At 37.5% G+C, this 60,948-nt stretch overlaps 1 protein-coding gene across 4 annotated transcripts; it reads left to right on the top strand.

Annotated features, from left to right (window-relative positions):
• Nucleotides 1–1,851: 1,851 nt before the first annotated feature.
• Fmr1 (synaptic functional regulator FMR1) lies at nucleotides 1,852–40,458 on the top strand. Of its 4 annotated transcripts, none has more exons than XM_067762031.1 (13): nucleotides 1,852–2,008; nucleotides 2,726–3,254; nucleotides 20,445–20,494; nucleotides 27,820–28,137; nucleotides 28,247–28,412; nucleotides 28,487–28,554; nucleotides 33,818–34,115; nucleotides 34,206–34,337; nucleotides 34,412–34,628; nucleotides 34,706–34,834; nucleotides 34,950–35,051; nucleotides 35,128–35,202; nucleotides 37,669–40,458. In XM_067762031.1, exons 2-13 carry the CDS (start codon nucleotides 3,204–3,206, stop codon nucleotides 38,037–38,039), a joined length of 1,977 nt encoding a protein of 658 aa, XP_067618132.1. In that variant the 5' UTR covers nucleotides 1,852–2,008; nucleotides 2,726–3,203; the 3' UTR covers nucleotides 38,040–40,458. The 4 variants fall into 4 exon arrangements, with proteins under 4 accessions (XP_067618132.1, XP_067618131.1, XP_067618130.1 ...); XM_067762030.1 differs by having other exon boundaries at nucleotides 33,818–34,116; nucleotides 34,189–34,337; nucleotides 34,706–34,822; XM_067762029.1 differs by having other exon boundaries at nucleotides 33,818–34,116; nucleotides 34,189–34,337.
• The last annotated feature ends 20,490 nt before the right edge of the window (nucleotides 40,459–60,948 follow it).

The following is a 60,948-nucleotide window of genomic DNA, read 5'->3' as shown; positions in this document are numbered from 1 at the left end:
ACTTTCATAATTTTGACATAGGACTTCTTTGTAAAAAATTTTTAAGAGTTAATTTTTTTTGGTATGTCGATATATTGTTTTACAAACTCTCTTACCTATCGATATGCTTGCGCGCATGACTTCAACATAATTTAACGGAGTGGTAAGTGTACTTAATATAAAGTAAGTAAGTTTCATGCTTTGATTTCGTTTTCAATTCAAGAATGACTTCATCAGTGGCAAACTCCGTCAAATTTCTTTGAGGTGCATGTGCATTTCTAACAACTTTTTTTTAATATCAAGAAGTGATAAAAATCGATCACGAGAAGTGTTTGATAACCCATCGAAATATCTTGCACCTAAAAAGATTTTGTGATTAGCCACTTGTTTCATTAACAATAAAATAATAAAAAAAAAAACGTTTTTAAGTTAAACGGTTTTATTGAAAACAATACTTACATTAAGTAATAATAATACTTAAAGCTAGAAAATAATTAAGTAGGCCCTAGTCATCACACTCCTCATCAATCTAGGGCGTTGATCAGACAATTAAATAAAAGGGTTGGGCGCTTGAAATTTCTAAAAATGTCAGGCATAGCATAACTTGATTAAGGTTCAGTTGGTTGGTTACTTATGACTATCAATAGAAATTTTACGCGTCCAAGCCTTTTATTTATTTGTCTAATCAACGCCCTAGATTGATGAGGAGTGTGATGACTAGTACTTACCTAATTATTTTTTAGTTTTAGTATTATTATTACTTCATGTAAGTATTGTTTTCAATAAAACCGTTTAACTTAAAATTATTTTTTTTTTTATTATTTTATTTTCAAGTTTTTGGTCTTTATTTAATTGCCTATTATTTCTCATTCTATTTAGTGACTCATTATTACAAGAACTCTTTCCTGACAATTTTTTACAATCTAAGTCCTCAATACATAAGCCTTCCAAAGACTTTACTCGACTCTGCGCCACGTATGCCTGTCTCTCCGCGAACTCCAATATATTTTGAAGTCACATCTATAGGACTGTATGTAATATTTGTTCCAAATATCAGCCAAATCGGACATCATAGGTCGCTTTCTATTCTTGTATATATTATGTGTTCCAAATATGAGCCAAATCGGACCACAAATACGATTTTTGTGAATATCTCGATCCTTGCGCCCCCTAGCGGCGATTTTTTCTTATTATTGCATTGTCATCGGGTTCTGAACTATATTCCAAGTTTCAAGCATGTTATTGATGGTGTGGCAAATTTTGTGGGCGGTATTGTATATTTTTAACTCAGTGAGAAAAACAAAAGTACAAAAATCTTGGTTACAGCGTAAAATGGACCAAAATTAAAAAAAAATTACCAGCGGACGAAATGGCGTTATAGATAACCATTTTTAGTCCAAATGTACGGAAGAGGCAACCGTGCTCCCAACCGCATTCTTTGTTTGGAAGAGGAAGAATTAAAAATTGAATTCAAATGCTTTTCAAATTAGTGAGAGTGGGACAAAAGTTGATACAACACAATACTACTTGCTCTATCACACCATAAAATAGTGTTGAAAAACATTGTAAATAAAGGGGACACAATTTACATCCAACAAGTCAAATAAACACATTTTATCCGTTTTCGCAGAACTTAGTAATGTCGTAGAAACTGTGAGGGTTAAATATGACAGTAGAACTACCAAAACATATGGTTTTTACTTGATTTTGCATTGATTTATTTGAATTAATGAAAAATTAATGTTACATTTTTCTAATAAGCAAGCAACACTGGCGAATAACAACAAAGCAAACGATAAAAATTCATTGCGTGCCAGAGTTTTGTGCAACATTTCTTTGCACAGCAAAGCAAAAAGGTACATTTTTTTATTCTTTCCTCTTTTATCTGTTCATTCGTCGTTGGTCGTCGTTCGACGTACAGAAAAAGTCTAAAGAAAATTTATTAACTCACAGTAAAACTGATTAAATTAAAAAGAAATATAATAAAAAATAGTAGAAACTCATCATTTGACGTCGGAATACGGTAAAGGTGCGTTAGAATTAGTAAATTTAGCGAAAATTTAATTGGGTTAGAAGAAAAAATATGCACCACAGCGGCTTGGAAGTGTGCGTGTATGTAAGAAGAAGAAAACAGCAGTAGCAAACGGAAGAATAAAGGCAGAAGCTCTGCATGAAAAATTTCTTCAAGAAAATTCGGTTGTTAATTTAGTAAAAATGTTGCAAATTTAAATATGCAAAGAAAAAAAATTTGCATTATTTTATTAACTCAAATTTTGGGCGCTTGTATAGCAAAACAGTAGCGAATTCTTATTAAGACGACTGCTGCTGGGGCTTCGATGAGTAGAATTGTCAAGCGCTGACTGTGACGTTCGCCGCGGCCGGCAGTAGTGTTGACTGCGCTGCTTTTGGTTGTTGGAGGAGGATTGAAAAATTTTTCGGTCTACTGTGTGTAGGAATAAAAAAAGAAAAGCAAATTTTGGCTAAATAAAGGAATGCCGAAAAGATATGAATTGAACAAAATAAAACGAATCAAATTTGAAGTAAAATTTTAGCAGAAAAACAGTAAAATGACAACTATAAACAAGAAAAATATTTAAACTGCTTTGCGTGTTTATATTGCAAATTAATTTTCTTTTTTTTTGTGATTTGATATAATGGTTGAACAGTTTGATTACATATAAATTGTACTAATTTTTTAAATTTAAGTTTGTAATTGTATAGTTTTATTTTATTTTTTTGTTTGCAGGAAGCGGCATAAAACGAAAATATTCATATACTTTGAGGAGAAGACGTTATTAAAAAGAAGAAAAAGTAACAAGAGCAGTAAGAACTACGTATTTATGCTGTGAAGTGTTGAAGTGGAGGGGTGAATATAAAAAGCAAACATATTTTTTAAATAAAATTGAAAGACTGAAGCAAATTGAATTACAATTAAGCCCGCAGAAGAAGGTGCGCTTATACAAAAGCGCTGCACCGATTTTAGTAGAACGTGGAAGAAGTTATTTATAAACAGGGAAAAGCCCTACGCTTAGTACTACACATTTGCTTACTTTGGACTGTTCATATATCTGCGCATCATCATCAGCGTTCAACATCAATTAAACGTGCATACTTGACATTTTATTCATTCATTATAATACTAATAACAACACAAGAAACTTGCTGCAATTTGAAAAATTGCATTATTTTAAAAACTGGAAGAAAGCAAGGAAAACGTTAACAAAATGGATGATTTAATGGTCGAAGTGAGGCTCGACAACGGTGCCTATTATAAGGTAAGTAAATATCCTTAACTATTGTTTTCAATATACTCTTTATATAAAAATAATAGTTGTCCACATATTTATCTATATATACAATTTTTTTAAACACACGTGCGTTTTGGTTTTATAATAACAAAATTTTTGATATAAACTAGGGAGAAATATTACTAGAAAATACTTGATCAAGTGATCACGTCGGGAAGTCATTCAGTCGTTTAGGTGCCGCTAAATTCTAATTTTAACTTTTTTTGGATATTAATAAATCAGTGTTGATAGTGTCACCATTAGTATTGGTTTATGCCGCCATGAGTATGGCTAAAAGCGAATGTAAAACATTGAAGGCAGAATGATGCGCAAAGTAGCGTGAGATTCGCGGTCGCGTACGCGCTAGCGCTCGAAGTCAGCATTGGATGTCATCATCTTTATCGTTGGCGGGTTAGACGTCATTGTTGGTCGTTAGTGCTTCTGCTTTATTTTTATACCCAGTTGTCTTAGCAACCATATTGTTAGATAGTTATACGCATCATAAAAGAAACGCGATAGACGAGCGGCATTACATATTGAATAGTCCGAAACAAAATTTGCCATCTTAAGATCTAGACGTTGTTGCAACGTCGAAAACGCTGTCAAACTTTTGAGGAACCATACGGATATGTGCAGTCCTCAGCCGTTATGAATCAGGATTTCGCACCTCCTTGTGTTAGTCAAATAGATTGTTCCGATCTGCGTATTATACGGCCCATACATGACACAAAAACCTTGCGCAAATATAAAACGACGAAATTTGTGCAAATGAAAATTTTTACATACACGGCTCAAAAACACTGCGCAATATTCATTTTTAAAGTAGCGCAACAAATGAAACATGTATTTTAATTGTATAAAAAAGGCATTAATTTTATAAAAATTCACTATTTATTTTCCACAGTGCTGGTAATTCACGGTATTAGTCGAAAAACTCGCACAGAAGCATTTATTTTCCATTGTATTTATAAAATATATATTTTAATTGCAAGACCAGCTCAACTCATTGCAGCACTGCGCAATATTCATTTTTCAACTACCGCAACAAATGAAACATGTGTTCTAATTGTATAAAAAATTATTATTTACTATTGAATTTGTGTGAATTCCTGTTACAAGCTAGAGATGGTCCTTGCGCCTTCGATATTAACATTTTAAAGCAATAATTACTGATGTTATATTATCAGGAACCACAGGTAAACTGTGTAACATTCACCACACACGAAGAAAAAAGCATGTGCAATATTTGCAGACATGCGTAAATATCAAAATCGTTTTGATTTTAGCGCAGTTTTCTGCGCAAATAGCGCAACCAGTGCACACACCGGGCAAATCCTTGTGCAAATTGGTAATTGGCATAAGGATACTTGAGCCGTGTAATTGGCGTATTAGTCTTGTTTTATCTTGCGATGAAAGAGTATGAGAACGATACAAATTACTTGCTCGTCATGTTGTAGCGATGAGGACACTGCCCGAAGGTTTTGGGGTCGCCAGAGACTCGCCTGCTTAATATGTGTATTATACATTCATATTTGTTACAGGAATCGCCTTGCGTTGCTGACGCTAACAATTGACCTTGACACCTTGAATCGCTACTGTTATCAAATATATACGAAAAAGTGGAAGACTTTGCCTATATGTTTCTAGCATTAACAGGGAAAAAATGTATCAAAGAAAACAAACATAACATTTTTCTTTCCAACAAGTGGGATGGCCTTTGGATTATATCTAGAGAAAAGCTCATGAAAAGATATGCCGTTCTGTTTGTGATAATATCGAAGGTGGTTTAATGACGAACACACCATTTAAAAGCGCTGCAAGATATGCGTCCCTGAGGACTTCACATAGACTGAACGAGTCCATTGTGTTACCAGAAGCTTGCTCAACGACCTAACTAAGAAAACCCCTATCAGAAACCAGGACCTACGTTCTAAAACAACTAATTGCCTTCTCTTGGCAAATGCGAGAAACTTTCTAGAACCTACAATACTTTGTGCTTCTAGTTTTTATAGCTGTACCACTCCTTATAGCTGGAGTCTTCCTACATCTGCTATCACTTACAAGGCCTAATTTAAAAGCATTTGACGCCAGAAGGTAGTGTCAAGTCAGAATGCCCATAATGAGTACAGAACCCTCTTTACAATGATAAAAGTAACTGTTAGTCTAAGGGTTTAAGACTTCAACATGATCTTCGAAACTTTCCACGCCTTTCGTGTTTGGTCGATCATGTGCAGGACTCTCCTTTTATCCTCGCCCAATCTGTTTGGAACGTCTACGGTACCAGCTTCTAGCGATGCACGCTGCCAAAACTTCATGGAACTTTGCTGCCACTACTCAAACAATACCCACAACTGGGTATATAACATTTCTTGTTTGTTTTATTGCCATTGTTAATAGATGCCTAATTGTGGCATACTCAAAATGCATTGGCAAAAAAAGCATATAAATATATTTTAACAGCCGGCGCACCACCCACAAGCGCAACAACTCCACACCCATAATGACGTACCAAATTTACAGTTTATTACAAATTTTCATGCTCATGTTATGCGCTGCTATGTCTACAGGTTAGACACTTTAAATATCTAAGACCGATACGGCCTACTCAACCCACTTGCGGCATTCCGGTTACATTTGTTGGTTAATTTAGAGTTGCGCTCACTTCCATTTTGATTGGGATGTTTTTAAAATTTTACGCTCGCCACCCAATTAGTGGCACGCACGCTTGAGCGCCATAGATTTTCCCTTTCATTATCCCTTCCAATTTTGATAAACTCTTCTACTCGCCCACATCCAAGCATAACGATGCGATGCTCGTCGAAGCTAACCATCGTCGTACTCGCCGTCGTGGTTGCCGCCATCGCCAGCGTTGTCGTCGTAGTAGTAAGCAGTCATTCTACTCCACTCCTTTGTCGTATTATTTCTTGCGCATTCGCTTTGTGTATCCACTTCGTTCGCAATTTGGTGTGCTTGATGCGGTTGGGGCTATTCATTGGCACGTGTGTGTGTATACTGTTGTGTAGCATTGGTGCTATCGTGTGGAATAACGTTTTGTTGTTGGTGTTTCTTGTTTTAGCATTGCGTAGAATTCCTCTTCATCAATTTTTCATTTATTTTTATCTTATTGCATGATCTTCCCATTTATTATTATGTCTCATTTTATGATTCTAAAAATGTGCCGGCTGCAAATGCCACTGTCTCTGCAAGCGCCGCCACAAGTGCGGCAGCTATGCTCTGCTACTGCAGCTCCACCAAAGCTTATTTTTTACACATTCTTCTTCTTACATCTTTCAAGTGGTATGTGTTTTTGTTTGTGCGATTGTTTTGAGTTTTGTTTGCTGCTACATACAAATTGCGATAAGCTGTCTTTACCAATGCATTCATCCCATTTTTTGTTGCTTAAAAGATGAAGCAGCAGCTAAACACACTTATTTTCTTTATGTAAGATGAATCAAAGTTATGTTGGCCAATTCTTTACTCCAGTAATTGAGAGTATTTTGGGGATTCACCAATTTCATTATATCAAAAAACTTCTTTGCTTACACATTTTTACTCAAATGTCTACTTTATTTATCCATCGTATATTAAAGGTTAGACAGACGGCCGCACTAATGCTGAGTTAACTCCTTATTTTTCGCTTAGCCGTTTAAACAGTTTTGGCTGCTTAATAAATCTTGTCAGTTGCTTCTCCGCTGAGCTAAGCGGTGGCAATGGAATACACCAGGGAACACTCAATATATCTAACTCCAACATAATGGAAGGGATTGACAGAATCCAGAATGCAGAAATCGGTCAACTCAGAAGGGCGATCTAGCGGTGTGCAAATATACCTAACGCCTGAGACGAACTTCAGCCGGAGCTGTTAAGGCAAGGGTGCATTGCTTGGACTCTCATTACCATGGATATATGAACTTTAGTATAACCTAAAATATTCTCCGTCCGCTTTGAGCAAACTGCTGAACAAAAAGAACTTGCATTTGGCAAGATGTTCATTAGGCCGGGTCGATTTGCGGGGAGGCAAAAAAATCGCCCATTGCTCTGTGAAAATCATATTCTAGGGATCAAAATAAGAAACTTTGCCGAAGGAACCATACCTCTAAAACGAATTCTGATGCCTCCCCCCCCCCCCCCCCCCCCCCCCTCTTGGGTCGTAGGGGCAAATTTTGAAAAATCCCACTTTGAAATGCCTATGCTTTTTCTTTTTGGAGTTTATTTTTCTCTTTAGAAATTTATTTAGTCAGAACATATGTAAATGAAAAAATGAATTTAACTTAGTAATAGAAAAGAAATTAAAAAAAAATTATTAGAAATTAGCGTTTTTACAACCCTTTTTTAAAACCAAGGCATCACTGTGATGCATTTGCATGTCGTAAACATAGTTGGGTGGGTTTTTTATTCAACCGTTTTAAAAAATGAAGGTATCACTGTGACACAATTGCAGATCGTAAAATTGCTTGTGTTGTTTTTTTTAAGCCACCACAAGACACAGCAGGTAGAATTGAAATTGCCCCTACCCAAAAGTTCGACCCAAAGGGGGGGGACATCAGAATTCGTTTTAGAGGTATGGTTCCTTCGGCAAAGTTTCTTATTTTGATCCTTAGAATACGATTTTCACAGAGCAATGAGCGATTTTTAAATCGACCCGCCCTAATGTTCATCCAACAACGTAGTGCCCCCGCATCGTTTGCTTACTTAATTCAATGCAGTTGGCTTGTGGAATATTCAAGTATACCGGCGACTACATTCAGTTCGCAACGTGACACTTGCCAAGAATATCCTGCCACCCACATAATTTGTATAAAAAATAATTCGATGCGAATGTGGGTGAGATCATGGAATCCTTGCAGCCCTCCACCTTATCTGGACAAAGATTAGCGAGAATACTCCCCTTAAAGGAGAAAAAGGAAATACTGAACAGAGAGTTTCTGCTGAATATCCAGAAACCAGGGTAACCAAACAGACATCTGATTGAAGGCCAAGTCAAGGCCCTCAGAAACATCTATAAAAAGGTTTCGGACCACTATGCCAGGGGCAATGGAGAACATTAACAAGAAGAATTTATATTATTACAGATTAAGTAATTTTTTAGTTTAAGTTGAAAAGCGTATTTTGAGTCGGAGAAATCAATATCCAAAACACTAGAGAAGCAATTAATTTCTGATAGGGCTCTGTTAATAGGCGCTTTTGAGTTATAAACAGTTCTACTCAGCCCTATGAAAAAGATTTCAAAGTGGCGGAGGTTTCTACAGGGAGTATTTAAGCATAGTCTTTCAAGAAGCAGCGCGCAGTCAATTTTGCCCGTGAAAAGATCGAAAATGAACAACGAGGCCAAAAGAATTCTGCGATTGTTAAGGGATAATAAGGATATTAGTTGGCATCGAGACTCATAAGACGGGATCGGTTCAGAGAAACGTAATGAAATAAGCGCGAAGCGCATAAAGATTTTTTGAACCCGCTCCAGGCGGTTGATGTGAACTGTGTGGTAGGGCCGCCAAATGAAAGCCGCATACTCAAGTTTGGACCGCACAAAGGACGTATATAAAACTTTGAGTGTGTAGGGGTCAGAGAAGTTTGCGGAATGGCGTCTGACAAAAGCAAGCATTGAAAGCGCCTTAGAAATTGTGAAGCTGACGTGAGTGTTAAAATTAAACTTTGAGTCGAAGTATACCCCCAAGTCTTTAAATTCAAGATTCGTTCGAAGAAAGGTTTCTGCAATATGATAGGAGGTATGAAGTGGCCTCAGCATTTTACCATACGTCACAGTGTGGCACTTACTTATATTAAGGAAAAGACGGTTCTTAACACACCAGATATAAAGCTTATTAATCTCAGATTGAAGAACAACGACATCATTACAACAACTGATCTCAGAATAGATCTTGAGATCATCAGCATAAAGCAGACATTTGGTAGATGAGAAGCAAGAGCTAATGTCATTAATGAACAAGATAAATAGTAAAGGGCCCAGAATACTGCCCTGGGGCACTCCAGAGGTGGCCCAAAATGGTTTCGAATAAACACCGTCAATATTTACAACATTACTTCTGTTGTGCAGGTAAGATTTAATCCACTGTAGGAACGTAGAGTGGAACCCATAACAAGCTAATTTCGCAATTAAAATTTTATGAGAAATTTTATCGAATGCTTTGGAGAAGTCAAGGTATATTGTATCAACCTGAAAACCCCTCCTAAATGCCGCGTAGGTCAGGTCAGGTTGGGTGGTAGCTTCCCTGATGAGAGGAAGCTCACTTGGACAACATGACGGTCCGTTGTGATACCACATATAATAAACTAAACTAACGGTGACGTAGATATAACTACTTAGAGAATCGTTGGGTAGCAACGATAAAGTTCCGAATGATCCCGATCTCAACCTTGGATAGCTCCTCGGGAGATCCAAGTGAGTCACGACCAAAATACTTTCGCCTAGTTCTGGCAAAAGCTGGGCAGTCAAGCATAAAGTGATTTGGTGATTCCACCTCATCATCCTCCATACAGCTGCAGCAGGATGGAGTTTCCAATATATTGAGACGTACCGCATGGATACCCATGGGACAGTGCCCTGTCAAAACCCCAATGACCATTGATAGGTGAGCCTTAGTGAACCCAATTATTTCAGCAGACCTCCTGCCATCCACTTTCGGCCAGAAAGATCGTGATATCCTACAAGACGTAGTGTCCGCCCAACGTTTGCTGAGCTGACTCGAGGCCCAGCTATGGAAGAGCAATCCACAGGTGGCTAGCGGAATCCCGAAATCCCTACAGCCATCTTCATCCGGTTCAGTTGTACCGATTCGGGCTAAGAGATCCGCTTGACAGTTACCCGGAATATCACTATGGCCCGGGACCCAGATAATCTTAATTGTAAAATAATTCGATGCAATCGCAAGTGTGGTCAGGCACTCCCAGACCACCCTCGATCGCACTGTAGTTGAGCTCAAGGCTTTTATAGCCGCTTGGCTATCAGAGTAGATGTTAAATTCCCTAACCGTAGTAGCGCTGGATAGCATTTCATCCACCGCATCCTTAATCGCAGCAACTTCCGCTTGGAATACACTGCAGTGATCAGCCAACTTAAACTTGCGGCTTACATTTAGCTCTTGACAAAAGACCCCCCCGCCAACCTTTCCGTCCAACTTCGACCCATCCGTGAACAAGTTAACCGGTCCCATGCCCCAGATAATTCCTCTTCTCCACTCCTCCCTCGGGGGAATGACTGGGGTGAAGGTTGTATAGGGAGCGGCCACCGGCATGCAATAGTCCGTCCTGTCCGGGATAAAGTCGAAACTAGTAAGAAGGCTAGAGTGTCCGAAATCAGAAAGCATATAACCCATATCACGAAGCCTGACCAACGACCGGGCCGCGGCTGCCTTTCCCGCAATATCTACTGGATGTATATTCAGCATGACATTCAGTGCCAAGGTAGGTGTTGTTCTCATAGCGCCACTGATGCCGATAAGCGCCGTCCGTTGCACTGACACTAGCATTTTGGAGGTGCTCGCCGTGTCCAGTGCTTTCCACCAGACCAGCACCCCATATAGCAGAATCGGTTTGACAACCATCTCATAAAGCCAGTGTACTACTCCTGGCGAGAGCCCCCATCTCTTTCCGATAGCCCCCCTGCAGCAGTACAAGGCAACCGCGGCCTTCCTGGCCCTATCTTCCACATTGGGCCTCCAGGACAGCTTCTTGTCCAGAACAATTCCCAAATATTTAACCCTGTCAGTAAGTACCAACGGTACCCCTCCAATCGAAGGAGTTCTGAAGTCGGGTATCTTATATCTCCTTGTAAAAAGAACCAATTCTGTTTTTCCCGGGTTGACCGCCACTCCACATGATTCAGCCCACCTAGCCACAGTATCCAGGTATCCCTGCAGAACATCGCGCAGGGTGCCCAGAAATTTGCCCCTGACTAGGATAGCGAGGTCATCTGCATAGGCAACCACCCGACAGCCATTGGCTTCCAGCTCCACAAGAAGCTCGTTGACTACCACAACCCAGAGCAGAGGAGATAGGACACCTCCCTGTGGCGTGCCCCTGCACACCTTCCTCCTTATTATGGCTCCTCCCCACTCCGCTGCGACAATTCTGCCGCATAGAAGTTTGCTAATAAATTCAACCAGAGCCGCTTCGACTCCTAAACCCACCAGAGCTCTTTCGATTGCCCCCGGTAGAACATTGTTAAAAGCCCCCTCGATGTCTAGAAAGGCACCCAGAGCATATTCTTTATGTTCTAGAGACCCCTCTATTTGCTTTACAATCGAATGGAGAGCCGTTTCCGTCGATCTGCCTTTGCAGTACGCATGCTGTGAAGCCGACAGTAACCCCCCAGGTATCCTTTCTCGTAGGTACAGGTCAATCAGCCGCTCAAGCGTCTTAAGAAGAAACGACGAGAGACTGATTGGCCTGAAATCCTTAGGTGTTACATGAGAGCCCCTGCCGGCCTTCGGAATGAAGATGACCCTAACCGTGTGCCACGACCTAGGGATATAGTTAAGCCTGAGGCAGTTAGTGTAGATGATGGCCAACCAGCGGCAGGAAATCCCTAAAGACCTTTGAAGTTGCGCAGGAATGATGCCATCCGGACCGGGTGACTTATAGGGCTTGAACGAATTTATAGCCCAGGATATTTGACTTTCCCGTAGTGGGATGGCAGGCATTTCTGCATGGCCAGCAACCGCCGACCACGCAAGCGAAGATCCCTGCGCAACTGGGACATCGGGAAAATGATTGTCCAGTAAAAGTCTCAGGGACTCCTCGCTACTCATCGACCAGTCCCCACCATCATCTCTCAGATACCCCCGAGGGGCGGGATTCCTAGAGAGTATTTTTCTAAGCCTCGCGGATTCATTGCATCCCTCCACGTTTTCACAGAAGCTTCGCCATGAATCCCGCTTGGCTAACCTTATTTCATATTTATAAATCCCCAGACTCACCTTATAGAGCTCCCAGTCCGAGGGTAGTCTACTCCTCCTGGCTCTATTAAAGAGCCGCCTACTGGACGCTCTTAGGTCGTCAAGGGAATCAGACCACCAGGGCGGCTTGCCCTTCCCCCTGTAAGTTTTCAGTGGGCAGGACTGTTGAAAGGCGCTATTGCCTGCCAAGGTGAAGTTTTCCACCAGATCGTCTATTTCAGATTCGGACAGGTCCGAACCAGCGATAGGCGCCTCAGGCAATAGCTCTCCCAACTTCCTACAATACAAGTCCCAGTTGGTACTTTTAGGGTTCCTAAAAGATATTTTACCGGGACGTTCTTCATTCACCGAGAACTGAATATATCGGTGATCAGAGAAAGAGTGCTCGTTGAGAACCCTCCATCCAGATATCCGATCTTCCAGTTCTCTGCTAACCAGGGTGAGGTCCAAGACCTCCTCCCTTACCGCAGTAATAAAAGTCGGGTCATTCCCCCTATTACATATACAAAGTCCCTCATCTACAATAAAAGTAAATAAAGACTCACCTCTGGTGTTCGTATCCGAGCTCCCCCATATGCTATGGTGTGCATTAGCATCGGCACCTATGATTACGCCAACACCTCTCCGCCTTGCTTCAGCGGTGATTTCGCCCAGTATCACAGGCGGTGGTCCCGTTACGTCCCCATGGGGCATATACGCTGAGACCACCCACAATTCGCTACTGCCTCGCTCGAGGCAGACCGTGGTTACGTCAGCATTGCTGAAATTAGAGAGAATAAAAGCTTTAAATTCCTTTTTAATAAGCACACAGGATCTAGGCCTACCTGCCTCCCCATGCACCAAGGTGTTGAATTTTCCCGTCCTTAATCCAGAAATTTTTCCGCCGTTACTACTCAGCCACGGCTCCTGGACAAGGACAATATCCACTCCGCCTTTCTCAAGACAGAGCAACAAGTTTGCGGAAGCCGCCTTAGAATGCTGAAGATTGATTTGACGGATTTCCATCAACACCACTCTTCTTCTTCTGCACCCCATCCTTGGCGGCTTCGCCCTCGGAGACTAGGAGGTCCTCCTCCTCCCCCAACAGACGACTTACACTGATGACGGATCCCGCCATCGATGATTCGCCCTCGGAGGCCAGGAGCTCCTCCTCGGCCCTATCATCCAGACGACTAGCACTGATGACAGATCCCGCTATTGACGGGACGTCAACAGTGCTTTCGCTGTCCAAATTAGCGGAGTCAGCATCCACAACCATGGGTACTGGCTCCCCTGCGGACGCCTCCACCTCCCGAACAGTCTCTGTGGGAGAGGAACCATCCCCCCTGGAATCGGCGTGGTAGATTTTAAGAACCACACGCTCGAGGCCATAGGAGATAACTCCCCTCGTGTCAGAGAGAGGACCGGTGGACTCTGCGTTTAGCAGAATCAGCACTTGCCGACGTGGCCCAACAGCCTCCTCTACTCTGAGGACCCTCCAGTTATGCGTCGGAAGGTTCGGGTTGCAGTAACGCATTAGTTCGAGTATTTTCTCCGGCTGAGATGGCCCGGCAGGCAACCACACCCGAGCCCTCGGTCGAAGGGGGAGATCCCTCCGTTCCACGGCCTCGAGTCTGGCCCCCCTCCAGACCTCCCCTACCAAAGAAATTATTTTCTTAAAGATACAGGCCGACCGCTCGTCAGCACAAGTAATCAGTCTAAAACCATGATACCACCCCGAGTATTCGAAGCATGGCCGCGTACCTGGGCTCTCCATAACAGCGGTCATAAAGGCCGCTGATATGGCGCTGGCGACCCACGGCCACTCCTCTCGGGAGATGGCACCATCCTCCCTACTCCTATCCAGGACCCCGAGGGTGATGGAGCCTGCACGTTTAGCGATTTCGCTAAACGAAATTGCGTCCCCACCTCCTCGGGCCCTTTTTGTCGTTGAGGCATTCCGCTCATCCGACCTTTGCCGCTTCATAGCCCCCAAACCCTGCTGCTCACCCGCATCGTTCGACACCGGTGTGTGGTCGTCGCAAGCTACGACGCTCCTGGCCCACTCCAGCGTCCGGGAATGCTTCTCAGACATCTGAGCTGCATCCCTTCCGCCGTAGCGCTCCAAGATCTTCTCAGCTAAGCGCCGATCACCCAGAGCTTTCCTACGCGGCGTCGATCGCCTACCTTTCCCGGCAGGCTTCGACCCCAGGGCTCCCGTTGGGAAAGCTCCTCGCGACAGGGCTTCCTTACTAGTACTGGGCTGCTCCGTCGCATTCGTCGGACCTCTGCCTTTCCCTGTCACAGCCCCATATGGGCCTACATTGGGTGTCGGTTTCGACACCCCTCCACTAACCGAACTACCCGTACCTACGGGGTTTGAAACCAAACCCCTGCGCTGATCCGTCTGATCAGCCCTTTTGACCCGCCGGGAGCTTTCCCGGCTGGCGGCGACCTGCTTCGGAGCACTCTCCGCACCTGTCGCGTCCCCCGCACCATGACGACTTTCGCCGTCACTCCTACCCTCCTTTTTCTTCGTCTTCGTGTCCATTCTAAGAAGTCCCCCCTCAAGGCCGCTATCCGGAGCCGATTGTGTAGTCGCCCTTCAACGGTCCCGTGGTTATCTATGCTGCGCAGGGAGGCCACGCGAGGGTTGACGCATTACCTTATGAGTAATGCGTTCAGAGCCAGACCGGACGCAAAGCGGGAAAATCTTCAACCGCACCTACACCACCAACTTAACGGCGACGGAGCCGGAACGTACCTTGAGGCCCGCCACGGTTTTAACGGGACGTGGGCAGGTGCAGCATTAGCCTACCAGCCATTTCGATAGGGTTTCACCCCGACCTACTAAGGTGGCAGAATACTGCACCTACCAGCCCAAAGTCATCAATTCCTATCCATAGTCAAAATCAAGTCCCTAACAATCCGGTTCGTCACCATTGAGTACCGATCTTAACCCTTAACAGGGTCCTCCCTCCCCTGAGCTCGGCACAATGACTCAGGGGTGCGGGTTTTATCGAGTTGTCCTCTCTAGATCCGCCATTATCAGTAGAAGCAGGGGCACCTCGTGCAGGACGTGACAACCAATCACGTGTGACAATTCGTCACTATGGCCGGTCTAAGACTGATACCAGTCCCTGATCCAGAGCCTGGAACCACGTATGATATCCAAGCCAAGTATCTTAACCCCCTAAATGCCGCGTAGCAATCCTCAGAAAAGACAGCGAGGTTCGTTAATGTGGATCTGGCCGGGACAAAACCATGTTGACTGGCGCAAATCAGGTGTTTAATGCTAAAGTAAAGCTTGTCATTGACAACACATTCAAATAGCTTCGAAGTTGTAGACAATTTGGAAATAGGCCTGTAATTAGAACAGTTACTTTTGTTGCCAGACTTAAAAATGGGAGTGACGGATGCTTGTTTCCAGTCATCAATAAAAATACCCGATTCCAATGATTTATTGAATATAATCATTAAGGGTCGTACTAGAGAAGGACAATTTTTCAATAGAATAACTGAAAGATTATCAACATCAGTTCTGGAGGAATTTTTAAGTTTTATAATCCCCTCAATTATGTCTGTCTCAGTGAGAGTAAGTGACCCAAAATTATTAGCAGAGGGAGACTTAATTAACTTGTGTATGTTATCTGTATCTTCCACAGTTAAATCATTATCTGTGATAAAATTCGCCGAGAAGAAGTCAGCAAAGAGATTAGCAGCATCATTAACAGAGTTGGCAGTAATATTATTGTAGCTTACTGATTTCGGTATGCTAGATACGCTCTTCATGGAGTTAATGTAATTCCAAAAGTTCTTCGGATTGCTCTTGATGTTTACCTCAAAATTTCTGACGTACTTAGCATATAAAGACTTATTAAGATTGTTAAATTTTTTCTTATAAACAATAAACAAATCATAAAATCGACGCTGATTAGTAAACTTATATTTTTTAAAGAACTTGTTTCTCAAATTTTTTAGATGTTTGAGCGCACTATTGTGCCAGGGAGATTTGTAAATTTTATTTTTATATATCGGCACGATTTTTTCGCAAATCTTATGAATTTCATTTTTAAATACATTGAAAGACTTTCCAACTTCACTTTCGCCAAGCATAGCATCCCAATCAACTCCACGTAAAGCAGAATTTAAACGATTAAAATCACATCTTCGAAAATTGAACGATTTTTTCATATTTGATGTAGGAATACAGAAATACTCAAAGAACTGAATTTCAAGCTTTAAGGGCAGGTGATGCAAGTTTGGTGGCGAAATTGAAGACGCAGGTTCCGAGATAACAAAACTAATATTATTAGTTACAAAAATTAAATCAAGAGTGCGATGTAAAGAATTATGGAAACTGTTAATTTGAGATAAACCAACCCCTCCACAATTATCAATAAGATACGATTCATAAGAGCTGTTAATATTAGTAGGAGTTAAATAGAGATTGTTTTCAAGAGAGATCCAGCTAACATTACTTAAATTAAAATCCCCCAGAACACATAGCTGCGTTTCTCCTGAACTTCGCTTAAGATTTAAGATATTATTTACATGAGCCTTATAAATACTTTCTGGGCTGGACGGCGGAATGTATGAAGCACAAATGAGCAGTTGACCCAGAGAGCCATGAATCCGCACACAAATGTTTTTGTTATGGTAGTCGCAGGTTTTTTTTTTTTTGCGAGATGTGCATAAATGTCTTCTATACATTTTCGTGGGGTATTTGTGTTTATTTTTCCGACTGTATTTAATTAATTAATTTATTCTGTTTCCAAAAATCGCATTTGCATAAGGCGCCTACACGGCATGGATAAATGCGAGACAATTGAAAATGTCCCTCTCAGAAAACATTAGGCATCAATTTTTTTAAATTTCCAGCGAGTTACTCGCCACTCGTACCAGACTGGTGGCTCTTATTACATTTATCCTCTTTGCCCTAAAGACATGCGTCACTAGCTCAATTTCGATCTGGATACTGTTATCGGTTAAACTCTTATCCATAATCAATTCCGACATACCTAATGTATACCGCTTGTAATATGTCCCCAACGGCGCCAAACATCTCTTCAAATGCAATGTGGAACCAACACCTTTAACACCTCTTTCTCTCTGCAAGTTTGCTCAGACTCCCGTTAGAGGACATTGATGACAATTAGTGAGTGGTCGCACCTAAGCAACAGCAACGTAATTTATACCATGTATTAAAGAAAATCATCAACCTAACACCCTTGTGCATACAGTCACCCAACCATGATCCTTATGACAGCTTTTGCTTTATAGTAATGTTGCGCTCAGTTCAATGGGCTCGGTCACTCCAGAAATTGTCATCACAATCTTCTAATGGAGGTCCAAAGAAATTAACCCTTTCTGCCGGATTGGACCATAAAGAATTGCTGTTAGAGTTGCCGGTTCCTCATTAAAGTAGAATAGATGTAATTTGTTTTTTAAGTTGTTGTCGATAGGCATTATTTTTGGACCGCGGCATTTTCATTCGTTCTTATTCCGCCTTTGTGTTAATTTTTTCCTAAACTCGCTTATCGCTTGGTTTCCGTCGAAAACTACCCTAACCTTGTTGCATCTTAATGATTCCTTGATCCAAACGTAATTAACCCCGCGTCTGTCTAGGCTATAGGTGTTTATGTATATTTACTTTATCTTTATTTATTTAGCAAGTTGGTAATTTAATATGTGAGCATTAAATTGCATATGCGACATTTTTGAAAAATGTCAGGAGATGTTTATTTATGTTTATATAGCACTTTTCGAATAAGTTGATTTGCGTACATACATACATAAGTATGTTGTTGTGAGTTGAGAAGACAAGTTTGTTTGAATAAAAAGGTACTGATGTTTTTTTTTGACTACAAATATGATGGCGAAGATGTATTTTGATTATGCTGTTGTAGCGATTTTGCTTAAAACTTTAATAAGATTTCTACACTTACGTTGGGAAGAATATTTGTTCATTTTAGGTTCGCCTTATTTCATAAAAAAGAAATCTAGGTTTCGGTGAAACCGAACATTATGCATCTATAGCAAGTTGTGGGCTCTTACACACACTTCGAGACATTATAATTTTTCAGTTTTAGTTCAGAGAGTTGCAATGGAACTTCAGAATTTTTAATTTAAGTTCAGAAAATTACAATTGAAGTTCAGAAATTTATTTAAAACTCTTGAACTTCAATTGCAATTTTTTGAACTTCAATTGTAATTGTCTGAACTTAAATAGAAATTTCGGAACTTCAATTGCAACTTTCTGAACTAAATTTGAAAAAGGCGTGGTTACGATTTCGAAATTTTTTTAGGCAAAAAATGCTTTGTACTGTTGAAGGTTAAATGGAAAGACGCATAGTCACGCCCATTTTCGAAAATTGGATTGTTCGTGTTGGTGTCTACAATTTGATCTTGGAAACCAAATGCTATGTAACGTCTTTTATAAAAACACAGGTATTGCGTTATCTAAAATCTTTTTAGAAAATTGTTCTTTAGGCCTTCAACACTTTTTTAAGTGGGCGTGGCTATCAATCGATTTTGCGAATATTAGCCCGATATACATATATGTAATAGTAAGAAATACGCTTCTGCGAAATTTCAGCATTCTTCAATGGCTTTTAACTCACGTCTTGTATAACTCTTAAATTTTCCTTTATATTTATCGGCATAAGACTGCCGACTCTTTGTGGATGATGCTGAGTGCTTGCGGAGCTGTCCCTGGGAGTGGGCCGCGTCATCATTAAATTGTCTGTTAGGATGCTCAGATTCTGAGTATTTAACAGAAACTGTTTTTGCAGCATTTCCATTCTCTCACAGTGATCTAGCGATATGAGAACACATCTCTCTAATGTGTTTCTTTTAAGCTCGACGTTCATATTTGAGATGCGTAGCACACAAGCGGCTGGCCAATTACTTTATATGTATATGTGATAGTTGATTTTTAATCCAAGTGCAGCCAGCGAGAATCTTGAAGATTTTGTTAATGCTCAGAACTTTAGGTGCAAAGGAGGTTGCTTGCTTGCCGAAATGGGAAGATTGTAGTTAAGTTAAAAATTAAACAATTGTGGGATATGACACCATGCTGCGGCATACCTTCTTCAATTCTTTGTTTTACTATCACCGTCCTGAATTGAACCGATACCTTCTGATCCCTCAAATAATTTGTGGAAAAATTACCCTTCCAAGTCTTGCAGAAACGTGTTGTGATGGACTGTCAAAAGCTTTTGACTAGTCTAGAGCTACTATGTGTTCTGTTCTGTGGTGGGGTTTTTGACTCAGACATTTTATGTTGATTGTGCTTAGCGCTGTGACGGTGGTATGTAATTTTCGAAAGCCACAGGTAGGCACCTCACAAGTTTGCTATGAACTAAGGGAGCAGGACAGCTTCAAATGTTGTTGACACTCCAAAGATTTTGGAGAGTGTTATTGATGTTGATGGTCTTTGTGCGTACATATATCTGGTACGTTCCGGTAACAAGCACCATTAAGTTATAAGCCCAACCATCTTGGGAACGATTTAATATAGCCATATTGAACCTTCTAGGCGATTCCATCACCCAACCCCTAGTTACATGAGGAACTTGAGGGCGTCAGAACCCCGGATGCTAAAGAAACAGGATTCATCACGGGTAGATGAGGTTGGCAATTGGGTTAGAGAAACTATAAATTATGCTGGCCGCTTCAAACGTCTTGGCTACTGTTAACAGGACAGATATCAGGCTATATGTGTCATTTTCCTAAGTCCTAAGTTTTAATCAAATTGAAAACCATGGAAACAACTCGCAACTTTATATTCAGCAACAAATACGACACTTTTGTGAATCCCATAAATATATTTTAAAAGAAACACTAAATTTATGTTAATAAAATATTTATTAATTAGGATAGAACGTTTTATCTCAGTAAAGATACCAGATGTTAATTTTGCTACCAAACTGTGTACACCAAAATTATTTGAAAATATCGAGCAATAACCCGCAAAAAGTTTTAAGCGACATCTACTTATACAAGCTGTCGCTTAAGGCCTAAATGCTTTTACCATAACTTGCAACGGTTTATCCTAAAGCTATGAAGTTTATGTAGTTGTTGTGAATGGCGATAGGCTATCAGAAATAGAAAGTTGGAATTTGTAGCGCTTAAGTCCATTCGCGGTTATGGCTCGATGTATTTAATTATAACAAATTTTAAGCAAACTAAACTTAATAAGGCATAGCAATAATTTGATATATAACTCAGTCAGTATGCTAATTTACTATTGTTTTTTTTTTTTTTTTTTTTTTTTGTTTAGGGCATGGTAACAGCAGTGTGTGACGATGGTGTATTCGTGGAAGTTGATGGGTAAGTCTTAATATTTTATAAATTTTTAAAGAACAATATTTCCATTATTTTTCATGCTTGAAAGTTAATCAAAAAAGAAACTAAATTACATTGGAACACCAACTTCTGAAAACTTTTGAGGGCTTAACTTTACCTGATATTATCATCTGTATAAAGCATGTAATTTCAGTAACAGTGCTGAATGTAAATTAATTAAAATCTCATGTCGTTCACGCTTTGATAGTTGAATTTCACCATCGCATTTGTATTAAATATGTGTCGAATGTGGCGTACGCACAAGAATAGATAGTTTATTTTTAGTTGCTAATAGGCGCGTTGCTGCTTTTCTGTTAGTTTGCGTTTTGTCTTTTTGTATATGAATGTGCCTCCGTCTGTTTTGGAGACGAGACAAAAAGCGCAGCGAGCACTTTAATGTTGTAAAGTTTTTTTGAGCATAGCTAACGCATAAGTATGTACAAACAAATAAAAACAACAACAAAACATAAAATGTGTAAAATTTAGTAATAGTTATAAAGAACTAAACAATTGAAAGATTTGTCCCGCCAAAGTTTTTTTCTAATACACATGTAAAGATATACATACGTATGCACACTGTGGGACGTAAATGAACTAGAAAATGACGCATCTTAGTTTTTATCATTTGACCTATTTTGAAAGTTGTGCACATGCATTTTTATTTCAACTTTTTATTTATATTTATACAAACATCTCATCAGTCCCAAATAAGAAAATGTATGCCCAATATATGAAAAATGAAGTGTATCCGGAAAGAAATTTGGTGGCGAGTTGCTGCTGCTTTTATGACCGAGAATTTTCTCAGCATCGGTTGGCTCATCTAACTCTCAGTAGCTCACATGTCAACTGTTTGCTGTGTTTGCGTATATTGTGTGCTGATTTGTTGCCTCAGAGCACAAGTATAAGCATGTATGCGATCATTTTCTTTGGCATCCTGCCAAAAGTTGCTAAAAAAGATATATATTCCGCTGCTTTTATTCGTAGATTAGATTTTTTTCTTCCTCACAATCAATTCACTGTTCGCGATATTGTTTCATACTTCGCTGGCTGATAGCATTTGTTTGTTTGTGGGTCATCGAATTCTTCTGTACCGGTGCACTGTGATCAATTTTAAGGAAATGATTTGTTGTCAAATCAAATAATTCGATAAAGGATAACCGTTTAAACGGCTATGGTCGTCTTTGATCCGCATATCATGGCATAGCCAGCTTAGACTCTTCTTTTTATTTTGCTGGACTATGCTTATGTTTGCGTAAAGATTAACGGGTAGAGGTCCGTAAATATTTCGAAGAACTTTTCTCACGAAACTGCCAGAGCCGCCTTACTTGGTATTGTCACGATCCATGCTTCCGCACCTTATAGCAGGAAGGGGAAGTATAACATGATTGGATTTTACTTTTCAATTGCTAGCTAGTCCAAAGTAGCATATATTGGCAAGAGTGATTCTTCGCTAGATTTCTAAGCTGGAATAGAACTTTTTAAACGAAATTTAATTGCGAATTTAGAAAAATTAATTGTTTATGTACGCCATTCAAATAAATTTATTATAAAAATCTTTTCTGATTTTTTTTTTATTTTTTTTTTATTTTTTCACTTTCTTACCATGTTTTCTGGGAAATTCGAATGTATAAAAAAAAAAAACTAAGGCGGTGGAAATATTACGAATGTAGAAAGGGAAAACTGAAATATAATACAGAAAATGCAAAAAAAAAAAAAATTTTTTTTGTACTGAATTTGTTTGGTTTATAAAAATCAAAAATTCAAAACTTCTCAATTTTTTTTTTTTCAAATCAATCAATATTTTAAGTTCAAAATTTCTGAACTTGCAGATACCGTAACTATTCAGAAATGAAAAAAAAACTGAATAAAAAACAGATTGTCTCTCAGAATTAGCAATTTGATAAAAAAAAAATTAAAAAAAAAACTTCGTATAAGTAATGCAAGTCTCACTAAAAGTTACAAAAGCTTCAAATTTTTCAGTATATCATTTTTTTATTTGAAAAAACAGTTATTCGAAAATTTGGTAAAATTAACTAAAAACAAGTAAGGACGGGACTGTCTTCGGCTGTGCCGAAGACTTCATACCTTTCATGAATGGGGCTGAACAATAATCTTATCCCGTTCGTAATCTCCAAATAATCGGATGTATAAGATAAGAAATATATAGTGAAAAGATCTACGAACCTAAACGATTTTTAAGATAAATATAAAATAAAAAATGGCAAAAACCCCCCTTATCTGCATGATCGGTATGGGATATATATTATATATAGCTCCGATCGAAATGATTTTTACAGGAAATCTTCTATGATATATTAGAATATATCACCAAGTTTCACGTTTTTATATTCGAAACTAAGGGAGAAATGGCCAAAAATCTTTCTATCTGAACGATCGGTTGTATGGGATAGGTATATACTATATACTCATAGCTCCGATCAAAGTGATTTTTTCAGGAAATCTTCTATGATATATTAGAATAAATATCACCAAGTTTAACGTTTTTATACTGGAAATTAAGGGAGAAATTGCCAAAAATCATTCTATCTGAACGATCGGTTGTGTGGGATATATACTATATATAGCTCCGATCAAAGTGATTTTTTCAGAAAAGGTTCTATGATATATTAAAATATATATCACCAAGTTTCACGTTTATACTTTCTAAATTAATGGAGAAATGGCCAAAAATCTTTATATCTGAACGATCGGTTGTATGTGATATATATTATATATAGCCCCGATCAAAGTGATTTTTTCAGGATATCTTCTAAGATATATTAGAATATATATCACCGAGTTTCACGTTTATACTTTCTAAATTGCGGTAGGAATGACCAAAATCGTCTTATCTGAACGATCAGTTGTATGGGTCTGATCGTTATAGTGGTCCGATTCTACCGGATCCGACAAATGTCTAATATAATACAAAAATACATCCTTGTGCCAAATTTCATTGAGATATCTCAAAATTTGAGGGACTAGTTTGCGTTCAAACAGACAGACGGACGGACAGACGAACATGGCTATATCAACTCAGTTCGTCGCCCTGATCAATTCGGTATACTTAATGGTGAGTCTATCTTCTATATTTCTCAACGTTACAAACATCGGACCAAAGTTAATATACCATTTCATGTTCATGAAAGGTATAAAAAGTGCGAAATAATTTTTGATGCTTCCTAAAATTTGGAAACTGCAAAAAACAACCAAATCCCAAAAAAAAAAAACACTACAAAAACACAGTTTTAAATCTATTAACGAGTTTTCAGAAATTTTGAAGTTGTATAATACTTGAAGCAGCAACTTCGGATTTATTGTTATTTTTTGAGAAATAAAAAAAAATTTCAAATTATGCAAATATCGCGCATTTAAAATAAATATATATCGACGTTTTTAAAATAAAGAATTTTTAATAAACCGCAATTCGCCCAGTGGGTTGAAAGGTTGAAATTCCACCACTCTTTCATTCCCTTTCACCCCCTTTTCTTTCCCTTTTCTTCCTTTCTTTCCTTGGTTTTCCTTTTCAATCACCTTAATTCATTTTTCTTTCGGTATGCTGGTTTTCTCAACACAACAACATCAAACACATGTTGCGTTCGTAGTGTGAGTGTAAACATTCTCATCGTTTGTATACGTAATTGGCATTAGCAGTGGGGCCATTTTTAAATTGATATTTTAGTGCAATGTTTAATTTGTTTGTTTAATGACCTGCAGCGCTCCTTGAGAAAACCTATCGAAATATAAACAATTGTTATTACCTTAGAATTATAGTTTGGCCGTAAAAGGGAGGCGAAATTTTCAACTTGCGTAATTATAATTTTGAAACTGTAAAGCTCAAAACAAAATCCTACAAAAAAATTCAAAAACGATAACGATAAAAAATTGGCAAATTAGAAAAAAAAAAAACATTTGCTTTCGCAAAAATTAGAACTGTAACAAAAGAACCCGAATTTGAAAAAAAAAGGAATTTTAAACTTATTTTTATAATCCTTGCACAGAATTTACAATGCATTTTTGTGCGTATCGCATAATTTCTTTTACAAGTTTATATAAGTGGCATAATTTGTAAAAAATTGCTAAATTTTAATCAGAATCCTCGATGTATTTAAAGAAGAAAATTCAAAAAAACACTTCGTATCTTTGTATCTTAAAAAAGGGAAAGCGCTTATCAACCCTTGAATATCCCTAATCATAGTTTTGTGTTATCTATCGTCTTAACTTTGCTGTGTTTTAACTTTCACATATTTAAGCCTGTGGTTATTATACTCAGCGTGCTTTGCACACAGAGTATATTAACTTTGATTGGATAACGGTTGGTTGTACAGGTATAAAGGAAACGAGATAGATATAGACTTTCATATATCAAAATCATCAGTATCGAAAAAAACCTTGATTGACCCATGTCCGTCCTTCTGTCCGTTAACACGATAACTTGAGTAAATATTGAGATATCTGCACCAAATTTGGTACATGAGCTTATCTGGATCCAGAATAGATTGTTATTGAAAATGAGCGAAATCTGATGATAACCAAGGCCACTTATATAAAAGTATATAACATTTTGGAAAACACAAAAAACCTGATTATTTAATAAATAATACACCTATAATGTTGAAATTTGACATGTGGACTGATATTGAGACTCTTGATAAAAATTTGAAAAAACTTTTTAAAATGGGCGTGGCACCGCCCACTTGTGATAAAATCAATTTTACAAATATTATTAATCATAAGTCAAAAATCGTTAAACCTATTGTAACAAAATTCGGCAGAGAGGTTGCCTTTACTATAAGGAATGCTTTGAAGAAAAATTAACGAAATCGGTTAAGGACCACACCCACTTTTATATAAAATATTTTTAAAAGGGTCGTGGACGAATAAAATAAGCTATATCTTTTCAAAAAAGAGCTGTATATCAATGGTATTTCATTTCCCAAGTGGATTTATAACAATAAATAGGAAAAACTTCAAATTTAAAAAAATGGGTGTGGCACCGCCCCTTTTATGGCTAAGCAATTTTCTGTTTCGGGAACCCTTACTCGAAGAAAAATTAACGGATCTTAATAAAATTGGTTACACACATTTTCCTTTTAGCAAGAAATATTTCTAGGCGAAATGGACGAGATCGGTTAAAGACCACGCCCACTTTTATATAAAAGATTTTTAAAAGGGTCGTAGACGAAAATAATAAGCTATATCTTAGCGAAAAAGAGCTTTGTATCAATAGAATTTTACTTTCTAAATTGAATTATAACATTAAATTGGAAAACACAAACATTTTTGAAAATGGGTGTGGCACCGCCCCTTCTATGACTAAGCAATTTTCTATGCTTCGGGAGCCATAACTCGAAGAAAAATTAACGTATCGTAATGAAATTGTGTACACATATTTTCCTTATAGCAGAAAATATTTCTAGTAAATATGGACGGAATCGGTTAAAGATCACGGCAACTTAGATATAAAACAAGTTTAAAAGGGTCTTAAACTAGAATAATAAGCTGTAACTTAGCAAAAAATAGTTTTGAATCAATGATATTTCACTTATCAAGTTTTATTGTAAGAGGAAATGGGGAGACATTTTTTTTTAACGGGCGTGCCACGTGTTATGTAGAAAAGTAATTTGTCTGAAATGAAATGTACAATTGAAGCTCACGCTGAGTATATAATGTTCGGTTACACCCGAACTGAGACACCCTTACTTGTTTTCTGTGTTTTTGTTTGATGAACGCATGAAATATAACAGGAGTTGGTAAACAAATCGTTCTTGCTATATATTTTAAGAATTTTTTTAAAAGGTTTGTTCAGTTTTAGGCACTTAGCTCATAGAAGGGTATATAAATGAAAATAAATAAGAAAATTAGCTAATAATATTAACTACTGTTTTCGTGTTAGCAGCTGTCATGAAAAAGTACAGCCTGAAGAACTTTATGATATTTGAACCATTTTAGAACTTATACCCATTTAAAATAGTTCTTAATTTACAGTAGCCGTGTTTGTTTTACATGTATATACATATGCACTTAAACTTTATATGGCATGTTAAGTGCATACATTTATCTACACTTATGAAATTGTTGCGCACAAAATGAGTTGTGTCTCCACTGTTCTTCACTTTAAATTTGGTATGCGTTATACACTATGACTTGAATATACCATATGTAATTCTCCATGAGCGTGTTTTTAGTTGCAAATGAAGATGTACATATATATATACATGTAAAAAACACGGCTAGTGAAAACTAAAACAACTTCGAAAAATTTTCGAAACTCAAATCATTCTTAATTTATGTAATTTTCTTCTTTCATCAATTTTCACTGTGTAGGGTCGAAACATTCACTATTTACGAGAAAAAAAAGTTCTCATACATTTTAACTCGTGCATAGTACATTCGAATTTATATTCGAAATTTCCCACTGTATGAAGTTATAGCATAGCATTTCTTTGTTGTGTCTTGCTGCGCTAAGTATGCCCATCAGAGTGGCAACTATGTATTAATGTTTGTACATTAATTTCAGAATGATACAACACCTGTCCAAAACTTATAATTCATTTGGACGCAAATGCTATTGAAGTATACAAAATTTTGTTAAAGGCCGCAGCACAATGAAATTTTTAATATAGATGCGTTTAGCTTATGCATTCCAGTAACATCCCCACCATCAACCAAGATGTTGTGTTTATAAATATGAAGGAAGTTCAGACTTGCCAATTGAAGTTTATTTCGCCTTGCCCATTTACATACAAAATTTCGCGAAGCACTGTTATAAACATTCTCCCTATACAAGTGTCCTTAGCCAAAGCAAATGTTAAATTCTTCTTATGCTTTGCTTGCAACAAAAGTTGCAAGTTGGCTACTTTTTCATGTCAGATGGCGCTAGTGTCGCCCAATCTACCGTTCCCCATAAAAATACGTGCAATATACTCATAGTACATACGATTGTGTTAAACGCATCTATATGAAAAACTGCTTATGTGACGGGGCTTTAAGTCGTTGTTAAAGGAATGCATCACAGAAATGCCTTAAGAGCAGCATGTGCGTACATGCAGTCGTCTTACATTTCAAATTTGTTTGTTTGTTTTCTCAATTATTCAAAAATCAGTTCACTAATTATCTTTGACTGTCACTAAGGGCCCTTGTTTATGTTACATATTTTATATTTTTCGTTGTTCATGTATATTTTTCGTTGTTCATGTATATTTTTCTTAATTAACTAACTTTTTTCAATTATGCTTTCATCTCTTCATTCGTTTCCGATGGCCACATGTCGCTCATAATTCAACAATGCCTTTTGATTAACGATGCAGCTGTCCCGAGGTACAAAAATATCCTTTCTCAAATGTTCGCTTCCCGCCCGAAGAGAATGAAACTGTTCCCACCTTTGAGGAAGGAATGGAGGTTGAAGTGTTCACTCGTTCAACGGAACGTGAATCATGTGGTTGGTGGATTGCTTCCATAAAAATGATTAAGGCTGAGATTTGTGCTGTGGCGTACATAGGCTTCGAAACACCGTATACCGAAATCTGCGAATTGAAGCGTTTGCGCCTTAAAAATCAAAATCCGCCATTGACGCCTAAGTCGTTTTATCAGTTTTCGATACCCGTACCCGAGGAATTGCGAGAGGAGTGAGTTATTATTGTTGCTGCTGTTATCGTTCAATTAATATTTTCCTTTTTTGTGCAATTATAAAATATTATTTGTTTTTCCTTTTTTGCGTGGATATTTATGAAACAGAGCGCAAAAGGATGGTATACACAAGGAATTTCAACGTACAATAGGTGCGGGTGTATGTGTGTATAATCGTGATTTGGATAGCCTGATTGTAATTTCAAAATGGGATTACACTCAGAAACGAGCCAGCATGCTAAAGGACATGCATTTTCGCAATTTGGCACAGAAGGTTTGACTGAAACTGGAATATAATGTTTTGTTTCATATTATTGGTTATAACAAATTTTGTTTTTTTGTTTTAAGGTTATGCTGCTGAAACGAACGGAAGAAGCTGCACGCCAGTTGGAATCAACCAAGCTGCTGAACCGTGGGTGAGTATATAAAATTTATTAATAAGCACTTAAGAGGTACAGAAGCGTAATTGTTGCACAAACGAGGAATAGCTTCAAATGCTGGTTGAATGGAGTGATGCACGAAAATCGTACCAGATAATCCGGCAGGTAACGTTAGGTTTCAAGAAGGTTCTATCTGGCGCAATGTATAAAAGGCTGAAGCTCAAAGTCGGCAAACTTATCAGTGCGGCTGCAGACGTGGTAGAAGATTTACCACGTCTGCAGCCTACCAGATTTTCACTATGCTCTTAATCCACTGAAAAAACCCACGATAAGAGAATTGACACCGACCACCTCTTTGTCGACTCGAAGGTTTTGAGGAGTGTTATCGGTATTGATGGTCGTTTGCCAGATATAAAACCGCTAAATTCCGGCAACTAGTTCCATTAAAGTACTAACCATCACGTGAACGATTTGATATGACTGTGTTGAACTTTATAGGTCATTCCAGTGAACCGATTTATTAGTATTTATTATACCTGCACCGTTGTATGATTCGGAATAATATCGAAAGATGAAATGGATCTTAAAGTTTTAGAGAAAAAAGTTCTCTGAAATTTATTTTTGACAACTCGTAAAAAAATTAGAGTAATAAAAGTATAAAATACTCACTTAAATGGCGCTTAACCGTCTAAGGTTATGGCCGTCCAACAAGGCGCGCCAGTCGCCCCTTCGCTCCGCCAACCGGCGTCAATTGGTCACACTAAGGGAGTTTAAATCGTTTTCCACCTGGTCCTTCCAACGGAGTGGGGGCCGCCCTCTACCTGTGCTTCCATAGGCGGGTTCCGATAGAAACACTTTCTTGGCCGGAGCATCATCTTTCATTCGCATTACATCGCCTAGCCAGCGCAGCCGCTGCGTTTTAATTCGCTGGACTATGTGGATGTCTGCGTATAGCTCGGTACTCGCCATCGCCAACGCGTAGAGGTCCATAAATCTTTCGAAGAACTTCTCTCGAACACTCCCAAAGCCGCTTCATCTGCTGTTGTCATGGTCCATGCTTCTGCCCCATATAGCAGGACGGGTACGATAAGTGACTTGTAGAGTATTATTTTCGTTCGTAGAGAGAGGACTTTACTTTTTTTACTTACTTTGCCTACCTAGTCCAAAGTAGCATTTATTGGCAAGATTGATTCTTCGCTGGATTTCAGTGCTGATGTTGTTGCTAGTGTTGATGCTGGTTCCCAAATAAACGAAGTCGTTTACTATTTCGAAATTTTGGCTGCCATCAGTAGCGTGGTTGCCAAGGCGTGTATGCGCTGACTCTTTGCTCGATGACAGCAGGTACTTCGTTTTGTCCTCATTCACCATCAAAGCCATCTTTACCGCTTCTTTTTCCAGTTTGGAGTAAGCAGAACTAACAGCGCGGGTGTTTAGGCCGATGATATCAATGTCATCAGAATATGCCAGTAATTGCACGCTTTTATAGAATATTGTTCCAGTGGGGTTAAGTTGTGCAGCCAGTATAATTTTCTCCAGCATCAAATTAAAGAAATCGCACGATAGGGGGTCAACCTGTCTGAAACCTCGTTTAGTTTCGAACGGCTCGGAGAGGTCCTTCCCAATTCCGACTGAGCTGGTGGTTGTTGTTGTTGTTGTAGCGATTAGGTTACTCCCCGAAGGCTTTGGGGAGTGTTATCGATGTGATGGTCCTTTGTCGGATACAGATCCGATACGCTCCGGTAACACAACACCATTAAGGTGCTGGCCCGACCATCTCGGGAACGATTTATATGGCCACATTGAACCTTCAGGCCATCCCTCCCTCCCCATCCCCAAGTTCCATGAGGAGCTTGGGGTCGCCAGAGCCTCGTCTGTTAATGAAACGGGATTCGCCGCTCGAAGGTGAGGTTGACAATTGGGTTGGAGAAGCTATATATTGCGCTACACAACCCCTTGAATCCCGAGCTGGTGGTGTTGTTCAACGTCATTTTGCACAGCCGTATAAGTTTTGCGGGGAAACCAAATTCAGACATAGCGGCATATAGGCGCTCCTTTTCGTGCTGTCGAAGGCGGCTTTAAAATCGACGAAGAGGTGATGTGTGTCGATTCTCTTTTCACGGGGTTTTTCCAAGATTTGGCGCATTGTGAAAATCTGGTCGATGGTAGATTTACCAGGTCTGAAGCCGCACTGATAAGGTCCAATCAGCCGGTTCACGGTGGGCTTCAATCTTTCGCGCAATACACTTGAAAGGACCTTATATGCGATATTAATAAGGCTGATTCCACGATAGTTGGTGCATTTTGCAGTATCCCCCTTCTTGTGGACTGGGCAAAGAAGATTTCAATCGTCGGGCATGCACTCGTCCGCCCATATTTTGCTAAGAAGCTGTTGTATGCGCCTTACCAACTCCTCGCTGCCGTACTTGAATAGCTCCGCAGGCAATCCATCAGCGCCCACGGCCTTGTTGTTTTTCAATCTGGTTATTGCTATTCGTCATAATCGGGCGGGGGGACATATATTCCATCATATATTTCATCATCGATTGCGGAATCGAGTTCGTCATCTCTGCGCGGTGAATCGCTGCCTCCATTTAGGAGAGCAGAGAAGTATTCCCTCCATCATCTAAGCACTCTCTGGACATCAGTTACAAGTATAAAATAGCTTTGTTTTATATATGTTGTAAAGTAATTTCAACTAATATTATAAAATGGAAAGATTTGATCGTTTGTTTGCGCTGGCTCCGAAACTATAGGACCGAATTTTATAACTAATTAATAATTGAACTCACAGCACCTCCTATTCGTTAAAAACAAGGAAACAAAAATACACTCTTGTGAATTGCTTAACTATTAGAAAATATTAAATAATTTATATATATATTTTTATTTTTAATAGTTTAAGAAAAAAACTGTATTGTGTAACTGAAACTCAAACCAATCCCATATTTTAAAAAATTTGAGAATTTTTTGTTTAGAAGTTTTTAGAGTATGCAGTTTTGCAGCTTTACCTATTTTGGGGCCGTTTTCTCAAGTAAGATTTAAGGTTTATCTGTAAGATAAACAATTGTTGAAAAATATTTGTATTTGAGGGCAGATAAATTTTAAAGTTCACATGAGAAAACGGCGCTTAGTATAACTAAGTACTTCTCAGAGTAGTCAGGGAATGTATTCCACTTGGAATAACTGCAATTCTTTTTTGTTAGTCTGGAATAATAAAAAAATAATTTTAGTCATTACTCGTTTTTGCATTCCGTGCTAATTATTCCTTTTTGCGTTCATCGGACTGCAATACTCGGATAAATGCATTTCGCAATCCGTTGCGACCAAATTGGGAGAGAAGCTCGGCCTAAAATCTCTTCGGAGGTTATCGCGCCTTACATTTAATTATTTTATAATCCTTTGCATTCCTTTGTATGATTTGAACTACATACACTTATACTGAATTTCATTTAAATTAATAAATGTAAAGCGCGATAACATCCGAAGAGATTTCAGGCCGAGCTTATCTACCAACTTGCGTCGTACTCCTATTAATTTTGCCTGTTGGGCGTGACCTATATGTTTTACGCCGACTCTGAACGGCATTTGCAAAGCAGATGAGTTTTTACTGGGAAGATTTTCATGGCAAAAATACACTCGGAGTACTAGCCAAATCACTTTCTTCTAATTAAAAAAACTTGTTTCTAAAAATTTTGAAGTTGCTTTGCCCGGGGCGTGAACCCAGGATCTCCGGTTTGGTAGGTGGGGCACGCTACCATCACACCACGGCGGCCGCCAGATTTTTTTTTTAATATCTTAACTACTAATAAGATGTTATAATTTGATGACAAGTACTTGAAATTTATATACTTGGTTTTTTTTTCGCAACATCAAATAGGTTTCAAAATAAATCACATTACTTTGCGCAGGTTCAAATTCTTGATCTTTACTGCAATTGCAGTAAATCTATTGCATTTCTGAGATGTGGAAAATTCTATACTACCAACAACTACACCGCTGTCCATAGCAAAAGGGGCAGTAAAGTGTAAAAAGTAAAAGCGAAGAAAATAGATTTTTTATTTGGGAAATTCAAGATTTTTCAAGAAAACTTCAAATTTAAGACCCTGTTTATGTATTTAGTTAATGAGTAAATTGTAACCGCAAAAATCTATTGGCATGAAAATTCCTAAAAAGCAGTAACTGCACTTTACTGCCCTTTTGCTGTGGACGGCAGTACAGTTGAATGCGCTTTTTGTGAGATTTGCTTACTTCTAGCTTTGCTTCTTTTAATAACGAAATAACAAAACGTAAAATTAAATCGCGTAACCAAACCGTCAAATTATGAGAGCATTTAACTCTTATTAGTTTAAACGGGCAAATTGGTAAAGTAAAGCTAACATTTCCTTTAACTGTAGTTTAAATTCGCACTGAAAAACTGGCACCTATAATTGTAAAATTTGCTCTTTTGGTTGCAAAGATCGAATAATGGTCACTTAATATCAAAATATGTGATCTTAATAACATTAGGAATGCTTTTGAATTTTGTTATTCCATAAGAGGAATGCAAAAGGGAATAATTAGTCCGGACTAACAAAAAGGAAAGCTTTTGAGTTTTGTAATTCCATAAGAGGAACGCTTTTGAATTTTATTATTCCGCATGGGGAATGCAAAAAGGAGTAATTAGTATTAGTCCGGACTAACAAAAAGGAATAAAGACTTAAAATATGATTCATTATTCCAAAAAAAAAAAAACAAAACAAAAAACCAAACAAAAAACCCATAAAAGGTGCAATTCAAAAGTGTCAGTCCCGGAATTGGAATGCATGGATTGCATTTTGTCAAGGTGATTCCATTCCTTAACAATTCTGGTGCATGGTATGTCTCGAAACTCGTATTGAATTTTTACAATTTTTTCGAATGGTGTTTTAGCTTTTCTTTCAAACAAGCTCAAAGTTCCAAATTTTTATTAGGGCTACAAAAGTGCATACGAATAAAACGTCTGAAAAACTTTAAATATAAAATTCAAAATTTTCATGCATACTTCTTGAATTTTCAAAATTTTTCGAAAATATTTTTGAGATTGGTTGGCAAAGGGTCTCTTACACAATCTATAAATCGTTTTTCTTTAATTAAATTAGCGCAAATAAAAAAGAGCAATATAATTGACGTAAATTTCTGACCATTGCCATTGCTTTTTTCGTGTTCGCAACTACAATTCGATGTGCTCAAATTCATGCATACCCACAGTTCGAAGACACTTCAATCTACCTTATTTTCAACTTATTCATTTTCATATTCGACTTTTTTTTGTTAATTACAGCTATACCGATGAGTTTCAAGTTCGTGAAGATCTAATGGGCTTGGCAATAGGTTCACATGGTGCCAATATTCAAGCCGCTCGCCTACTGGAAGGTGTTACAAACATTGAACTGGAGGAAAAATCTTGCACTTTCAAAATCACCGGTGAATCTGAGGATGCTGTCCAACGAGCACGTTCTATGCTCGAATACGCTGAGGAATTCTTTCAGGTTCCTAGAGAGCTAGTGGGTAAAGTGATTGGTAAGAACGGCCGTATTATACAGGAAATTGTGGACAAGAGTGGCGTATTTCGAATTAAGGTAGACACTAAAAAAATTACATAAAAATAATTCGTTCAATTTGTTTAATTATTCATTATTTGAAAATTGCATGCGTTGGGATTCACACAGATCGCAGGCGATGACGAACAAGATCAAAATATACCACGCGAGCATGGTCATGTACCGTTTGTGTTCATTGGTACCGTTGAAAGTATTTCGAACGCCAAAGTGTTGCTGGAATATCATTTAGGGCATTTGAAGGTTAGTTAATTTGTTAACAAAAACCATTTATAGAAAAAAAATTATAACTTTTACCAATATGATAACTTATTCAGGAAGTTGAACTGCTTCGCCAAGAGAAATTGGAAATTGATCAACAACTGCGAGCAATACAAGAGTCCACAATGGGTTCCATCCAAAATTTCCCTGTGTCACGACGATCGGAAAGAGGTTATAGCAGTGATATTGAATCGGTACGTTCGGGTCGTGGTGGACCGCGCGGGCGTGGTAGAGGACGAGGTGGTGGTAATGGTGGCAATCAGCGCTATCAAGGTAATATATATGTGAGATATCAATAGATTGTCTAATTGAATTAATTACCAACAATATGTTTTATGTTGGATATCCAGGTCGGCGGGACGACGATGATTACAATTCCCGCGGTGATCATCGTTACAACGATCGCAACAGTGGCGGTGGTGGTGGTGGTTATCGTGGCGGCAACGATCGACGTGGTGGTGGCGGTGGTAAGCAAAATGGTAAAATATCAAGAGTCAAAAACACAAACACGAGTGTTTGATTTAATATTTTTTGATTCTTTTATTTTTGGTGTTGTTTGATTAATTCTCATGAATGCATGGTTTGGTGAAATAGGACGCAGAGAGCAAAACGGTAGAGATGTTAATAGAGATCATTACCACAATCATAATGAAGATATGCGTGAGGATACACGTGAATTAAGCAGCGTAGAGAGAGGTTAGTGTTTAAACTTAGATTGCTTACATATTTATTGCATAATTTTTTAATTATTGGCGTGTTTTTTGTAATTTAGCTGAAAGCAATTCATCGTACGAGGGAAGCTCAAGAAGACGCAGAAGGCAAAAGAATAACAATGCTGCTCATAACAGTGAGTATGATGTCGCCAAATTAACTTTTACATTTTCAAAAAGTGATGTTAGTTCTCTATGCGTATTCTTCGGTATAAAAAGTATCCAGGTATTTCTATACTGACTTTCAAAAATTGTTGTCGCAGAGAGAATACTGCGAGCAAAACAAAAGATTTGTTTTCAAAATAAATTCAGAAGCAGCAAAAAACAAAATTTTTTTTTTTCATTCCATCTGTGTTTCTGAAGGCGCTGGAGGCTTCATCCTAGTCCAATTTTCAACAGCCACATATTTTTGCGTACCAAAACACCAAAAATCATATGCCCCTATTACCGTTTACAACTCGCTGATCACTTTGCGGCTAAAATTTAAGCATTTGCAAGTGATTTTTTTTTATTAATAGCAAAATGGATATTAGCATAGACTTATTTTATAACGACGAAAATGTTGTTGACAAAATTAACATGTCGCGAATGGGGAAACAATTCGCGTGATCACTCGAATCAATTGAAACTACCAAGCACAAAGTAAGAAAACGTTTTAGTGATAAATTATGAGCTTCTAATTAAGTTCTTTCGCAGATTTCTAGGTAATTTTTGGTTAAGGAAGCATTTTGCTTCTTAGGCCGGGTAATGGTAGTAATCAGTTATCAGATTTTGATGTATTTGACAACTACACCAACACAAAGTTGTAAACGGTAATCCCACAAAAAGCTGTAAGACTAGACAACTTCAAACGACATTTTTTTTACAGGTTGAGTTGTAATCTGTAATACCAAAATGCAAAATTTCAGCTAAAAGAGAGTTGAGTTGTAAACCTTAATAGGGGCAATAATCTGTAATAATTGCTTTTGTATTTTGCTGAAAACTTCGATAATGAAGAAAATTAAAACTTTCCATGATAAGCAATATCTCACATTTGCGTGGAGTTTGCCAATGTGCTTTTGCCCCTCAATCTGTGTAATCTATGAATGCTTGATATACGACTGAAATGTATGCAACAATTTTGCAAGGACAGCGATTCTTGCTTAACCAACGCATTTCGAATATATTTTTCAAAAGTACTACTTCAAAAAGGATTTTTACAGAATATCAGTTCAAAATTTTTTTGCATTGGAAGTCCAAGGAGAACTTTCCAATATTCGTTTAACCGATATAAAACAACGAAATTGAAGGAATAGAAATCAGATATCAACATTTTCCAAGTGTATTTGTGATATTCAGATTTTATTTCTTGTTGTTGTTGTTGTTGTAGCGATAAGGTTGCTCCCCGAAGGCTTTGGGGAGTGTTATCGATGTGATGGTCCTTTGCCGGATACAAATCCGGTACGCTCCGGTACCATAGCATCATTAAGGTGCTAGCCCGACCATCTCGGGAACGATTTATGTGGCCACATTGAACCTTCAGGCCATTCCCTCCCTCCATACCCCCAAGTTCCATGAGGAGCTTGGGGTCGCCAGAGCCTCGTCTGTTAGTGAAACAGGATTCGCCGCGGATAGGTGAGGTTGACAATTGGGTTTGGAGAAGCTATATATTGCACTGGCAACCTAAAAGGTTGCGCTACACAGCCCTTTGAATCTGGTATTTTAGTCGCCTCTTACGACAGGCATACCTACCGCGGGTATATTCTGATCCCCTAACCCGCTGGGGTTTTATTTCTTGTGTTAAGGGTTTATACATATTGTAACGAATTTTGGGAAATTCCGCCTATTTGCAACCTTCTGCTAACGTTCGAATAAATAACTCCAATATTCAATAATGCAAAATGGTCTTTATTAGACTACTTTGAAAGTACTTCACAATAACACTTATACTTCACAATCAATTGCTTGTTTAAATCAAACTGATTCTGACTACTAAGCTTTCGCTGCTTTTATACTCTGTTGCTTCGTTCACCCTTTTTCCCTAAGGTCTAGTAATTTCGTGAACTTTATGCTTGTTTACCAGCTATATACATGTATATTTGTAATTTGAATCCATATGAGTGTGTATATGTCAGTACTACTTCGGCTGATGATGACATGCGTTTGTATCTCTCTGCTACCTGGTATGTATGTGTGTACATGATGATTGATTTGTTTACGTACATACTGCTTAGTATCGGCTTAGTGATGGTAGTATCGCTTAGTGATCATAATATCCCTCACAATATTATCAAGACTATCCAGTTACATTTAATTTATGCGTCACAAAAAGTGTGTTTCTACCCATATAACAAACAACCTCTCCAAAAACCATTTAACAAAATTTCTGGACGGCTGAAAATTTGTAGGTCAAATTATGTTCTCTTTTCTCGTTTAATATAAAAGCACTCACCCTAGCATTATATACTGGCGAATGTGAACTTTAGTGAATGGGACAAAACTTAACAGTGCACTACATAATTGGCCCCTTAATAACATCACTTTTGAAACTTTTTGCTTACTATTGGCTTAAAGCTTTTTTAGTTTTGATATCAATATTTATAAACAAATCACATTTTTTGTAGCGAATGGTGGACTTACCAATAACAAACCTCAACAAAACAAACAACCACAAAACGCAGATAACAAAAATAATAGTGGAGCAAGTGGTGGTGGTGGTGGTGCTGGCAGCTCGTCTGAGCGATCTAAACAACAGAGTGTGAACAGCAAAGATGGCAGTAATATGGCAATCAAAGGTAACAATGATAAATCACAACAACAACAGTTACCACCACAGCAACAGCAACCACAACTGTCACAACAGTCGCAACAACAACAACCACAACAGCAGCAGTCAAAGCCACGACGCAACAACAAGAATAGAAACAATCATGCGGATACGCTGCAAGGACAGGATAACAATAAACGCGAGACTCTGGTAAATGGTACGTCCTAATGGGAAGTGGATTAAGATATGGGAATGCATGTAAACGCCTCAACAACAAAAACAGCAAAAGCAGCGACGGTAGAATATGTAGTAAAAACTTAAAAAAGAATCATAAAACAACAATAAAACGAGTTTGGATGCAGCCTAATACCTTCAATGCATTAAATGAATTGAATGAGCTAAACAAACACAATATATACATAATAAAAACAAAAATAATAATGAAAATTATAATAAAAAATACAATACCATATAAAGAAACACAAATAAACAAAAACTTCTAGTTAGTTGAGTGAACAGTTTTTTAAAAATTCAAAAACAAAAATTGATCGTATGAAGAATTAAAAATAACATAAAAGAAAACTTAATATTTAAAAATATAGAAAATAGTATACTAACTAAATTAAAACGAATTATACACATACATTTACATTTGCATACGCCCATAAGCATAAAAATTTAAAAATACATTAAATTCATTTCATAAGCATTATGAATGCGCTGCTTTAGTATTGGCATCATCATATGTACATTCGAAAAAAAAATGAAGATGAGAATAATAATTAAAGAAATTTACTTAATAAAATAGTAGCTAGTATGCAGCAAAGCCTTTTAAATCCGGGAAATCATTTTTTTTTTTTTTTTTTCTTATTATAGAAGTTAAAGAGATTATCTAGTTCTAACTCGTTCGTATTTAAAATTTAATAAAACAGCACTAACATAGCTTGACGCGTATTTAACGGCGCGCTGCATGCTAACTGCTTTGACTGACTAAGTTTAAAAAACTGCAGCATCAGTTTAATGGCATCCACGGCATCCAAAATTTGTTTGATTATCATTTTTATCTTTCATTTTTTACTATATCGCATTCACTAACTTATACTTTCGAATATAACTTTAACTTAGCTCGCTCTCGTATTATTAAATGCATATATATATGTGTATGTATAATTCATTAGCGTAACTTACGCACGCTCACGTGTATAATTCGTTTTACAATACAATATTTTCTTTATTGATATTTCTTCTTCCTTTTCAAATTTGCAATTCGATACCAAAATTCCTAATTCATATATATGATCGCCAATACCTTCGAGGTGTAGTTGTCCAATGTTTGCGTAATGCATTTATAGAAAAGAAAAATGATTTTTTTGAGAAATGCATGAATTAAGTAGTCGAAAATTCTAAACGAGAGCTCCAATTTCGACAGCTAACCGAGAACTTCAATTCGAATACTAGATTCCATACAGATGCCGAATTAAATGTTTAAAAATGGCGCTGGAATATGCAATTTTATTCGTTTCCGGCACATAAATATCATAACAACAGCTGCCACGCACACATACTATATACAAAAAAAGCAGGAATAAAACCATACCCACCACACCGTCAACCTTTTAGCTATCGAAAATGTGTGCAATTCTGTAAAAGAAAAACATTACAATAGCCATGTATGTAATAAAAAAAATAAATAAATCAGGATATACCCCAAATTTGTTTATTTCCTACTTAATAATACGTACTCATATATTTATGTAAAAACAACGGCAACAACAACAACATCAAATCTCTACATACCAACTACGTGAATTTTTTTGTTATTTTGTAATTATTTTGTAATGATAACATTTATTATTTCTAATACTTTTTTTTCTTTTCGCAATCAGTGCGTCATATACTAACTTAATATTTAATTCAATACTCTTAAATTATTTAAATATGAATAAAAAGAAAACAAACAAAAAATATACATATAAATATAAAAAAAGGCCAAGGCATATGTATTACTACAACAGCTGCAAAATCTACTACAACAACTACTGCTATCGAAATGTATGCATGTATGTATGTTTATGTGTTAGAAAGAAGTGCAACAAAATATCGCAACAACATTCTGCAATTGCGAATCAAATTTATGCTGCACGGCGTTTGCGCAAATGCTTGAAGGCGTAACATAAAAAGGCGCACATACGCTTACATGCATGCATACGCGCTCATCCTTATGTGAATAGAAAAAGCAAAAACAAAAAATATTAATTGGCAGGATAAATTTAGATATGTATATTAATTACTTCTTGAAGTAGAAATAAAAATAAAAATTATTAAAAAAAAAATCGTAAAACGTAAAAGTTAGGTGGGATATAAAACAAAAAAAATAAAAATTTATTACATTATACAAAAGGAAAGCAAGCTATAGGGGTAATGCAAAAATTGAAGAAAAAATGAGAATGTCAGTTATGTGTAAGCAAAACAAAGAAAAAAAAACAGAAAGAGTGTAATACGAAAGATATATAATATGAAAACAAAGAATATAAATATATAAAAAACGAAAAACATTAAAAACAAGTGAAAAAACAGAAATACTAAAATAAAAATATATTTGTCAATTTACGTTTTACAAAACCGTGAATAATATGACGTTTCTTAATTGAGTCTATTATTTATTTCATTGCGAAGAATTCTTTATTAGCTAACGCTATGGGGCTGTTATGCAGATGTTGTTTAGTTTTGTACAAAAGGGTGGATGAAGATGTGATTAAAAATCAAATAAAATCTACTTACAAACTACTTTAATTCTTAGTCTTGTGTAATAAGACTTATTTGTTGTTGATTAGGGTTGAATTAGGCTGAATTCGTGTGAGCGGCTGCAATGGCCAACTTTTCCATCTTCGAAAGTTAAATTGGTGCGAAGCCGATACGTTTGGGACGACGAACTGCCTTAGTTCAGCACTAGATTTGTGGAAAATTAATGTAATTTAATTGATGGTCAAACCGATTCTGCTATATGGGGTGCTGGTCTGGTGGAAAGCACTGGACACGGCGAGCACCTCCAAAATGTTTTGTCAAGAGCTAAATGTAAGCCGCAAGTTTAAGTTGGCTGATCACTGCAGTGTATTCCAAGCGGATGTTGCTGCGATTAAGGTTGCGGTGGATGAAATGATATCCAGTGCTACTACGGTTAGGGAATTTAATATCTACTCTGATAGCCAAGCGGCTATCAAGGCCTTGAGCACAACTACAGTACGATCGAGGGTGGTCTGAGAGTGCCTGACCTCGCTTGCGATTGCATCGAATTATTTTACAATTAAGATTATCTGGGCCGTAGTGATATCCCGGATAACTGTCAAGCGGATCTCTTAGCCCGCATCGGTACAACTGAACCGGATGAAGATGGCTGTAGGGATTTCGGGATTCCGCTGGCCACCTGTGGATTGCTCCTCCATAGCTGGGCCTCGAGTCACCTCAGCAAACGTTGGGCGGATACCACATCTTGCAGAGTAGCCAGATCTTTCTGGCCGAAAGTGGATGGCAGGAGGTCTGCTGAAATTATTGGGTTCACTAAGGCTGACCTATCAATGGTCATTGGAGTTTTGAAGGGGCACTGTCCCATGGGTATCCATGCGGTACGTCTCAATATACTGGAAACTCCATCCTGCTGCAGTTGTATGGAGGATGATGAGGTGGAATCACCAAATCACTTTATGCTTGATTGCCCAGCTTTTGCCAGAACTAGGCGAAATTACTTCGGTCGCGACTCACTTGGATCTCCCGAGGATTTATCCAAAGTTGAGATCGGTATCATTCGGAGCTTTCTCGTTGCTACCCAACAATTCTCTAAGTAGCTCGATCTAAGTCACCGTTATTTTTGTTGAATGTGGTATCACAACGGACCTTCGGGTTGTCCATATGAGCTTTCCTCATCAGGGCAGCTACCACCTAACCTAACCTAATGTAATTTAATTCCATACAGTCATTTGTAAAAAACCTATTGCATTTCCAACAGGTTCATAAATCGAACCACCCTCAATTGATGGGCTTTGAACCGAACTACGAACCGACCCGATTTTATTTTAAAATATCGCAATCCGATAGTTCTTTTCTTTTGTTCTTTTCGGTTTGAAATAATTTTTCACAGATGATTTAAAATTTTTTCAATTCAATTCAGACCTGATTCAAGGTTCAATCATTAACGTTCAAGGTGCTACGTGGGTTAATCGTTTTATCGACAACAATCGACCACTCACGAACTGTCATCAAAGTCCTCTAATTGGAGTCCAAGGAAACTAGAAGTTTTAACAGGGGTGGACCATAGAGAAATTGATGTTAGAGGCGTATGTTATTACTTACAATTGAAAGGATGGCTGGTGTCATGTGGGGACACATCGTATGCAACGCATCCATTACGTATGTTTTCATATTTAAAAAGAGTTCAAAAATACATTTGAAGCTATAAAATATTTTCTATTGTGAACAGTGTTTGTTTTTTTAACTTTTATAAAAAAAAAAATCATTTCATAGTTTCAAAATCAGGAACGTCCAACTTACAAAGATGCAATTCGATTGCTACGAACATTAGGTACGACGCCACGACATTTTGTGTTATGGAAAGCGAAAACGAGCATTTCATACTCGTCCTTGTTCTAAACCTAATTACGAAAAGCCACCCCTCATAACGGGGTTCACCGGGCGCGTCCTGGCAAATTGATTTACCGGTTTTGTCTGGAGCCCTAATGATTGTGTAGATCAAAGGGCTACGTTGGCAGGTGACGGCTCTCAACATATTGCTTACGGAGATGTTCCCTTAACCCTCTTGAAGCTGAGGCTAGAAACAGTTGTTTGCTAGGGTGTCCAGATTTGTGACCCCAATGTAAGTCCATTTGTTCTATCGATAACTTCTGTCAGTTTGTATGTATCTCTTGAACCCAGCCAAATAAAAAATTTTTTCTTTTTTCAATGTAAAGGTACCTACCTAGATTAACCCACAATTAATATAAAGTTTCATCATTCACCCTTCAAGGCAAAAATGGGAATTTATCGGTACACAAATGACCCAGCACATAAATTGCCCTACATTTATTGAGCCGAGCATGCTTTTCTAACTCTTATTTTGCATTACATAGTCACCTACTTGTAGATCATTCCACTACGGTTAAAATTATACGTGCGATTTATCGGTTGATACATCAGTGCTGACTACTAGCTGAAAAAGCATATCTATTGAACAAGTCAAAATTCAAAAGTTGTTGTTTTTGTATTCATACACCTACCTAATGTAGATTTATGCACTCTTCCAAGGCGAATCCATACCAGGTGGCAAGGCGAATCCATACCAGGTGGTGGCAAAGCGAATTCAACCAATTTGCCGTACAAAAGAATGTCAAGTCAAAAGAAAATTTTCATTGATTTCGATTAACTGACATGCTGCAGTACAAGGCTTTGTATGGAAAATTATCAAGAAGAAGCAATCAGCTGATGGGATAACACCACCTCTACTGAATTCGCCTTGCCAGGTGGTAGCAAAGCGAATGCGTTGTATTAAGGCGAGTCCATACAGGTGGTGGCAAGGCGAATTCAAGCAATTCGCCGTGCAGAAGAATGTCAAGTCAAAAGAAAATTTCCCTGCAAAAATTGTTGGATTACGTATTCCATTTTCTTCATGTTGGATTACCCAAACCATACTCCTTTGCAATGCGTTTGCGGACCACCATCAGCCGATCATTGCTCGTTTTTTAACGACCGTGATCACCACACGATGACGATCGAACAGAGTTGCCAAAAGTAAAATATTGCATACAAATAACTGATAATAAATTTTACTATGGCAACTCTGATAAAATGTAACCGCGCACTGGTTTTATGTATACATACTATAGTATTGAGAAATATTAGTTTCTTTATTCACGCAAATGCTAAATAACAAGAATAATCGTAGTAAAAAATATAAAAGTTGTATTGTCCCTCTTCATTTACCTTCATTTTAAATTAAATTCACTCCGATAATTCTTTCCGACACAATTCCTCTTTAGTACTTTGGCATATGATCTTCTGTGGGTGCTCCATGGAGTACAACAGTGAAAGTACTTTGGAAAGTGCTCTCACGTATGTACTCTATGGAATACTCACAAACAAAGCGAGAGTGGGATCACCTACTCCTCTCATAGGACATCGCAATGTTAATTGGAGCACATTTTTTGTATGAATACAGATTAGTTTTGGAATAATCCTATACTCCCAAAGGAGCATTCCTTACATTATTTATGGAGTACTCGCATTTTGAAGGGATTTCATTGATTTCGATTAACTGACATATTGTTGTACAAGCCTTTGTATGGAAAAATTTCAAGAAGAAGCAATCAGCTGTTGGGATAACACCACCTGGTACTGAATTAGCCTTGGTTCTATCATTAACGATTAAGGCGCTACGTGGGTTAATCGGTTTTACGATAACTACTGTCACTTGTGCTTGAACTGAGCCAAATGCCAAAGCTTTTGTTTTAGCTACTTACCCTTCATCCCTTCAAGGCAAAAATGGACCTCATCAGCTGTTATCCAGAATACTGGAAGTTTTAGAAACTAAGACCTAGAAAAGCATAACTTCTAGGCAAAATATCATAGTGTACCTATACAAGTGTGTTCACTAAGCGATAAACGTCAAAACTACAAACAGCCTCGCTCACCTGATGGAAATCTCAGGTCTAGAGTCGCATTTTTGGTCTCAACGACAACATTTTTGACTACCAATCGTATCGACTTTTTCAATTTTTCAATCATTCGGCGCACTCGGTAATGGTATCCATTTTGAATTCGCTGTCATTCCGAATCCAGCGAATGCCTGTCAGAATGCTTGACAGATAAGTCAACACACTTGTACTTGTACACTATGCAAAATATGGTGGGACGAGCGCATGCATCCGGATTGAAATTTTCTTGTACTTTATCCAACACAGAAAGGACGATCTCACAAGCCACGAAACTACTGCGGTGCAGCCTATTAATATCGCGTATAAGGTTATATCTAGCATATTGTGCGAAAGACCGAAGCTCAAAGTAATCGAAGTGATTGAACGTTATAATTGCGGCTTCAGGCCTGGTAAGCCTACTGTCGACCAGATGTTCACGACACTCTAAAACCTGAAAAAGATTCACGATAAAAGCATCGACATACACTATATTCTTATCGACTTCAAAGCCAAATTGCTTTGAGCAAACTACTAGCACCGTAAAGTTTAGGAAGGACTTATATTAGATTTTAAAAACCAAACGAGGATTCAGACAAGGCCTACCAGACAAAAGCCTACCTCTCGTACGACTTAACTTAATGCTGTAGAAGATAATTCTAGCAGCAGATCTAAGCCGCGATGGTACAATATATTATAAGAGAAATTGATATTATTGGCCTTAACAAACGGGCCGTAATAAAAAGGCAAAGAGTGGGTTTTGTGGTAAATGAGAACAAAACGAAGTACACTGTCGTCAAGGTAATAATCGGAGCATTAGCGCTTTGGCTGCCAGAAATCAAACGGAGTGTAATTCTTGCTTATAAGTGCTTCTTTGGTCAGCGTAAGCAATGAAAACATGAAGCCCTCTATCGCAGAAAAAAATCACGCTCTACAAGTTTCCCATCGCTCCTTTCTTGATGCATGGCTCAGAATCGTGAACGAATATCATGAGAGAAAAGTATTGAAGGAGGTTTAATTATGAACTTTCTGAGCCTTACGCAAACATGAGCATTAGAACATGAATGGAACGTATGAGATTTGAAAATGTGTACCATTTTGGCGCTCCAAACGGTTTCGTGAGACCTCGGTCATAACAAACGACAACTGTAAAAACAAATTCCGCACGCGGATATTTAGCCATTTAAATCACACACTACCCGGTAAGGGCATAGCTTCTATGAAGATAACTGTTTTCTGTGAAAATGTGCGAAATCGGTTGAAGCTCCGCCCATTTTTTATACACAGTCGATCGTCTGTCCCCTGGTCCACCTTTATGGCGATATCTCGAAAAGGCGTCCACCTATGGAACTAAGGTCCACCCCCTTTTAAAATACTCATTAACACCTTACATTTGATACCCATAACGTGCAAACACATTTTAGAGTCACCCCTGGTCCACCTTTATGCCGATATCTCGAAAAGACGTCCACCTATGGAACTAAGGTCCACTCACTTTTAAAATACTCTTTAATACCTTTTATTTGATACCCATGTAATACAAACACATTCCGGGGTTACCCTAGGTTCGTTTTCCTACATGGTGATTTTCCCTTATTTGACAAAGTATGAAGGAAAATCGTTCCAAAAAACGTCACCCTTGGTCTACAATTTGGTCGATATTTCCCAAACATATGCGATATGGAATTAAAAACCACTTATAAACCATCTACGAAACCCTACGAAACCAACGCAGCTATAATTATACTCAGATGAGCAGAGCTCACAGAGTATATTAATTTTCTTTTATACACTTTTGCACGTTTCTGAAGAAACCCTTAAAAAAATGGCGAAAAATAAATTTTTCCCCCAAAACACTCCTCAAAACCCAAAAAATATATATTTTTTTTTTCAAAAAACTGTTATCGCCAAAGTTTTTAGCGGACAATTTTCAGTCGGACAGCGTATACATGAAAATTTTAAAATCAAATGAAAATTCTTTAAGTAGGTCCTGAAAAAAACCTTAATAATCAAAGAAAAAAAAAAGTCAAAAGCCTCAAATTTTGCAGGCTCGAAAATTATTTTTTTGAGTATGCTTAGTGGAACTTTTTTTCCCTGAGCCCAAAACCTATCGAAAAATAGATGGCGCGATATGGGTTAACTTTCGTCCATGCAAATCAACCCAGCTTAATATATATATCTATAATTTGTTTAAAATTGAGCAAGATGTAACACATTTTCATTCAATTTAACAGTTAAGAGATTGTTGATTGAGTCGCCACTTAGATTTGCTCTTCGTTTTGTAAGGATAGTTGGTAAAGCACTGAAGGCTCTTTCAACAGACACCTGACTAGAAGGAACTGCCAATGCTATCTCCTTTAATGCACGAATGTCCCTGTCCGCCACAGAGTCTTTCCAGTATTCGGGAACATTGATATGAAATGGAGTCCTCTCATGATAAGCCAACTTCTCCAGTTTCTGTTGAATGGTTATGTATGTTGGTATTGCATCACTTTTTTGTAGGTTATATTCTTCCTCTAAATCTCCATACGGGTCATGAGGCTGTATATTTACAAAGCTAGAAGCTGTATCACTACGTGCTTCAATAGAAAAGTTGTTAACTGATATTGTATTTGCATAAGTCTTCAATATATGTGCCTGAAAAAATTGTATTTAAATTAAATTACAGGCGAATGGAGATCGAAACTTTTCAGGGCCATTTGTTCAATGTACATTAACGCCTTGATTCTGAGCGTTGCCGGTAAAATAGTTCCCAGAACATTATGTAACCGAATATCGTTACCAGTTCTTTTATTCGCGATTCTGGCCCAAGTGGTAACGCTGTCATCACCAAGAAACTCACCAGTGTCTGTGGAGAAATTTGAATGGTAGTTTTCTTCGCTTTCACGGTTGCCACTTTGGTCCATTTGGAACAAAAACGGTCCCTTCCAACCCCATTTGTTCCGCTGGTCCCTTTTCTTCAATTTTGGTGCTTTTTTGGCAGTAGCAACGATTGGTACTTTTCTTTTTCACTCAGGTAAAAACTCACAAAATTGCCCAAAAATTCGCCACACTTTCGTTAGCCCCCATATAATTTTGAATTTACTTCAATGGAACTCTCACCATAAAAAATTGCTCAGTCAGTAAAATGTACCAGAACAATAACATTTCACCTAGGATATAACTAAGCCAGGCATTAAAAAGAAACGTGTTGGCAAACACATTGTCGTTAATTGTTGATGAAATAACCGACTAATCAAAAAAAAAACTCTTGTTGTAATATTAATAACAGCTAGATATTTCGATCGGTTATACAACACTATGTAAAATATATGAAAATAAAAATTCCTTCTCGCTTAGCATAGCTTATAGCGAGCACTCTGTCGTGAGCCTAACACTTTCAAAACTTATAAAAAGAAATTCGATGCATTACTTCTCGTTTGGAACTTTGATATTTAAATCTTTCTCACCCAGCTCAATTCGTTCAAGGAATTCCAGGACTATTGTGGTGTTAAGCCACGCAAGGTAATTGAAAACTAAGTATCTTCGCACAAGAAATATTTTAACTCGAATACAGAAGAAAGCAAATGCAAAAGAGATTAGATTTCGGAAGAAATGTTTTGTATAAAATAATTCCCGTAGGCGCTAGCAGAATCCCTGAGTCCTTGGATCAAAACTCACACTTACTGAATCTAGGCTCAGATATTAAGTTTAAACGCTAAGAGAAAAGGTAAGCATCTATAAAAATAGCACTAACAAAATTGCCTAGTTTCATTTATGATTTATTGAGTTCTCCACATACATAGTTCGGCAACACCAGAACGCAAATTTTGAACCGTTTCATACTAAAACCTAACTGCACCATACATTTTATTTCATTGCAATCAACAACATAATGCTGTGTCAAAATATAGTATCAGTTTTGGTTGCATGTCCATATATGTTTGTTCAGCTTGAATTAAAGGAAAGTCTTCACTATGTTTAGTCAAATTTTATATAGAAACATCCTAAAGTTTTGTATTTTATACTAATAAAATAAATCAAAAATTTGGTTATTTTTTCGATGAATTTTGGTCCCAAATGAAATGGTGTGGCAACCGTGTTCGCTTTACCGAAAATGCCTCACTTGTAGATACGACGTTAACGAATAAACGGGACGATGTGTATATGCATATTATGCATGATAAGTTTCGACATAGATATATTGTAATTTATTCTGTGAAAGTACATAATGTAAACAAATATGTATAGCAAGAGGCAACACTTTTTTACTATTATCTTTACTTATTTGCGCTTACAATTCTTTATTTTTCAGTTTTACCCTTTTCTGAACAGCTGTTGTGTGGTTATTTCGATGTAACCACCTGCTTTTGTGGGTAAACAATTATCCGGCTACTTTCGCAGGTAGAATACCAAAAGGGTGTAAAAGTTACCACATGATTTCGTTACCGCGGTGAAGAATGTTGTTACCACACTAGAATCGGGGCGTAAATGACAACGAACAGAGAAAAAACGACCCTTCCATTACCTATATGATGTAGTTGTTACCATAGCTACTTTTCGTTGCTCGTCGTTGTAATATGGTGATTCGAAAAAATTGAAGTGTGGATCGAAATACAATGCAGATAAAAATGCGATATAATCCAGTAACTTTGCTTTCCTCTTTTGCATGAACTCCCATAACTGTAACGCGTATTCATTTTCCACTTCCTTTTTCAATTTTACCTCGCATACCAGCCAGTCCCGATAAAAATCGCCAATAATAGATTCTATCCTCTCATTGAGCGTTGGCATTGTATAGTCTTAGTCTTCTGTATCTGAAGCATAGTCCATAAGCATATTCCGTAACTATCTAAGCACTTTGATATTTCACCCCTGATGAAACTTGAGCTATGCCTTTGTCGTAATTGAATCATGCAAATTTTATGGATCATAATTTTATAATCTTTTATGTATTGAACGTTTATTCCTAATATGCTCTTACCCATTCGGCTCGCCACATCTATTTTAAGACTTATAGTTCTATCTTTTAAAACATGTCTTAATTGGGGTTTTATTTATTTTTAGTAGCACACAAGCTTAAATGCTCAGTAATGTTTTTTGAATTTATAGTTAAACAGTAGGTATCGCTATATGGCTGAAGCAATCTCTTAAAGTATTTTTCATCGTCAAAAATTCCAAACCTCCTCTCTGCTTAACTTTAATGGTGCCTTCGTTAATTGGCGGCCACCGTGGTGAGATGGTAGCGTGCTCCGCCTACCAGACCGTATGCCCTGGGTTCCCACCCTGGGCAAAGCAACATCAAAATTTTAGAAATAAGGTTTTTCAATTAGCAGAAAATTTGTCTAAGCGGGGTCGCTCTTCGGCAGTGTTTGGCAAGCGCTCCGTGTATATTTCTGCCATGAAAACATCTCAGTGAAAACTGATCTGCCTTGCAGATGCCGTTCGGAGTTGGCATAAAACATGTAGGTACCGTCCGGTCAATTTGTAGGAAAAAATCAAGAGGAGCACGACGCAAATTGGAAGAGAAGCTCGGCCTTAGATCTCTTCTGAGGTTATGGCGCCTTACATTATTTTTTTTTTTATTCGTTAATTGACGCCTTGTTATCAGTTCTGTTTCGATGAAATTCGTGCCAGTTCATAAACTGCTTCATAATGGCGTTTTATGTTTTCGAAGAGATGTCCTTTTAATTCTTTTTCACAACGAAGACACTTAGACAAATTCATGTAATTTAATTTAAATACAATTTGTCTGCATAGTATTGCACTAATTTTATTTTGTCAATATGTGAAATTCTACCCATTCCAAACACAAGTTCACACAAAAAACTTTGTAAAAAATTGTGCAGTATGAGCAATGAAGAAAACTTTTTGGAGAATGAAAACAAATGTTTGTTTTTCAATTAATTCGTATTACAAATGAAAAGATAAATAAAAAAATTTAAAACATTTGAGAACAAATTCCTGTGCTTTCTCAAAAAATTCAAATTTTTATAGTTTTTATTTGTGACATTAGTTGAACCTGTACTCCAGTTGTATAAATATTTCAACACATTTCAAATATTTGGGAATGATAAGAAAAAAAAAATCGCAGCAAGTGTTTGCTACAAAGAATAATTTGTGAAAACAATTATATTTCAAACATTCTCTGAACCCTGAAGGAAATGCGTTCAAATTTACCAAATTTTCATATTTAAAAAAAAAAAAAAAAAAAAATTCAAATAAAACGAATGCACGAATGCTATTCAAGCCACTAATGTTACTATCGAAGATTCGAATGGCCCAATTACGCTCTCAGCTATCTATAGCCCACCCATACACGCTATCACTGCGGAAGAGTATGAACATTTCTTTAAAACTCTGGAAATCGATTCTTAGATGGCGGTGATTACAACGCCAAACACACCTTCTGGGGCTCTCGCCTTATCACCCCTAAGGGAAGGCAACTATATAAGGCTACTAGCCGTCTCAAACTAACTCCATTCTCTACTGGAACACCCACATATAGGCCCTCAGATAAAAATAAACTACCCGACCCGATCGACTTCTGTGTGGTAAAGGGCATATCTTCTTCAGAAATAACTTGCAAGTCGTGCTTTTGTCTTCTGACCACTCCCCAATATTGGTAACAATTGATAAAAATCTCACACCCACAGCTAATCATTGTAGCCTCTATAATCGGAAGACTAATAGGGAGTACTTCCGAACTTTGATCTCGTCTAATATTGAATTAAAACTATCGCTGAAATCCGACGAAGATATGGCTGAAGCGGTCGAACACTTTAACAGGTGTATCCAACAAGCTGCATGGAACTCAACTCCCACCCTCAGCAGGCAAAAACCATAGGCGTTACCCACGACGTAAAAGCCAAGCTTAAAGAAAAGCGCATCGCACGGAAAAGGTGGCAGCAAACACGGCATCCCGATGACAAAAAACGCTTGAATGCATTAACTAACGAACTTAAATCCATCCTTAATATGGAGCGCAATACAGAAATTCAACAATACCTCAGTAATATTGATGCAACAACTGCAACTGATTATTCCCTTTGGAAAGCGACTAGCAAGCTAAAGAGGCCAATTATCTCAAATGCACCTATACGAATGGAGAACAACGAATGGGCAAAAAGTGATGCTGAAAAAGCAAATACATTCGCACGCCACCTAAAACTAGTATTCACTCCGCATGATATTGAACACCCAATAAGAATAACTAAGTGGAAACTACCTTAAGTCATCCATACCAAATGGATCCAGCAATAAAAAAATTCTCAATATCGGAGGTAAAAACCGTAATTGCAAAACTCAAGTCAAAAAATCTCCGGGCTACGACCTTATCAATGGCACTATTCTAAAAAATTTACCCCACGAAGGCATACAATTCTTAACACAGTTGTTTATGCAGTACTAAAAACTCAATTCATATCCCCACAGTGGAAAGTTTCGCAGATGTAAATGATTGTGAAACCCGGAAAGCCAGCTGATATATTTGCATCTTACAGACATATTAGTCTGCTGTCTAGTCATGGAAGTTCTCTTTCTTAAAAGACTCTTGCCCATAATGGAAGAGCGTAAAATCATATCCAATCACCAGTTTGGCTTCAGAAGAGGGCACGGAATAATTGAGCAGGTCCACAAACTCATCGAGCAAATATACGATGCTGTTGAGAACAAAAAATACTGCACAGCTGCTTTTATAGATATTTCACAAGTTTTGATCGCGTATGGTACGACGGACTACTCTATAAAGTAAAATACACCCTCCCTATAAACTACTTATTATTTATACAATCATATCTAAAAGATCGTTATTTCTTCATAAAACAAGGTGTGGAGCAGCCTGCCCTTTATGAGTGCTTAGCAGGCGTCACGCAAGGCAGTATAATGGGCCCAATACTCTATCTACTTTACACGTATGACCTCCCAATAGCAGAAGGCGTCACTATAGGCACGTTTACCGATGATACTGCGGTGCTGGCCGTTGACCCTAACCCTAGCGTGGCTTTATTCAAGCTCCAAGGAAGTTTAAATAAAATGACCCGTTAACTGAAAGAATGGAGGATCAAACCCTTAAATCAAAATCCGTTCAAGTGACGTTTACTACCAGACGTTACACTTGCCCACCCTTTAAACTCAACGATATTAATATACCACAAAGCGACGAAACAAAGTACCGTGGTATGCACCTCGACAGAAAATTAACCTGGAGGACCCACATATTCAACAAAAAAAAAAAAAGCCCTTGGTATCAAACTAAGAAATCTGTATTGGCTTATAAATCAAAATTCACAATTATCAGTTGATAACAAAGTCCTGCTTTACTCAGCCATCATAAAACCCATTTGGATATATGGAATACAACTGTGGGAACTGCAGCAAAGTCAAACATAGAAATTCTGCAAAGATTCCAATCGAAAACCCTTAGAATGATTGTAAACGCATCCTACTATGTGACTAACAACCAGCTACACCGGAATCTAAAGGTTCCAACAATAGCTGAAGAAATCAAAAAGTATGCTATTTCATTCAACACGAGGCCCTGTCAGCAAGACCAACTAATTTCATGCGCCTGAAAAGAAAGTAATCACAGATCTTCAACACTGATGAATTCTTAAAAAAAAAATGGATGCACTACTGAGAGCAATCCATACATGCCCGCCCATCTAGTTTATTAAGTTTAATTAATTATGAATTACTTTTAAAAAACCACAAATTTGTTAGATGTATTCTATGTATACAAAATATGGCAAAATAAAAAAATATGGCTGCTACAACAAAAAAAAAAAAAAAAAAAAAAAAAAAAAAAAAAACAACCAATTGCCCCACGTTTTAGTATGACTTTTTGAATGTATCCATGAAAAAGACAATTTTGCCTCCAAAGCAATCAGCTGAGTATGTAATGTTCGGTTACACCTGAACTTAGCCTTCCTTACTTGTTTTAATATGATTTTATTAGAATTAGCATTTCCTACTAAATTTTTTATTGCAGCAACAAATCGTACTACTTCCGATTTCTATTTTGAATATTTTAGATTAGCCTGCATGCAATCGTAATATTCCGAATTCGAGCCATACTATCTCATTAAGACACAGTACTAGTACTAGTTCGCAGTGCTTTCAAGGGACACTCTTAACATTGTGGTGTCCTATGAAATGACCATTTGCTCCTCTGCAGCCCTTTTGAACGCGTTCTTAAATGGTTCAATCGTAGGTTGTTCTGAAATAATCGCAGACTTGGAGTATGTTTTATGTATGTTTGTAACTCTTTAAAAATGTTACGTATACGCACCGGTGAGTATTTTTTTCAAATGATATGGATATGTGGTGATAGTGTAATTGTTTTTTTTTTTTAGTAAAACAAAGTGATTATGTATTAAGTTTTACTTATCTATTATTTTTTCTATTTCTAAACTTAATTCACAATAAATTTCATTTGACACATTTTATCATTGCGTTGTGACAGCCGATCGCGGCGGCAGTGAAGATAGTGGCTGTGAATTCAATAAAATTAGCAACACAACCAGCTAACCACACTGCCAAAGCGCTTAGCCGAATTCAGCATAAAAAAGTTGGTAATTTATAATTGGAACACACTTTTTAATTCACTCAAAAAACAAATCTTATTAAAATTTTTAAATAAGTTCAAGTATGATAATAATCTTATTATAATCTTATTGCTTACCGGGTATATTTTTCATGTGGGTTGCCATTGTATTGCGTTGCATAAGTAGCAGGTTTCCATACCGACTTTAAAATGAGCCAGTACATTTTTCGAGAATTTAACCAATATCACTGTAAAATGCTCAAACCGAATCAAAAACCGTAAAAAAAAGATTTTCTTGTTTTTACAATTTCAAAGTTGCAGTTATTGGGACTTAAACATCAGTTGAAATTTTTCAAACTTTCGAAAAGTTTCAAATTATTTTTTTTTTAAACTTTTCTTGCAGCATTCAGTTTAGTAAACAGCGACTTCTAAAGCATAAGAAATGTTTGTTATTTTTCAGATCGTAGTTCAAAATGACCAAGTTATATATGATGCAACGAGTAACCTTTTCTAGAATAAACAAAGATTTATATTAGTTTTTGGAAAATATCTCGCATCTTATAGCGGCCACCGTGGTGTGATGGTAGCGTGCTCCGCCTATCACTCCGTATGCCCTGGGTTCAACTCCCGGGCAAAGCAACATCAAAATTTTAGAAATAAGATTTTTCAATTAGAAGAAAATTTTTCTAAGCGGGGTCGCCCCTCGGCAGTGTCTGGCAAGCGCTCCGATTGTATTTCTGCCATGAAAAGCTCTCAGTGAAAACTCATCTGCCTTGCAGATGCCGTTCGGAGTCGGCATAAAACATGTAGGTCCCGTCCGGCCAATTTGTAGGGAAAAATCAAGAGGAGCACGACGCAAATTGGAAGAGAAGCTCGGCCTTAGATCTCTACGGAGGTTATCGCGCCTTACATTTTTTTTATAGCTTGATCGCGTGCTCTGTACGAAGTTGCACATCATGTAATTCTCCACAAGTCCAAACTCAAGTATGTTTGCGTGATCTCGAGTGTTTCTGAGTTATAGCGCGAAAAGTAGGATGAGGGGTAGAATTCGCTGAAACTTTGTACCCGTACTAACATTGTGGTCACCAACAACAGAGAGTAAAAGTTTCTGAATATGTGTGCAAACTTGACGCATCGAAAAAAAAAATGTGTGGTGGTATGGTTCATACAAAAATATGCCCAAAAATGAGCTTAAGCGGCTAAAATGGTCCGAACCGAACTAGAGAACTAGCTGGTAATTTAAAAATAGTTGCCACGAAATTAAATATCTTGGCATCGGGTAGACCAGAACAGCCTTGGCCAAAACATGAGATTAAATTACAAAAGAACATAACATTAAGGCATTTGGTATAGGAAACTTTGAAATACCAAATATAAGCTACAGATTGTGAAAAACTCTAATAATTTTCAAGTTTTTCAAGTTTCAAGTTTTTCTCATTGGCTTTCTATGTTGAGAAAATATACTACAGCTTTTGAAGTTGGGTTTTTGCAATGACGTAGCAAATGCATAGCTGAATGCAATGATGGAAGTCCATTTGCATGAAGCCCTGAACTCCCCTGTTATAATCATTTAAACCCCCATAAACTCAATAAGGTTGTGGAAAGCTATTTTGAATATGTTAAAAATGTTGATACTTTGTGTGTAAGTCTCGTAAATTTTAAATGGAGGATTTCAGGATTTTGTGGAAATGGTCTAGCATTATTGCATAAGCAAGCTTGTCTAATATATTTACACAACGTCAGTGCAAATACGCAACATCAAAAACTGTGATATATTTTCTCAACATAGAGTAGCAAATCAGCTACTGTCAATCAAAAACAATTCGTGCAAAGAAATTTAAAAATTTGTTCACGAATCGTAGCTTATATTTGCTATTGCAACGTTTTCAAAACCAAATGCATAAAACTCCGAACTGCCTTAGTATTTAAAAAACCACAACATGAATATATCAAAATTTGCTCACGTACATATTTTAAAAATTTAGAAGATGTAGTTTTTATGCGTGCATATGTATGTATGTCGATTTGTTAGTAGTTTGAAGAGTTAGGCAGCTCTGATAACTAAAACCCTAACATTTTTAATTTTACGCAATTTTTTTGCAACCGTTCAGTATTTTTGCTCACTGCCTACTTTATATGCGTGTGTGCATGTATTTTTATGCTTTTTAATTTTTTGACATTTGTAATGTTGGCGCCTAAAGCCGTTAGCGACATCTGTTGTATTGCGGACTCTTGCGCTTAGTTGATTGTTAAACAACACCACACCCCCACACCCCACACCTAACCACTGAAAAAGTACGCTAAATATAAGCTTTAGTTGGTTTAGTTGTTGGATTGTTTGCTCAGCGTTTTTGTTGTAGCATTAGGTGCACCATTGCGTTTGTGAAAAGCTTTACGCCATTATCCAACAAAGCGGATGCCAACTCATACATAAATACACATTGGCGCGTGTGTGCGTGGTTTGTTATGCTGAAAAGTATGCAACGTTTTTTACGTATGTAGTTTATGCTAAAAGCTAGCCGTAACATAGGCGTTAAGTTGAGCGTATCTGGTTATGAGACTGAAAACATATTTTGTTATAATTTTAAAATAACTTGTGATTTCATTTCAAAACGCGTGCGCATTTTTTCTCATTTACGCATACATATATGCCTCTATGCCTACGTCCTTTGTTGGGCCAACGAATGCCATATTATACAAGAAACCTTCAAATTCTCGAATGTGAGTGAGTAGTCAGTACGAAAAGCTTTAGATCGTTTTACATACTAAGCTACCTAGGGCAGTTTCATCCGCATGGTTAACGCTAACCGACACTTCATTTAGCCGAAATCGTTCTGAGAGTTCTGTCAGATAAAGTGCCAGTTAGCATTAACTGAAGACCGAGAAAACAGAGATAAGAGGTTTCGCTACGTTTAGTTTAGCTCAAGGTTCCGAAAAGTATGTACCTTTTTGGAAATCTGCTTAAAATACTTACCGCAGACTGTTACAAATTGTAGCGGAGAAAAAATTACTTGAATTTCTAACCAACGTAAATTCGGTTCTCTGGCTGAAACGATTTTTAGTCTTCCCTTATCAAATTTAGTTTGGCAACCAACCGGTATTGGCGTTGCACAATCTTCGATGACCTTTTTTATGTATTTCAATTTTGTCGTAAAGGCTTACTCTACGAAACATTTATTGGTAAGAAGAATGCTTTGTAAACAATTTCATACATTCTCGCAGTTTTTAAAAAATAAGCAATCGTAAAAAATTTAGTTGACATTATGTAACTTTACACTTGGTTTTATAGACTTTTTGATACCAAGACCCAATCAACTCCAGATAAAGAAAAAAAAAATAAAACATTCATCAGCTTATGAGAAACCTCTTCAAAGACACGCAAAATGTTATATCCTTCCATTAAATAGAAACTTAAACTCCTTGCTGCATCCTTACATTCAACCAGCATGAACAGCGAAAACTGATCTATACGAAGTTCGGGTATTTACTGCAATAGACTTAAAGGATCACCACCTAAGCTTAGAGTCGAGGGTAATCTTAATCACCTCAAGACGCTAAGTCTCGTACAATCATCGTGACTGACAATATTCTAATTGTGGTGGAGAGATCTTGATTTGTGGCCAGAAGACCAACAAGTCTTCATAAAAATAACGCATTTCAATTAAACCAAATTTGCAAGAGCAACAAAACTGAATACCACAAAGCTTTCGAAATTTTTTGGAAGACCTATTTGATGTATTTAATTGAGAATTTTAAAATGTATCCCTGTTTGTGCGGAAAATCCTGTACAAAAAAATTTCGAAATTTTTTTTGTGTTTTACTTCATTTCCCTTCAATCTGGACGATGCAATTTTTTTTTTTATTTTCCCGGTCAATAGCCAATTCCTTTTTAAAATATTGTGAACTTCCACAAACTGCTGAACAAAGTCTCAATATTTTTTTTCTTGTTGACATAATCGGTTATTTTATGGAAAAGCGATTCATATCAGCGGTCGCCGTGGTGTGATGGTAGTGTGCTCCGCCTACCACAACGAAGATCCTGGGTTCACGCGCCGTGCAAAGCAACAACAAAGTTTTAGAAAACAGTTTTTTCAATTAGAAGAAAATTTGTCTAACGGGGTCGCCGCTCGACAGTGTTTGGCAGGCACTCCAAGTGTACTTCTGCTATGAAAAGCTCTCAGTGAAAACTCATCTACCTTGCAAATGCCGTTCGATTCGGTGAAAAACAAGTAGATTCTGTCCCGCCAATTTGTAAGAAAAATTAAAAAGGAGCACGAAACAAATTGGAAGAGAAGCTCGGCCCAAAATCTCTTCGGAGGTGACCGCGCCTTATATATATTTTTTTATTTATATCGGTTCAAAATAGTTATATTTTAGGGTTGTTTTGAAATACATTCGAAACTATTTTCAAAAATGCTAAGTGAATAAATCTCAAAATTTGAATCAATACCTTCATATGAACCGTTATTTTAGAAAGTGCTTACACCATTGAAATTTTTTTTTAGTACCAGTATTAAGAAAATTAAAAAAAAAATTACCTATGCCATTCCTAAAAACAGCGCTTATTTGTCAGAATAGATTAAGAAAGCGCTATAATTTAGAAATCGTATTGAAAACGAAACATTGAGAATTTCAAAACAAAGAAATTTTCTTTTTCCCATCGCCACTTTGTGGAAATGAGAAAATAAGTTTCTAATAAGTTCGGGAGGACTAAAAAAGTAAATATGATTTGTATATAACCAATGAAGCAGAAACGGTATGGAGTGAGCCGTAGGGCTGGAAGCCTTATGATATTAGACTAACAATGTTGCTTAAAGTTCGTGGTGTGCATCTGCGTACGCCGCGAATACTGCAATGAACACATTTACTTTATGGGAGTTTTTTATTGACACGCCTTTTCAACCTAAACTGCCATTTGGCGGCCCATGTTTGTAAATAAGGCCTCGTCAGTGATAGAATATGTAAGAAAGAAACATTTGAGCGCGTTCTATGTTTTTGCCCTGACCTCGTGAGGTCAATGTTCCAGTTACTAAGGGCGGCAGAGTTGACAAATCTCCAGGCAAAAATTTTGCTGAACCTTCCAGTATTTGCCAAGAAGATGGGGTTATTTAATAAGATAAGTACTGGTAATTAAATGAAGTTTTCCGTGCAAGCGGATTCAAGCGGTTGATAAGTGCATAAGTGGAGATTGAAAATCCACACTGATGATGGTACAACGCCGAAACCGGTTTGTCTCGAAACCAAATTTGACAAGGGATGACGGAAAATCGTTCCAATATACATGCAATACAAATTTTCGAACTCACCTACGCGAGGGGAATCCTGTCACAAATATGAATGTATCATACACATATTTAGCAGGCGAGGCTCTGGTCACCCCAAGTTTCTCATAGAACTAGGGGGTGGGGAGGGCGGTATGGCCTAGAAGGTTTAATCTGGTTATATTAAGATGAGAGAGATGGTCGGGATAGTACCTTAATGGTGCTTTGTTACCAGAACGAACCGGATCTATATCCGGCAAATGACCATCAACATCGATAACACTCCCAAAACCCTTCTGAAAGTGTCTTTGTCGGTAATACAATAACAATAACAACGACTTTTATAACACTATGGACATACGTAGTTTATGCGAGGCCTGTTATTTACCGAACTTGTATCTACTAAAACCAAACTCCGTGTTTGCAAGCTTTGAGCGACTTAAAATACGGAGAAACATACCTTCAGACTTTACGACTCAAGTTCAGAAAACTACAATTCATATTCAGAAGTTCCATTTCATATTCAGAAAATTCCAGTTAATATTCAGAACTTCCATTTCATTTTCAGAAAACAACAATTCATATTCAGGAAGTTGTAATTGATGTTCAGAAAGTTACAATTCTTATTTAGAAAAATTATAAAGTGTCTTTTTATATCCTAAATTGAAAGGAATATTAGACTTTGAGTACTTAGAAACAAACAAGCTTGAAGGGCATGGTGGACCACCGTAGACAGCAGTGAGGTTTAAAGTAATGGAGGCTTTCCAATATCGCCGGTTTTGCAGGGAGAGTGAGAGTAGGAGGATAAGGGAGAAATATGGGAATAAAGAAAAGAGATGGATAGAGATCATGGACTGTATTTTAGAACATATTGCCTTTACTGGGTTCAACATTGGTTAATATGGTCCCAGATGGAGTACATTTGCTAGATAGCCCTTTGGAATATTCGTTAACAGCAGTTTCAACGCTACATATTTATAACTAATTTTTATGTGTGTATTTAAGTTCCTAAATGGTATGGATAGTTTTTGATTTAATTTTTTACAATGAATGTGGACCGCATAAAACATATAGAACCTTCGGCGTGGAATGTGGAGCAAGCTATCACGATACGACGGCGACCGTCTTGTTTCTATGTATGCAACATAAAAATCATAAGCCTACAGTGAAATTTTCTGAATACTAATTTTATTTTTCTGAATATTAATTGAAATTTTCTGAATATAAACTCAAAAGCGTGTATAGAGTTTGAGATTTTTTGATGGGACGTAACTTTTGGCTTTTAATATAAATTTTCAAGTGACATTTACACGTCACTTACTTCCTAAATCGAAACCACAAAGATTTGATTTTTGAAGCATATCCTGCAAAGAAATTTCCGTGATTATTCGTTTAGATGCATTGCTTCGTCCTTGAAACTCAAGGTCATTTCAGAGTAAAGATGTTTTTCCAAACTAAAATATTTTTATGATTGAAACTTATCTCGATATTCAGAGCTTGGAGATTCAAGCTTATGGGAAAGGAATCGGACAAGATTTTCTTATCATCGATTTGTTTGTTTTAAAAAAGTTCTGAGCCAACGATAGTTTCTGTTTTCAAGGTCACTTCAAGGTTAAACTAATTTTTAATATGCACTTGTATACAGGTTATTATAACCTTAAAACTATAACGGCAGG

This window comes from Eurosta solidaginis, chromosome 1 (genome assembly GCF_040869045.1).
Source record: "Eurosta solidaginis isolate ZX-2024a chromosome 1, ASM4086904v1, whole genome shotgun sequence".
NCBI lineage: Eukaryota > Metazoa > Arthropoda > Insecta > Diptera > Tephritidae > Eurosta > Eurosta solidaginis.
Note: the sequence above shows the minus strand (reverse complement) of the source record. Positions and strands in the feature narration are given on the sequence as shown.

Excerpts from the sequence above, each read along its gene's own strand:
- Fmr1 (XM_067762029.1), top strand. The coding sequence starts at position 3,204 with ATGGATGATTTAATGGTCGAAGTGAGGCTCGACAACGGTGCCTATTAT. Across the intron at positions 34,338-34,411 it reads ATCATTTAGGGCATTTGAAG|GAAGTTGAACTGCTTCGCCA; the intron begins GTTAGTTAATTT and ends TAACTTATTCAG. Across the intron at positions 35,203-37,668 it reads TAACAATGCTGCTCATAACA|CGAATGGTGGACTTACCAAT; the intron begins GTGAGTATGATG and ends CATTTTTTGTAG.